This window comes from Erpetoichthys calabaricus, chromosome 11 (assembly GCF_900747795.2).
Source record: "Erpetoichthys calabaricus chromosome 11, fErpCal1.3, whole genome shotgun sequence".
NCBI lineage: Eukaryota > Metazoa > Chordata > Cladistia > Polypteriformes > Polypteridae > Erpetoichthys > Erpetoichthys calabaricus.
In genome coordinates, this window is record NC_041404.2 from 43,487,214 (window position 1) to 43,555,732 (window position 68,519).

General features: G+C 40.4%; 1 protein-coding gene across 2 annotated transcripts; it reads right to left on the reverse strand.

Moving 5' to 3' along the window:
• Positions 1 to 8,978: 8,978 nt before the first annotated feature.
• LOC114661298 (protocadherin-10-like) lies at positions 8,979 to 29,768 on the reverse strand. 2 transcript variants are annotated; one of them, XM_028814512.2, is made up of 4 exons: positions 27,102 to 29,768; positions 13,724 to 13,782; positions 12,157 to 12,272; positions 8,979 to 9,978 (listed from the first exon to the last, which is right to left on the reverse strand). In XM_028814512.2, the coding sequence occupies exons 1-4, from the start codon at positions 29,598 to 29,600 to the stop codon at positions 9,710 to 9,712; spliced, it is 2,943 nt and encodes a 980-aa protein (XP_028670345.2). In that variant the 5' UTR covers positions 29,601 to 29,768; the 3' UTR covers positions 8,979 to 9,709. The 2 variants fall into 2 exon arrangements, with proteins under 2 accessions (XP_028670345.2, XP_051789681.1); XM_051933721.1 differs by lacking the exon at positions 12,157 to 12,272 and having other exon boundaries at positions 9,754 to 9,978.
• Positions 29,769 to 68,519: the final 38,751 nt, after the last annotated feature.

Consider the following 68,519-nt stretch of genomic DNA (forward strand, 5'->3'; position numbering starts at 1 on the left):
CTTTTTGGTTTAAACAGGACTTTAGACCTGAATGCTGGAGCTGTGAGGGCATGCAGGGCTAATAATTCATTTAAAATGCTTCCCAAAATTCTTAAAGTTTTTAATAAGTGACGTGACAGTAAATTCATCCATCCATCCATCCATTTTCCAACCCGCTGAATCCGAACACAGGGTCACGGGGGTCTGCTGGAGCCAAACCCAGCCAACACAGGGCACAAGGCAGGAACCAATCCTGGGCAGGGTGCCAACCCACTGCAGGACACACACAAACACAACCACACACCAAGCCTAAATTAGAATCGCCAATCCACCTAACCTGCATGTCTTTGGGAGGAAACCCACACAGACACGGGGAGAACATGCAAACTCTACGCAGGGAGGACCCAGGAAGTGAACCTGGGTCTCCTAACTGGGAGGCAGCAGCGCTACTACTGCACTACCATGCCGCCCTTAATATAGTCCATAACTCTAAATGAAGGAATATACTAGACTCTTCTGTCAGGTGCTGAATTCCAAATGTCCAGCCCTGTTTTTCATTGTCTTGGCAAAGTTCAATTGTAGGACAGCCACATGATGGAAGATTTGAGGGAATAAAAGGAGAGCTGTCCCATTAGAAGGTGATCTAAGTTTAGATGAATGCTGGACATGTCTTCTTTGGGCTTGAGGTGGTGTGTGTTTAAGGGCCTCTCTTGTCATTTTTGGGAAATTGCCTTTGCCAGTTTTGGATTTCTTTCATTTTCTTCATTCCTCTTGTCATGTTTCAGCCAGGGTGTATTTCCTGGCTTATGTTTATTTTCATTTTCTTTGTTTCCTATTGTTTATTTTCAATTATTTTTTCATGTGCTCATTATATTTATATATGTTTTCAAGCATTGCTCTATCTAATTATTAAATACTATCTATGGATTACTTGTTCTCCTCTTTCCCTTGTGGTTTGTACATGAAACCCCAGGAGGTGAGGCCACCCTGATGTCACAGCTGAAGGACCACTATCAGCCTAAATGACTGATGAATTTCTTTTTCTTTCATAATTTTAAACACTTCAGTCATGTCTCCTCTCAATCTCCTGAAAAGGTTTGTTTCTGTAAATCTTTCCTCATAATTCATCCATTGTAGCCCTGTGAATCATCCTTGGTGCTCTTCTCTGGACTTTATCTAGTGCTGCTTTGTCATTTTTGAAGCCTGGAAACCAAAACTGCAAACAGTACTCCAGGTGAAACCTCACTAGTGTGTTATATAACTTAAACATAACCTCCTCTAACTTGTAATCTACACATCATGATATATAACCTAACATTGTGTTAACCTTCTTAATGGCTTCTGAATATGGTCCGGAGATGATAGAGATGAGTCCATGACCCCTAAATCCTTTGCATAAGCAGTACTTTCAATTTTTGGACCCTTCATTCTGTATTCAAATCTAACATTTGCACTTCCTACATATAATACTTTACATTTACTTACATTATATTTCATCTGAAACAAATCTGCTCAGGCCTGTATCCTATCCAAGTCCCTCTTAATGATTCAACAGATTCTATAGTATCTACCACTCCACCCAACTTGGTATCATCTGGAAACTTAACCAACTTGGTGTTTATATTCCAATCCAGATCATTTATGTACTGTATATATAAAATAGCAGCCGCCCTTGTAGTGACCCTTGCAGAACACCAGTCGTAACTTCAGCCAGTTCTAATCAGGTTCCTGACACTATAAATTTTTCCTTCCTAGTCAATTAATATTAGCCAATTCTGTACCCATCTACACACTACACTCTGAACTTCCACTTCTATTAGTTTGAATGTATATATGAAGTATTAATGGAGCCATCCTTGAACCAATAACACTTTTGGACCTTCAGTAGCAACGTTCACCCCCTTATATCTACAGTATTGCCCTTGGGAACATTTCCAATGTGGTGTCCCATGACCTCTGGTTTTCTGAACCTCTTATTAGCCATGAAGATACTGTGACTGTCTCCTTCTATATTAAAGAAAATTCTTGAGCAACTAATTAAAGTGAGAGTGATACAAATTGGGTCCATCTCTATCCTCACAGACCACTGATTCCCATCCAAAGCCACACCTTATATTTCACTATCTAATAAATAAGGTTGAATATTTATTTTTATGTTTCTTTGGAATGCAAGTCCACACCCACGTCCAACAAATTGTGTATAGAGTCCCCAGTTTTACAGTGGAAGGCCAAAGGCTAAGTTTTTTCTCCAAGTTTATTATGTTATAAGAGAAGGGTCTTTAGGAGACACAGTATGTTTGGCAATTGGCAAAAGTATGCTGCCCCCATAATGGATTTACTCAGTAAAATTTTGGACTGGTGCAAAACTTCTTTCTTCTGGTTAATTTATTTAATATCCAGACCTGCAATCTCTTCCACCCCTAATACTGAGTACCACTACTATTACTTTATATACCAGAAAGACCAACCCTTTGTGTTGTGCTGAACTGAGCTAAAGTTATATTCAGTGCCCAGTGTTATAAAGAGCTTGACGTACTCACACATCACACCTTCAAATTACACTAAAATTAAAATAATATCTGACCTGTGATGGACTGGCACCCCATCCAGTGATTGTTCCTGCCTTGCTGGGATAGGCTCCAGCTGACCTGCGACCCTCCCCTGGATAGGCGGGTTAAGCCGGTGTCACATTATGCAACTTCTAGTCTTTGGGTATGCCAGGCATGTCAGCTTCGGTTGCTGTGTTCTTTATTCCTCAGCACTGCATTATATGAATTGTAGTTCCAGATGAGCATTCATTGATTGTCAGCTCTCAAGCTCAAAAAGTCTGGCCTTACAGCTAAGTCACAGACTAGTTGATGTGAGTCACTGGGTATGACAGGTGATTATAATGATGCCTAATATAATATAATGTGATGTCACGTTAGTCTTCACAGGAGTTCACTTCCAACTGCCTCTGACTCGTTTACATTATGTAAATGAAAGCTATGACTGAAAATGGCCAGAAAAGTCATCTAATGTGTCATGTGCTCAAAGTGACATGGACTTTAGGAGGACGGACGGACGGACGGACGGACGGACGGACGGATGGACGGATGGATGGACGGATGGATGGATGGATGGATGGATGGATGGATGGATGGATGGATGGAAAACAATATCCTCAACCCACCTTAATCCGTCTCATAGTCACAGGGGCCAAAGCCTATCCCTAGCAGCATCATGTGCAAGAAGTAATCCAACCAAGGGGACAATAAGAGTCAAATGTAAAGCATACTCAACACATACAACCATCCACTGGCAATCTAGAATTGTTAGTTAGACATACCAGTTAAAACAATAGAATCCTAAATAATTTAATATAAACAACATAACATTCAACACCCAATTATTCCAATTCAAGGTCATGAGGGGTCATAGCCTATCCTGGCAATATTGGGTGGCAATTATGGGTAAACCCCAGGCAGGAGCAGCCAACCTATCACATGGAACACTCGCACGTCTACCCTCAACCTCTTCTCAACTGCCAGTTCAAATACACATCATTGAAATGAGGAAGGAAAACTCAGACAGAAAGTGGAAGCTCATAGAGCTGCCACACATTCAATGCCTGGACTCAGGTTCAGGACTCAGGACTCAGGTTTGCAATTTCATGATTGCAAAGTAACAGCACTAACCACTGAACCACTCACTTAATAAAACTGACCTGTTTATTTTATTAAATCATTTTAAAATTTCCATGCTAATCCACCTTTTTTTGCAGTAAAGGTAGATTAAAAGACTCAACTCTAGTCACATAGTGAGTCAGTGGTAGTCAATCTCTTTATAAGTGGACTTCCACTGCCTGTCGAAAGCCGTTAGCATTTGCTCTTCATCCTGCCAGCTCATCTCCCATCCTGCCATTCTTTTTGTGTCCTGTAATAAGTCTGTCTGTCTCTGCCTCTTAATGTCTGAACATGGATGAGTATTTGTGCGCATGTGTGTAGGGATATCTGCACCTATCTTTCATCCTGTCTGCTTCAAAATCTCTTTGTGTTCCTCAATGCATCTGTCTGTCTGAATTTGTTCTTTATGTGGACAGTATTCTTGTGTGTTTTTTGTTTGTTCGTGTGTGTGTGTGTGTCTGTGTAGAAATATTTTTCTCTGTCCATGTCTCCCTGACAATTTTATTGTAAACTTATCCGTTTGGTTATTTGTGTTTACATGTGTGTACATGTACTATATATGTGTCCATTTCTTTGTAAAAGTGTTGGCCTGAATCTTGTTCTTCTGTTTGCCTGTAGCTTTGTATTTACTTGTGTGGAGGTGAAGGATTTGTGCATTTAGATTGTGTCTGGTAGGTTGTACTATTGTTTAATTTCCTTGCTTTTGTTAAAGGAATTATTCACCCAAAATTATATTGTTTTTAATATGTTACTTACCCCATGTATTGTGTAGTTTTGGCCAAGAAAAATGTTTAATCTCTTGTTTCATGCAGAATGAAGACAGTAAAGTATCTGATTTAATAGGTATTCAGCTATGGTGGCCAATGCTGATCAACAGCAAACAATATCAAAAAGTCTATGAAAAAATATCATGTTACTCATGTGGTTTAATCCACATTTCAGGTTTTCCAGCTGTATGCTCTCAACATCCCAAATGTGCATTTTTACTAAAATATTGTTTTTCTGACTGAAGTGAGACACAAATTCCCAAATTGTGAGATTATAAATGAACAGAATGCAATTTTACATCACCCCTCTGAAAGCCCTCATCGGGACTATATGAATATGCAGCTATGTGTGTGAAGGTACGCTTGTGAATATTTGTGAGACAAGTTCAGGTTATTGTCTGTAACTCACTGCAGAAAGCAGATGTCTGACAAGATGTGTGTGTAGAGAGATGTGCTTAGCTTAAATTGAACATGTTTATGTACTTTAACATTTAGCTAGTTTTTATGAGGCTGTGTGATTTTCAGTTTTAGGCAATTTTATTAAATTGTGTGTAAATTATCTGTATAATTAAATGTGCGTAATTATCTGTATATGTTCAGTGCTTATAAAAAGTATTTACACCTCACCTATCCATTGAGTTACTTGGAATATTCTCTTGTGTTTATTGTGTATGTTTGCCCACCACACTGCCTAACCATAAATTGAACCCTGCACAAACAAATGCATATAGAGTTTTTATTATTTGTTTTCTGCCCTGCCGGCCATCTGGCCTTATCATCAGACTCATCTTTAGAGAGTGTGAATGGATGAATCACAGAAGTGATGTAATCTTTTGCGGTTCCAATCCAGATAAAATACCATTTAATAACTTAAGGTTCAAACTTAAAAACGTTCTATGGGACACAGACAAAACTAAAGTAAATTGTGCTCTTCACAAGTTTTAACACAAAGTCATTCGTTCAGAGCTCCATGTCAGCATCTTAATGTGATCAAAAGACAGCCTTCATCTCCGAGTTCCCTGTTCATATCGGTCCACTCCCGGAAGGTTAGGCATTTCAGTTGCCCCTTCGGGGACAAGGCTAGGCGTCGTCTCTAGGCAATGGCTACACTCTGTGGAAGAAGCAAGGGACACAGTCAGTGGCAGCACCCCCTTCTGCCCAGTGGTGGTAGTGCTTGGCTTACCTGAGTCCTTCGGGAGATCCCCAGTTGTGCTGAAATTACACAGCTTACAACACCATATTATATATAAGGAATCTACTTTCTGTGTCTATGTTATGAAAGCTTATATTGATTTATTTTGTATTGCTTATTCATTATTTTTCTTACCTATTTGAATTTGTTTTTTCTTTTCTTATATCTATTTTTTGAGATCTTGTAATGCACTTGACCTACATCCTATGTATGACAATGTGCTATAGAATTAAATCTTGTTGTTTATACTGAAATCAACTGAAACCCTAGGCATGTCATCTCCATTGAACCATGTGATTTCTAAAACCAATTGGCTGCACCAGTGATGATTTAAGTGTGTTTTAATATACTGCTCAAAAAAATTAAAGGAACGCTTTTTAATGAGAGTATAGCATCAAGTCAATGAAGCTTCTGGGCTTTTGATCCGGTCAGTTAAGTAGCAGAGGGGGCAATCAGTCATTAATCACTGTTAATTAGTTTCAGCTGTTTTGGTGTTAATGAAATTAACAACAGATGGACTAGAGGGGCAACAATGAGATGATCCCCAAAACTGGAATGGTTTAACAGGTGGAGGCCACTGACATTTTTCCCTCCTCATCTGTTTTGTCACTCGTTTTACATTTGCTGGTAGCATGAGGTGATACCTGGACCCTACAGAGGTTGCACAGGTAGTCCAACTTCTCCAGGATGGCACATCAATGTGTGCCATTGCCAAAAGGTTTGCTGTGTCTCCCAACACAGTTTCAAGGGCATGGTGGAGATTCCAAGAAACAGGAATTACTGTAGGAGATCTGGACAGGGCTGTAGAAGGTCCTTACCCCATCTGCAGGACTCGTATCTACTCCTTTGGGCAAGTAGGAACAGGATGAGTACTGTCAGAGCCCTACAAAATGACCTCCAGCAGGCCACTGGTGTGAATGTCTCTGACCAAATATCCAGAAACAGACTTCATGAGGGTGGCCTGAGGGCCCAACATCCTCTAGTGGGCCCTATGCTCACTACCCGGCAGCACCATGGAGCTCAATTGGCATTTGCCACAGAATACCAGAATTGGCAGGTCCACCACTGGAGCCCTGTGCTTTTCACAGATGAGAGCAGGTTAACCCTGAGCACATATGACAGACGTGAAAGGGTCTGGAGAAGCCATGGAGAACAGTATGCTGCCTGTAACATCATTCAACATGAGCTGTTTGGTGGTGGGTCAGTGATGGTCTGGGGAGGCATATCCATGGAAGGACGCACACACCTGTATAGGCTAGACAACGGCGCCTTGACTGCCATTAGCTTTCGGGACGAAATCCTTGGACCCATTGTCAGACCCTATGCTGGTGCAGTGGGTCCTAGGTTCTTCCTGGTAAATGATAATGCCCGGCATAAGGATGAAGGAATTGATACCATTGACTGGCCCCCACACTCACCTGTCCTCAATCCAATAGAACACCTCTGGGACATTATGTTTCTGTCCATCCAACGTCGCCAGGTTGAACCTCAGACTGTCCAGGAGCTCAGTGATGCCCTGCTCCAGACCTGGGAGGAGATCCCCCAGGACACCATCCGTCGTCTCAGTAGGACGTTGTCAGACATGCATACAAGCATGTGGGGGCCATACAAGCTACTGACTACGATTTGGACTTGCTGCAATGAAATTTCAGCAAAGTGGACTAGGCTGCCACATCATCTTTTCACTTTGATTTTCACGGTGTCTTTGAATTCAGCCCTCTGTAGGTTGATCATTTTCATATTCATTAAATGATGAGGCGTCCTTTCATTCCTAACACATTATCCAGTCCATATCAGTATAGATATCCAGCTGGATTTTTTCCCAATTGAGATCTGATGTGTTTTCAGTAAGGAGATTGTGGGATCGCTTCCCGGGTCCTCCCTGTGTGGAGAGTGCTTTGAGTAGTGAGAAAAGCGCTATATAAATATAAAGAATTAAAGTATTCCTTTAATTTTTTTGAGCAGTTTACTTAGGAACACTTACACAATTAACTATTTTGAATTTTGCATTTGCAACTAATTTAGACCACTTTATGGAGATGTGTTTTCACTTTGACATTGAAGGCTCATTTCTGTTGATCAATGTCAAAAAAGCAGAAATAAATCCACTGTGATTTAATGTTGTATAACAATAAAATGTAAAAACTTTGAAGAGGACGAATACTCTTTATTGACACTGCATGTCTATCTATGTGAGTGTCCACATGAATGTCTGTAGTTTGTGTTAAGTACCCTTGCAGTTATGTGTACCTGTTTGCATCTGTAGGTTAATGAGATCTGCAATGGGCTGGCGCCCTGCCCAGGGTTTGTTCCTGCCTTGTGCCCTGTGTTGGCTGGGATTGGCTTGAGCAGACCCCCGTGACCCTGTGTTAGGATATATAGCGGATTGGATAATGAATGGATGGATGGGTTAATGTGATTCCAGCTGTAGGTATTTGTGCTTTGCATGTCCAGTATGTTGCTGTTTTGTTGTAAATTTTCATATCAGTTCATAAATGCTGTATAATTGTGTGTGCATTAATACACTTGCATTAATATGTGACCAAAGATGTGTGCATGTTGAGTTTGTGTTCATTTAAATGCATTCATGTTTATTGGTTGTTTGAGTGTGTACTGCGTCTCTGCCAGTACACTCTTTAAAATATTACTTCTTTACTGGCACTTTACTGGGTTGTGTGGTCCCTTATTAAACTGATGACTGACAGAAAAAACATTTAATTCTGAGATGCATTCTTTGCATATGAAATTGGTCTGTTTGGTGTTGAAAAGGTTCCTAATATATATATATATACAGTACATGGTCCCCTAGTTCATCACTTTAAAAAACCACTGTAGCATCTTTGTTTTGAAGAATGTGTATGTGTATATACAGTACACTCTTAAAAATAATGGTTCATTAATGGCACTATATGGATCTTTACTGGGTTGTGTGGTTCCTCATAGAGCTGCTACATAACCAAGCATCATTTCATTCTGGGATGGCTGCTTTGCATACGAAGTTGGTTCTTTCTGAATATGCATGTAGGACACTAACAGATTAAGAAAGCCTAAACTTAGCCTGTGTTGTTGGACATATGCTGCAAGAGTCGTTTTAAAACCATAAGCCATTAGTATTTCACAAATTTGTTATCATCGATTCATGGCTATTTACTGGATAGAGCCTGTTAAAGATCTAAATAAATAAAATTTCTTCATGGAACCTTCTTGTAGATGGCTCTTTTGAGAATCATACATGGCATCGCTTTGAAGAACCACCCTGGCACCTTTATTTTTAAGAGTGCAGATGCCTCTTTCTGTCTTATCAAATGTATTCAGGTTTCTGTGTATGCTTTCTTTGGAAAACAGTTAAGCAGGCACTGAATTAAAATTTCAGTGTAAAACATGTCTTTATTTATTTTAAAATCGACTCACACATTGTCACAAATGATTGAATATTCAGCACAGTCATAAATGTTTTGTTATAAGATACCAGAGAGAAAAACACAACAGGGGGTGAATCATTTATGAGTATTTTTTTAAACTCGGAATAATATCAGAGTGTCCCAGTCCTGCAACTTACTGTATGATAACTTGTGGGAGTGAACAGTAATTAAAAAAGAAACAAACAGCAAAACACTTTACATCAGTAAAATGCTGATTTGCATTGAACATACCATGAAATCGCTGATACTGACTTACAGAACTTGTTTTTTTTGTGTTTTTTTTACATAATAACCCTGCCATATTGCAGCACATAAAAAGTACAGTTGGAGAGAGAGAGAGAGACAGAAATGAAGTGTAAATTGGAACAATAAATGAGAAATAATCCACTAAATCTTCAGTGTCATTTAGGAGGCCAAGATTTCAGCTATAAAAATGTTGTGACAATCGCTACGCCTACCAATATAGCGCCTCGCCATGTGCAGAAGTCTTCTTTATCAGCCTGAGCTTTATAATGTGCAAAATGAGCTTTTTTTTAAAGTCTGGCTCCATATGTCACTTGAATCAATTTCAAATGAAGCTTAGATATTATAATACATAGCTCCATTTCCAAAGTGCTTCATTTTGAGATTGCAACTTTTCAAGTGATAGTCTTAAGCAGGCCCGCTGTTCGAGAGCTGCCCATGTCATTTATGGTAAAGATCATTATTAATAACAGCTTCTTCTTTTCGCTCACAGTTGGAAGCAAACTTCTTTTTCTTCCCAAAAGTGGAAAATGAATTTTTAACATCCAGCTCACTGAATTGTGTTGATTTGTTGGCTGAGTGTAGCGTTGGAGTTCCAGGGATGTAGACATTGTGCTGGTAATCAGGGGGAGGATTCGCCGAAAATTGTGGTCCATATCTCGGGGTCCAAGCACGGCTGGAAGTCTCGGTTGCAGTGGTCATTTTGTAATCTGCAGTGAAAAAAGTAAGGGTTAGATTTTTGAATATTCTGCTGCTTTTTCTGAGCTGTTGGACTCATCTGAAATGGATTTTCCCACCACTTTCTTCCTAAGCTAGTCAGGAATTTAGTTCTCCTACTCCATCTCCTGCAATCTTAAAAATAGTGGTTCTTTAATGGCACTTTATTGGGTTGTGTGGCTCACTGTAGAAGTATTGCTTGACAAAGAACTGTTTCATTCCATAAAGGGTTCTTTGCACTTTTGAAAGAACTTCCTAACACATGGAAAAATCTGAAATCTTTAATGTATGGTAGGCTACCTGCAGAACACTAATAGATTTAGAAAACCTGAAAATACGCTGTGGTACTTTACTTGTGCAGCAATCCAGAGCCATTGGTATTTCACAAATCTGTTGCCATCTAACCGCGGTTATTTACTGTATGGAGCCTGTTACAGATCCAAATAAATAAAGTTTCTTACTGGAATTTTCATGTGGAAGAGTATTTTGGGAACCAAAAGGGGTTCTGCTATGGCATCACTTTGAATAATCTCTCTTGCACCTTTATTTCTAAGGGTCTCTATTTACACGTTTAAAAATAACGGTTCTTTAATGGCACTTTAATGGGTTGTGTGGTTCCTTGTAGAACCATTGCTTGACAAAGCACTACTGCTTCATTCTAGGAAGGGATCTTTGTATATGAAATTGGCACTTTAGACTTTGAAAAGGTTTCTAATATGAGAACAAAGCAAAAATCTTTAATGTATAGTGGGCTACTTAGCAGGATACAACAGACCAAGAAAACCTGAACTTAGCCTGTGTGCTTGAATGGAGCAAGAGTCCATTTAAAAACAGGAACCCAGTAATCCTTTTCAAATCTGTCATCATCTAGTTGTAGTTATTTATGAAAACTGTTATGGATCTAAATAAATTAAGGCTCTTTCTGGAATCTTCAAATAGAAGGTTCTTTTGGGAACCAAAAGTGGTTCCCCTATGGCATCGTTCTGAAGGGTTCTATTCAATAAGGGCGCGCACAAAAAGGCGACCTTCAAAAGGGTGACCTCAATTGGGCGCGGAGAATAAAGGCGCACGTAAATAAAGGCGACCTTCAAAAGGGCGACCTCAATTGAGTGCCGAATAAAGGCGCCCATAAATATAGGCGAGCTTCAAAAGGGCGACCTCAATTGAGCGCCGAATAAATGCGCACGCAAGTGTAACTTGCTTTCACCTTTTTATACATTCAGTCATTGCCTTAATCTAATTTTCTGTAATTTTGAAAACAACGAAATATAGAGAGCTTTAGAAATAGTTCGTTAGAAGTAGTTCGTTAGAAGTTCATGCATTAATTAATTGGATGTTTTAATATTCTTGCTTTCACCTTTTTATACGTTCAATCATTGCCTTTATCTAATAAATTTTCTGTAATAATTTTGTTGCGTTTGCCTTTATATGCTGCGCCCAATTGACGTCACCCTTTTGAAGCACTCCTTTATTTATGCGCGCAGTTATTCGGCGTTCAATTGAGGTCGCCCTTTTGAAGCTCGCCTTTATTTACGCGCGCCTTTATTCGGCGCTCAATTGAGGTCGCCCTTTTGAAGATCGCTTTTATTTATGTGCGCTTTTATTCGCCGCGACCAATTGAGGTCGCCCTTTTGAAGGTCACCTTTTTGTGCGCGCCCTTATTGACGGATACCGTTCTGGAGAAGCACTTCAGCAGCTGTATTTTTTAAAAGTGAATTTCAATCCAATAAATATTAGCGGGACATACTAACTCATAAATGCGTCCCTTTTCTAACTTACTTTTCCAATTTCGGGGTCCTGTTCCTATCCTGGCAGTACTGGCCATGAGGCATCACACTAGCATTGGAGAAAGGCAAGCCTCTTGCAGGGTATACCACAGGTACAGATACAGTATCACCATTCTCACAGTGGGCCCAATCTGGTATAAGAGAGACACACCAGACTACTGGTAGCACCAAAACAATACACAAACTCAAAGTTACACTTCTTGGGCTGCTTCTGTAGCATCTAAAAGTAAAGGTTAAGCATCCATTGCAGGTGCATTTAACTTTTATTTGCAGAAGAATTCAAAATAAAAATCATAGATTAACAAAATGCAGAACATGAAACAAGAATGCCTATTTCACCCAAAGAGTGATATTAAGAGTTCCCACTTGGAAGATGGCACATACCCCGCATGTGGGTCCCCCATGTCCAGTACTGGCCAGCAACTGGAACACCAAAATGATCAGATTCCCGCTGAATTGACTTCTGAATGAGAGACCCATCCATGTTCATGGAACTGTAGCTGTAAAATATCAAAAGTATGATTTTCTTAGAGTGAATGGCTTATCTTTGTCCATCCAAACTTTCTTATCCACGCTCTCATGCTAGTTTTCTAATGGCACTTAGCTGGGTTGTGTGGTTCTTCATACATATATTGTTTGATAAAACAACCATTTCATTCTGGAAAGGGATCTTTGTATATGAAGTTGGGTCTTTGGACACTAAAAAGGTACCTAATATGTGGACTAAACAGAAATCTTTAATGAACAGCAGGATATTTACAAGGATGCCGACACTTCAAGAAAAGCTGAACTTAACCTGTGTTATTATATACAGCAAGAGTCCTTTAAAAATCAGAAAAACCATGGTACTGTATACTGCAGACCTGTTAACAACTATTCATGGTTATTTATAGAGCCTGCTACCCATCTAAATCCATCCATCCATCCATCCATCTTCCAACCCGCTGAATCCGAACACAGGGTCACGGGGGTCTGCCGGAGCCAATCCCAGCCAACACAGGGCACAAGGCAGGAACCAATCCTGGGCAGGGTGCCAACCCACCGCAGACCCATCTAAATAAAGGTTCTTTATAGGTGGTTCTTTAGGGAACCTCAAATGATACCCCATGGCATCACTCCGAATTACCAATTTGGCACCTTTATTTCTCTGAGCTCAGAGGAGGATTGCAGGGATGCTGGAGCTCATCCTAGCAAGCATCGGAGAGAAGAGTTTTATACTGTATTGAGGATTACTTTGTGTTCTGTGTATTGTATTGTATTGACCCCCTTCTTTTTGACACCCACTACACGCCCAACCTACCTGGAAAGGGGTCTCTCTTTGAACTGCCTTTCCCAAGGTATCTTCCATTTTTTCCCTACAAGGGCTTTTGTCTTGTCTTCTTAGAGAGTCAAGGCTGGGAGCCTGTCAAGAGGCAGGGCCTGTTAAAGCCCATTGTGGCACTTCTTGTGTGATTTTGGGCTATACAAAAATAAATTGTATTGTAAGGTGGGAATTTAACATTGCCAGTCCTCTAACCTGCATATCATTGGACTGTGGGAGGAAACCAGATCATCCAGAGGAAACCCATACTGACACAGGGAGAGCATGCATACTCCATGCAGGAGTACAGCAGCACTACCACTGTGCCACTGTGCTACCATCAATTAATTGTTCAATCATTATTAAACATCATGTACTATTAAAAGGCACCTTGCAGGGTAAACCAGTTTATAGTGCAGCACTGGATATAAAGACTGCTCAATGCAAGCAGAACCACTAACTTTTAAACCACTCTTTCCAAGTTTATGGTCAAGGTAAGCTGTTGCCCATCCCACCTCCATTAGGCAGGGGATGAAACCATCAGAAAGCCAGTGCTTCACAGAGCACATTCACACACCCACACAATCCTCCATTCAAATCTGAACCACATGGCTATGATGAGTACAAATACTAAAATAGGAAGTAGCTTACCTTTTTAGTGCGGAATTCTGTGTCTTTGATAAAGGCCAGTCAGTATTTGGTTGTTTCATCTGTAGGAAAATAGAGCACACTGTTATGTCATTGTTTTGGGTGGGTCCTGTGTGTTTGTGCGCATTTGCCTCATTATTTCAGAACAGCGCACTGCAAAATCTCCAGCCCTAAATCAACAAAGTCTACAAATGGAAACACTCCTATAAGCCATAAACCAAAGTACTGGGCAGAAGGTAGGAACCAGCACTGTAATGAGTAAGGTGCAATGTTTGGTCCTAAACGATTGAGGCAATAATTTATGCCCATTTTATTTGGGGAAACCAAACCCCATCTTTTAAAGAGTAAAAAGAGCACAAATTTAGTATACAGTGATCCCTCGCTATATCGCGCTTCGCCTTTCGCGGCTTCACTCTATTCACTCTATCTACGGATTTTATATGTAAGCATATTTAAATATATATCGCAGATTTTTTGCTGGGTCGCGGATTTCTGAGGACAATGGGTCTTTTAATTTCTGGTACATGGTTCCTCAGTTGGTTTGCCCAGTTGATTTCATACAAGGGACGCTATTGGCAGATGGCTGAGAAGCTACCCAACGTACTTTTCTCTCTCTCTTGCGCTGACTTTCTCTGATCCTGACATAGGGGGTGTGAGCAGGGGGGCTGTTCGCACACCTAGACGATACGGACGCTCGTCTAAAAATGCTGAAAGATTATCTTCACGTTGCTATCTTCTGTGCAGCTGCTTTCTGAAGCGACATGCTGCCGGTGCTTCGCATACTTAAAAGCTCGAAGGGCACGTATTGATTTTTGACTGTTTGTTTTTCTCTGGCTCTCTCTCTATCTCTCTCTCTCTCTCTCTCCCTGCTCCTGACGGAGGGGGTGTGAGCTGCCGCCTTCAACAGCTTTGTACCGGCGGTGCTTTGCATACTTAAAAGCCAAACAGCCCTATTAATTTGTTTGCTTTCCTCTGTCTTTCTGACAGACTCTGCTCCTGACGCGCACTCCTTTGAAGAGGAAGAAATGTTTGCATTCTTTTAATTGTGAGACAGAACTGTCATCTCTGTCTTGTCATGGAGCACAGTTTAAACTTTTGAAAAAGAGACAAATGTTTGTTTGCAGTGTTTGAATAACGTTCCTGTCTCTCTACAACCTCCTGTGTTTCTGTGCAAATCTGTGACCCAAGTATGACAATATAAAAATAACCATATAAACATATGGTTTCTACTTCGCAGATTTTCTTATTTCGCGGGTGGCTCTGGAACGCAACCCCCGCGATGGAGGAGGGATTACTGTATTAAACATATTCAAATCAATCAGGTAACATCTACCTAATATTAGCATGTAGAAATCAAAAACAGACTACCGAATTAAATGTAGCACATATTACTTTATGTCATATGATGAATAGGTACTATTTATTACTAACAATCTTCATCCATATATCCATCTATCCATCTTCTAAACCCACATTATGCTGAGTAGGGACTTGAGGAAGCTGAAGTCTATACCAGTAAACACAGGGCAGGAACAATTTCTGCACAGGATGCCAATCCATGACAGGCTGAACAAATACACAACATACACACACTGGTGCCAGTTTAGCAAGTCAATCTACCCAACATTAATGACTTCAGACTGCGTGAGGAAACCTATATGGACTTGGGGAGAACCTGCAAACTCCACAGAGGGAGGACCTGGAACAGCAACCCTTGTCTTCTAACTGTGAGGCAGTAGCTCTCCCACTGCAGCATTATGCAACCCTAACATCTCTTCATTTTGTGAGTAATACATCAGCTTTGTTCAACTCTTTCAGAGCTGATGTTGACTTTTGTCAAAATTCAGGGGTAGAGGACGGTAATCAGCTGTAAACTGTGACAAAACTCTCCCTTATATTTAAGTTTGACTCTCTTTGCTAGAAAGAAAGTTAAGTAGCTTTGTTGATTTAACTTTGATTCCTTGCGTGTGTTATGAAGAGCAAACAACCTCTAAAATGGCATTGACATCTGGCGAAAGAATAAATATTCCTTGGACATTTTACACATTATCACTGATTCGGACTCTAACTTGTCGGACTTGGAAATTGATGCAAGTGATCAGGAGATCATCGAAAACGAAAATGAGGTACCAGCATCAGCTGATTAGTCCCCAGTTAATTGTGGTATTGAACATGTTTGTGTAGCTGATACACCTACAGCAGCATTCGCCTGGGAGGACCACCACTTATGATGACAAGAGGTGCAAACCATATTGTGTCACACTGTACTGCCACCACCGCCCACCGGCTGTGCGAAGACAGCCAGGCATGCCGAGCCCACCATGCATTCCTGCTGGCCATCAAGGTACCTCTGCACAGCCACTGACGCCAGAGTTGCCAAACATGTGCCAACAGCAGCCACAGCACGTAGCAACGGACGTTTTATGTTGATTTATGTGTGAAACCATTGCTTTGTGTGCTTTTCAGAAAACTGAGTTTTTTGGGAAAAATATTTAGCCCTCAAAGAGTTAAGAGATGGGCGGCACAGTGGCGCAGTGGGTAGCACTGCTGCCTCGCAGTTGGGAGACCTGGGGACCTAGGTTCGCTTCCCGGGTCCTCCCTGCGTGGAGTTTGCATGTTCTCCCCGTGTCTGCGTGGATTTCCTCCGGACACTCTGGTTTCCTCCCACAGTCCAAAGACATGCAGGTTAGGTGGATTGGCGATTCTAAATTGGCCCTAGTATGTGCCTGGTGTGTGGATGTGTTTGTGTGTGTCCTGCGGTGGGTTGGCACCCTGCCCGGGATTGGTTCCTGCCTTGTGCCCTATGTTGGCTGGGATTGGCTCCAGCAGACCCCCGTGACCCTGTGTTCAGATTCAGCGGGTTGGAAAATGGATGGATGGAAGAGTTAAGAGATAAAGACTTCACGGTAAAACCATCCTTCCATGTTCTGAATCGACTTATACAGAGCATGGTCACAGGGACACTGGAGCCCAACCCAGCAATCATCAGGCCCAAGGGAAGGTGCTATCCCACTGCAAGGTGAACACACTCACACACACAAGCAAAGCCAATTTAATATTCCTAATCCTCTCAATCTGCATGTCTTTAGACTGTGGGAGGAAACTGGAGCACCAGGAGGAAACAGACAAAGACATGAACCGAACAGCCAGCAGCCATACCACTAACACTTCAGAATAGGTAATCCACCTGAAGCTAAGCATGTTCTGGCCCGGATAGTACTTGGATGGGAAGCCATCTAGGAAAATCCAGGGTTGCTGTTGGAAGATACTGTATGTTTTCCAGGCCAGCAGAGAGTGCTCACCCTGTGGTCTGTGTGTGGATGCCAATGCCCCAGTGCAGTGATGGGGACATTGTGCTGAAAAGAATTTTCAGATGAGATGTGAAACTGAGATCTTGACTCTCTATGGTTATGAAAGATCCCCAGGTATCTTTCAAAAGAAGTAAGATATTTCCTAAAGTCCTGGTGAAATTGCTCACCATGGCCTTGTTCGTTCTGGCCACCTAATCATTTTAATTCACTAGCTATCTCTCTCACCCCTTCACCACCTAACAGCCAATGTGTGGTAAGCTGCTGTCACATCGTCCAGGTGGAAGCTACACATTGGCGGTGGTTAAAGTGGTTCACCACTGTCTATGTAAAGCACTTTGAGTAGATTGAAAAGTGCTATATAAAAGTAAATAGTTAATTAACAGGCAAACAAAATGTAGGCAGCACCCAGGATGGGAATCCTGGTCTCTGTGCTACAAGGCACCAGCTCTATGATTAGACAGACCACTCTGCCTCTCCATCCATGCTTATGCTGACCTAAATGTTTCATCTAAAAATTATGAGCAAAACCTTTTATTATTTAATGGTAGTGCTGTTGCCTCGCAGTAAAGTAAAGTTGATCCCTAGGTGGAGTTTGCTTGTTCTTCCCTATTCCACATGGGTTTCCTCCAGGTGTTCCAGCCTTTTCCCACAGTCCAAAGACATGCAGGTTATGTGGACTGTCAATGCTGAATTGTCCTGGTGTTTGTGTGCACCTGTCTGCTCACCCTGCCATGGGCTGCCATACTGTTTAGTAATTGTTCCTGTGTGTGCCATATGCTTTCAGGGAGAGGCTCACTCTGCACTGGATAAGCAGGTTTAACATATGGATAGATCTACCAAGAAATCTTAAGCTTTTAAATAAAGCTGAAAGAATTATCTACATAATGAAGATTGTTAGCAATACATGTAAATAGTATCTAATATCGTAGAGTAGTTTAGCATGTGATACAAAAGTAACACATACCAAATATAATTCGGAAATCTTCATTTGATTTATGTTTGTGACTTTAACATACTACTGTATATTTGCAAAGTTAGGTAGACTTTATTTGGATGGATTTAATATGCTAAATTTGGGTTTTCTTTACTCACCAAAACATGGGACTAAATTAAAGCAAATAAAGTAGGTACAAATTGCTGCTTTAGTTTTTTTGGGGGGTACATGCTATACCTAATTTTATAAATTGAACATTGGACAAAGTGCCCCTACACGGGAAGGCACTCAAGCTCACGGTGCCATAGGAACTAATCAATGCAGACTTAACCTAAACAACATTACACCTGTCTGTAAAATGGAGGACTGCTCGATGCATTTCCTGGACCAGCCTCGAGGAACCGGAGCAGGAATTAACCGAGTATCGCACCCAGGGCCGGCTCTAGCATTTCTGTGATACTAGTTCTAGGGCAATGTCATACAGTACGTATATTACACAGAAGATCGCCACCTTGCTGTATCTTGGGCTCAGGTAGAAGGGTCCTTACGTTGCTACACGCATTAAGGTTTCCAAACGCGGGTGTTTGCTCTTCCTTGGTGAATCGAGCGCTCAAGTATAATATACTCGAGTATATTAGGGTCCTCGCAGTGTTTCGAACCAGATATTATTTCGAAAAGCGGGGTTGGAGGAGTGGCGCCCCTTGGTGAATCGAGAGGTTATATACTGTACAACATCCAGTGATGGGAGTTGGTCCCCGGGTCCCAGTTGCTGCGTTTAGAGCGCACAGTTATACTTATTGAAAAGAAAACGAGTGGGTTCTCTGGTCCCTTGGTAAACCGAGCGTGGAAATAACTGTATATTACACCCAGTATCGGCAGTGGGGTCTCATTGGTGCTGTATTGGGTCCGTCTGTTTGTAAATTGGGTTTCTTTGATGATTAGAAAAATGCCAGGCGACTTTGCTGACATAGGTGACAGCCTTTACACTCCTAAAAAATAGCGGTTCCTTAATGGCACTATACTGCATTACGTAGCTCCACAATATAAACATTTCATTTTGTGAAAGGTTATTTAGATATGAAATTGGTTCTTTCGGCTTTGCAAAGGATCTAAATATGCGGCTAAGCGGACACAACAGAAAAATTTAGTAAGCCACATTGCATGATACTGACAGATCAACAACACCTGAACATAGCCTGTCTTATTGCATGCAGCGAAGATCGTTGTACTGTATATTCAGAAATCCATTGGTGCTTCACAAATCTGATATCATCTAGTCATGGTTATCTTGGGAGTCTGTTTGGTATCTAAATAAATAAACATTATTTCTAGACCCTTCATGTGGATGGTTCTTTTGGGAAACAAAAATGGTTCCTTATATGGCATCATTCTGAAGAACCACTTTTAACACTTTTATTTTAAACAGCGCAAGGCTGGGATTGGCTCCAGCAGACCCCCGTGACCCTGTGTTCGGATTCAGCGGGTTGGAAAATGGATGGATGGATGGAAGTCAGGTAACAATGAAAAAAGTATAACATTGATGTTGTTCATTCAACGTAAATTTTCTGTTTCAAGCAACTTAAGATTAGTCATTTAGTGTTGTAGCTTGAAATATTTGGTTTCAGATCTCAATCAAAGTAAAAAAAAATTGTTTGGACCAAAGTAAGTTATGGTGGAGGGAATAAACGTAGAAATCCTATTTCAGTTAACTTAATATTTTAGTTTGTTCGTGTGCTGTGTTTGAGGGGCCGTTTGTATTTTCTTCCAGTCGAACTTTCCAGCGTGCTGGCTTTCCAACTGCCAAAAAAAGAACAACTACTTAAAAAATAGATTTAGTATAAAACAAGTGAATTGCACCCAATCACTCTAAATGATTTGCCTCAACTTAAAAATTGTGGGATCAATAAGCTAAAAAGAATTATATTGGTTCAGATTGAAAATATTAAGTGTGAATCATCACCTTTTTTTTCAGTGAGAGCCGGCCCTGACGTCACCTGTCCATTTTAGGACACATCTTCACACACACACGAAGGGTTAGTGTTACGCTAATCAACTGATAAACCAAACGACAGGTTTTTAAAAATGTACACAAAACAAAACGGGCGTATTTTCTTTATTGTAACTTCAAACATACACCATATTTTTTGAAAAAGTTACGGTACTTGTTGATGGACTCAGCCTTGGCGGAAACAAGTGGATCATCCCTTTAAAAATAATCTCTGATGACAAGTCCAGCGTCTCTCAAAACAATGAAATGTGCATAAAAGTCGTGTAATCGAGATACATTAAAGTGGACATTTCTGTCTTAAATGCGAGGCATTACGTATGTTTCAAATCAAGCTCTGCCCACGATAGGCAAGTCAAACCACCTCAGTCTTCCAAGTACGGTGATGGAATTTCTTACTTCGCAGAAGTAAGAGCAGCAGAAGCTGCGGCAAGTACTGGCAATCTTGTCATGAATGTTGAAAAGATTAATAGAGCACCGTACAGGGAAATATTGAATACAATTGTGCGCCCACGGCCTGAAAATCAATCTTGGGAAGAGGAATTTGTTTCAAAATGGGGGATTTTGTCAAAAGGGCACTTGCAGGGCAACATCGTGGTGTCCTAAAATAAAGAAAACAGATGTCCCTGAGGGGCTCAGCCAGATACTTACACTTAATACCGTTGAAATCTGTAGCAAAACGTCAGAGTGTCTGTCCATCGTCGTTCCCTGGCTAATCTGACACAGAGCAACAGCAACTGTACCAAGAAGAGTGCGCAATTGCTTTATTACTACGTACAAAGTTAATAATTGAGATTACTGCAGCTGTTTCAACTCCTAAAGCTCTGACACACGGGCATGGGTGCTGAAAGAGCCCCTTCATTATTATTTTTTTTTTTTATATTATGTTGTTTATTATTGTTGGTAATGTATGTGTAAAGAAATTTGTGACTCAAAGTATAATCTTAATCTAAGTGTTTGAATTCCTGAGCTGTGAGACGTTGTAAAGGGAAAAGAGGACGAAGGATCAACACTTTTCAAAGCAACGGACGTTCTTGTACATACGCATTGAAACACAAAGAAGGCTTCTCACAGACTGTTAGTAAGGCTCTGTTAGAAAAAAGGAAAAGAAAACGGTATTCAAATGAAGAATAAGATAAGAAAAAAAAAATAGCTAAAGTCTGTCAAAGTCAAACATAAAAATATAACTGCTACATTCTATAACAATGTATTTAATGTAACATCTTTCTTTAATCTATTCAGGCTCCCTGGGGACAAAGTCAATCTAGAGCATGAACCACAAGCTCACACTTGGAGAGAGGAATAGTAAATGAATGGAATAGACTGTTTATATAAGTAAAATAAATGTTATTTTTTTTAATCAGTGCTGTTCTAGGTGCTTACATGTTAAATGGTCCTGTGTATTTAAGGTTGTTGATGCTATGCATCTATATGCCAGTCCTAGAAGGCTGCAGTGGCTACAGGCTTTCATTCTAACCATTTTTTTAATTAGTGACCAGTATTTAAATGATTTTGCCTTAACCAACACATGTCAATCTAACCTGAGTTCATCATACAAGATCTGAAAACAAAGAAAGGTCTTGGTAATGCTGGTCTGCTCAGGTCCACAAGACATTTTGACAGATCTGTTAGAAGAAAGAAAACCCAGTCCTCAAAACACATGCAATTTCTCTAATCGTCCGTCCACCACACTACTCATTGTACTCTCTATTTTGTTCTTTCTTTCCAAAGAAAGAAAAATAATAATAATAATAATAATAATAATAATAATAGAAACTTTCTCTATCCGTTACTCTTTACATTACCAAACTCTGCCCTTCATTCTTCTCTGGTCCAGAGACCTTTCTTCTCTCTCTTTACTGTTCTCATGAGACATTGTTTTCTCTAATGTAAAATTTTGCTAGAAAAATCCAAACTATCAGCAGACCCAATATGGAATTCTACACAGAGTTTACCCTACACTCACTGGTTCCTTAATGGCACTTTACTGGGCTGTGTGGTTTCTCATAGGTCCCTTGCTTGACAAAGAACCATCGGTCTACTATGAAACTAATGAAGCTTATAAGCTTCAGGGCCCCTAATCCCAAAGGGGCCCCAGAAATGACTTTAGTTCACATTGCTTAAAAATTTTGGGTGTCTACTGTATGAGAAGGGTTTTTTAATAATAATAATATTAATAATGTAGTGTATTTAAATACAAAATAATAGTTAAAATAAAAATTAAAAGGTTATCAAAGTATCATATTGGCCAGCCATAATGAAAAAACAAATTTCAAATTAAGCATGTTTCAATCTAAATGTATTTAAAATAAAATAAGTTTCCTCCGCAGGGTGTCTGGGCTCTCCCTTAAAGATAGGGTGAGAAGCTCAGTCAACCAGGAGGGGCTCAGAGTAGAGCTGCTGCTCCTCCGCATCGAGAGGAGTCAGATTGAGGTGGCTCGGGCATCTGATCAGGTGTTCCGGGCACGTCTAACCGGGAGGAGGGCCCCGGGGAAGACCCAGGACACGCTGGAGGGACTATGTCTCTCGGCTGGCCTGGGAACGCCTTGGGATTCTCCCGGAAGAGCTAGAAGAAGTGGCCGGGGAGAGGGAAGTCTGGGCATCTCTGCTCAAGCTGCTGCCCCCGCGACCCGACCTCGGATAAGCGGGAGACAATGTATGGATAATTGTGGGCGGCATGGTGGTGTACTGGTAGCGCTGCTGTCTCGCAGTTAGGAGACTTGGGTTCGCTTCCCGGGTCCTCCGAGCATGGAGTTTACATGTTCTCCCCGTGTCTGTGTGGGTTTCCTCCCGCAGTCCAAAGACATGCAGGTTAGGTGCACTGGCGATCCTAAATTGTCCTGTGTGTGTGTGTGTGCCCTGTGGTAGGCTGGCATCCTGCCCGGGGTTTGTTCCTGCCTTGTGCCCTGTGTTGTCTGGGATTGGTGACCTTGTGTTAGGATATAGCAGGTTGGATAATGGATTAAATAATTTAAAATACTATTAACATAACAGTTCTAGCTACAAGGCCCCAAAAATTGATTCACAGAACACTAACAGATACAGAAAACCTGACCTTAGCCTGTGTGACTGTATGGAGCACCTGGTCTTTTAAAGTCATGAATCCATCATAAATCTGTTACCATCTATTCATTGTTATTTGTGGAATTTTGTTACATATCAGAATAAACAAAGGATTTTTCTGGAACCTTCATGTGGTTGCTTCTTTACAGAACCAAAAATGGATCCATTCATTGCTTTGTAGAACTACACTGACACCTTTATTTTAAGAATTTACTCTCCATAAACTCCATCTGATAGGCCTCACTGCTGATCCTCTTTGTCAATTATCTCCCCTTGGTTAACTTGGCACTTTTCTTCACTTGTTCGGGCACTGCCTTCCTGTCCTTCTGTCTTTTCCTTTTTGACCCATGTATGTTACCTAATATCTTCTTTTCTTTCTTTAAATACTCCTCTGTTTCCTCAAATCTTTCTTTTTGTAGACCTCTCTATGTTACCACTTAAACCTCCTGAATGTAAATTATTCTTTTTTAGTACCCTAGCAGCCAAATTAATTCTTCCTCCCCCTGGAAGTCACCTGAGCGTGTTATTACAGATAACTGGCAGTCCTCCTTCGACAATTTAATAGATCTTGAATTGTCCACAGGACAGATTAATGGTGCCTCTAGAAATGCAATTGAAACTTGGTGCACTGCAACTCAAATGTGTAAATCCTGGTCTGGTGTAACGCCTTGATCATGTTTTTCTGTCAACTATTGCTTGTTTTATTTATTTATTTATTTATTTTTTTTTTTTTAGCGTTGTTGTTGTAGCTTATTCATGATTCTTTAACTCTCCTCCTCTCTTCTCTAGTGCCTGGATTTTCTCTTGGCTCAGGCAGGAGCAGGGTTAGACAGAATGGGATAGGGAGGGTTGGATTCTTTTCTATATTATGTGTGTTTATTTCTTCTCATTTTATCTTTATTTAATAAAAAGTAAGAAAATCAGCAGTGTTTTGAGTGTCCACTGTGGCAGAATGAGAGCTACGGAATTAAATAACGGGTTTAATTATAACAACAAGAACTGGCTTCTAATTAAGAAACTGGTTGGAGTGAAATGGTTATTATCACTTTACTTATTGGTTCCGATTTGAGACCCCAACTTAGCTTGTCGTCCGTTGACTTGCTTAACAACCCATTTCGGTTTGAATGCTGTTTAAAGGAATGAAAAGAAGTAACTCAGAGGACTGAGTCTGAAAACACAAAGCAATTTAAACAAATGTAAATGGAATCCAATGACAACAGAAACTGGTCACTAATTAAGAAAGAAAACTTGCAGCTACTGCAGCCCTCCAGGATCCAAGTTGGACAGCCCTGTAGGACATGTCATCACTATTTATTATTATTATTTGCAAATAATTTTCACGTTATTGCCATTTATTAATCTCCCAATTTTCAGATCGCTTCATATTACAAAACCGTGACGTGAAGACAGCCCCAAAACCATGGATTGAGGCTTCCGCATTATGGTTATGTGGTATTAAGGACTGTAAATGGCTAATCGCGTTTTAAAAAGAATCAATACCGAACGACGTGTTAATATTGATTTATTTATTATTTATTGTAAAAAAAGGCAAGAAAAAATTATATTGAAAAATAAAAATGACAACATACATAAAAAATAGGAGCATTTATAACAAAATGAGTATTGTGGCTTCCCGTTAAAATATTTTGAAGAAAGAAAGAAAGAAAGAAAGAAAGAAAGAAAGAAAGAAAGAAAGAAAGAAAGAAAGAAAGAAAGAAAGAAAGAAAGAAAATGCAATATTCTCTGAAGCATACAACGCCACTGCCCTCTGCTGTTATGAATTCCTTTTGCCTGGCTGCATCATTTCCCGAGGTCTCGTGTCCCCTCGAGCATGGCTCAGTGCAGTTTATTTCTCTTTCAGCAGAGGTTACGCAGCAGGGGACACGAACACATCTGCAGCCCCAGATACCTTTGCCATCGTTTTACTTAAAGGCACCCAATAAAGATTCGTGTGCTCTATTAATTCACTTTCATTCCTTAACAAGAAAGCTCTGATGTAAGCTTATTAGAAAATCAGCATGCAAAATACCTTCCGCGCACCGTGTAAAACCAATTAAAACTGGCAAGATGAAACAGGACACGATCATAATCTTCAAACAAATGCACGCTTATTCAGAAATTAATTATAACGGCGGATGAAATACGTGCACCATATTCTTTTGAAATTTAACTTAATGTACCGCGGGTGTATAATTTAACGACTAGTACTGAAGTTGAAAAGCATTAAAATCTCTCTCCCTTCTGTACTGTTGTCAGAAAGTCATTATGCTTATCTGCATTATGTGTTGTAGCGTATCTAAATGGTAAAACGCGGCGAAAGACATAGTATAATTTAACAACAATAATGACAAATGTTCCCCATGAAAATGACTTATTCAGACAGGCAGCGAAAAAAAAATCGATTTCTTAATCTTATCCGTAATAATTATTATACTGTCCTCGCGTTGGGTCGAATGAATCTTATTAAAAATGTAAAATATTTAAAATACAGAATTATCGAGATCTAAAATTATTTTGGAAGCTACTATCATGATCATTATTTTAGCAATATCATTTGAAAATCACGTTGAAACATTGATGCAAATGTCATTCCCATCAATAGTCTAAGCACATCGTGCATTCAAATACATTCTGACAATATTCTTTTCTTCTGAATGAATGGGTAGGTAAGGTTGCACCAGTCGCTTAACAGATTATTCCATTGTTCTAAAGATTTTTTTTTTCCGAATAATTTGATTTGTGGAATACTGCTGCCATCTTGTGGAACATTCAGGTAAATTGATAACGTTAGAAAATTAGATGTAAAGGAACTTTAAGAGAACAAAGCCAAAATGTACCTGCACAAGGCCAAAAATATGTCACACGTGTGAAAAATTCATGCTATTTTATGAAATGTTCCAACAATGCAATTTAAGAATTCAAATGTTACACACATCCTGCTTTAAATATGATAATTTAAAAATTATCATTTTCACCCTGGGTAAAGGTAAAGATCTATCTATCTGTGTAAATTCTTGAAACCTGTTAAGAATGGATTTCTAAGAAAATATAAACCGACTTGATCGTTATTGCGCAATTTTGCACTTCAGTTTTAACTTAACTACGCTCCTAAAAGTAAAGGTGACAAACAGTCATTTAGATCGATGCCATAGGGGAATTTGTGTCCCATAAGACCCATCCATATGAAGGTTATAGAAAGAACTTTTATTCAGACCTGTATCACGTTCCAGGTTTTTTTTTTTGGATCTGCTAATATTCCTTACCCACTATACATTAAAGATTTCTATTTTAGGAACCATTTCAGAACCAACACAGCCAATTTCATGCATAATAACTCCTTCCCACAGTGAAATGGTTCTTTGTCAAGCATGGGTTCAACTTGGAACCGCACAGCCAAGTAAAGTGCGCCATTGCAGAACCGTTATTTTTAAGAGGCATATGGTTTATCTCACAGGCATTCAAACTCGCGGTCGCGGGAATGTCGGCGCTTCTTTACGCACCATTTTGCGAAAAGCGGGAAACTGGCTTCGACAGTGCATCGGTACATTTTAGGATACCTTCCCGGACACACAGGCCAATTTAGGACGGCCAGGTAGTCATATCTGCTTGACTTTGGCAACATGGAAAGAGAGCTCACGCAAACAGAAAACGCTAATAACGACCGCCTACGTTATTCAAGCTCAGGATGCCGCACCCATAAACCAGCAGCGCTAACCACTGCGCTACCTTGCTATCCCAGACATTTTGTTAATATCATAAATATGCTCCTCATCATTCACACGTCACTAAATTAAATAGACAAATGCATTGAACATTCCGGTCTGAGAAACGTCTACTGCAACACATCGACGCATGTTGATGTTTGTAATGAAAATGAAGGGAGAGATATATATCTATAATACATAGCAGTGGTGCCTTGCAGCAAATACAGTGCATCGATCAGTCTACAGCAAAGGAAGCTTATGTGTATGACACACCATGAAAACCGTTATTTGATAACACATATTATTATGTATGATATAAAAAAAGAAATTCTTATAGATATGCACGTAATTTTTTTTTCTTTACCTCATAAGGGGCGTAAGCTCCATTGTTAACAACATTGCTGTGGATTTGCCCATTCCATCCTGATGCCAGTCTGCTTGTCTCTTTCGCATTATTTCTAGGTGTCGCTGGGCTGTATGGCTTCAGGAACATGAAGTCGCTTTTTGCTGATTCGGGAGTTAAGCAGACTTTGTAGCAGTATGCCTGGGATAATGCGCTATTCCCATTAACCTCTACGCAGTTGGTGGGCACCTTGGCGCCAGATGATATCTGAAGATTGATGTTGGACTTTTTAAACACCTCAGTGGAAGTCTCAGATTTTAATGCGCAGCAAGTCGTTAGGGAGAAGTCGTATCCCCGTATTGAGTATCTGTCCTTGTGACATTTTATGGCTGCCAGTACAATTATGGCCACGAGAAATATAAATGAAATGGAACTTAACGAAACTATCAGATACAGAGTTAGGCTAGAGGGAGATTCCTGTGTCAGAGTAAGGTCACCGAAATCGGAAAGGGTTTCTGGCACACTGTCAACCACTGATAAGATGATGGAAACAGAAGCCGAGAGCGGCGGCTGACCGTTGTCCTTGACCAAAATGACTAGTCTTTGCCTGGTGGCATCTTTGTCCATCAATCTGCGGATTGTCCTAATTTCGCCTGTGTAAAGGGCAACGCTGAAGAGCCCCTGGTCTGTAGCCTGCACTACCTGATAGGACAGGCGAGAGTTCTGCCCAGCGTCCGCATCTAAAGCAGTTATTTTAGCCACCAGGTAGCCGGCATCAACTGACCTGGGTACCATCTCAGTTGCCACTGAGCCATTTTTGGGCAGAGGAGAAACAATCACTGGAGCGTTATCGTTTTGATCCAAAACGAATACATTTACAGTAACGTTACTGCTGAGAGGTGGCAATCCAGCATCTTGCGCTTGAACGCGGATTTGAAAGTTTCGGAGTTGTTCGTAGTCGAAAGAGCGAAGAGCGTAAATGTTGCCGTTGTCTGAATTGATGGAAACATAAGTGGACACTGGCATGCCCTGGATTTGTCCCTCGAGAATAGAATATGACAAATAGGCATTCTGATTGGAGTCGGGGTCGGAGGCGGTCACCGAGGAAATAGAAGCCCCGGGGGCGTTGTTCTCAGTCACATAGACCGAGAAGGACGGCTGCAGGAATCGCGGCGCGTTGTCGTTTACATCGGACACTTGAACCAGAATAGATTTTCTGGTGCTTAAAGGAGGCGAGCCCAAATCCCTAGCCGTCACCGTGATGTTATATTCGGAGACAGTCTCTCGATCCAGCAGCTCGCTAGTGACCAGGGTATAATAATTTTTAAAAGAGGTGTGCAACTGAAACGGCATGTTATGGGGGATTTCACAGTCCACGTTGCCGTTATCCCCCGAGTCCCGGTCCATAACGCTTATAACGGATATGACAGTTCCAGGGGGAGCATCTTCTTGGACAGGTGTAGATACCGATGTTAAGATCACTTCGGGGGCATTGTCATTCACGTCTAAAATATCCACTAACACTTTGCAGTGCACTGCAACGGCGGAGGGTCCCCTGTCCTTCGCCTGTACGTATATTTCATAAACGCTGGCTTTCTCAAAATCCACCACACCTTTGACTCGAATCTCTCCAGTTCGAGAGTCCACACTAAAGAGTTCCCGCACCTTCAAGGGTGCGTGACCGCTGAATGAGTACGAGATATCCCCGTTCGAGCCCTCATCAAGGTCCGTAGCGTTGAGCCTTACAAGCATCGAACCACGAGGTGCGTTCTCCAACAAGCGCACTTTGTAGAAAGGCTGCTCGAAAACAGGCACGTTGTCGTTAGCGTCCAAGACACTGACGGTGATTTGTGCCGAGCCCGATTTCTCTGGCATTCCCCCATCCACCGCGGTTAACATCATCTGGTGACTCCTTTGCTGCTCCCTGTCGAGCGGAGCCTCTAGCACAAGCTCTGCGAACTTACTGCCGTCGCTGCGACTCTGCACAACCAGAGTGAAGTGATCGCTGGGACTGAGCGAGTAGGTACGAAGTGAGTTGGTACCCACGTCAGGATCGTGTGCGCTTTCCACGGGAAACCGAGAGCCAGGCGCCGCCGATTCGCTGATTTCCAGAACAAACTCGCTCCAAGGAAAACTTGGGGGATTATCGTTAACATCCAGAATGTCCACCTCGACTCGATACAGCTCCAAAGGACTCTCAATCACCACCTGCAAATGCAAGAAGCAGGCGGCGGACTGTTCGCACTGTTCCTCCCTGTCAATTTTTTCATTCACAAATAAAATCCCGTTTTCTAAATTCACTTCCAGATACTGTTTCCTAGCCCCAGACGCAATCCGAAATCTGCGGGAAGAAAGTTTGGTAACATCCAAGCCTAAGTCTTCGGCTATATTGCCAACAAATGCTCCGTGCTCAAGCTCCTCGGGAACTGAGTAGCGAATCTGACAAGAAACTAAATGACAGAAAGAAGCGGACAGAAGCCCAATCGTCAGGAGCCTTGGCCATCTCCTTTCGACTTGCATGTTTCAGGCAGTGAAGCTTTCAAACCTTTTTTTTTTTTTTTTATAAAACTCCCATTACATCTTAAAAGTAGCTTTTTGGCATGCAGAAACTTTTTTTCTTTTTAGTAAGTATATATAACTTTGCGTAAAGACGCACCAAACAATTATTGTTCCATGATAAAACTCCCAGATCCCTACCCGAAGGGCGCCTCTCTCCTTTCTCTGTTCGTCTTGATACACCAGCCAAGTGCGAGTATGTGATACTTTGTCTTTGATTTTCCACTCTATTAGGCATTTTGGAAGAGCTGCTGGGGGAGGAACAGAGTTCTTATTCAGTACCGCATTGGAGGATGGTGACACGAGAGCGTCTGCTGTAATTACAGTATGGATAGTTTAACCCTTTCCTAGTTCATAAAAAGCACCCAATTATTATTATTATTATTATTATTATTATTATTATTATTATTATTATTATTATTATTATTATTATTATTATTATTATTATTATTTATTTACCTGCATCATTTCGTTTATGTCCATGTGAAGTTAAGGTAAAGGGAAAGATAGTCAAAAAGATAAAACCCTGCCCATACAAACCATGTTGTGTCTGTTTGCCCATTAATAAACTGTCCATTCATTTTCTGAATCCACTAACGTTAACCTAAACGCTGCTTTAGATTACTATGACAAGATTGCATTACCAAAACTGAGCTAAATCAGAGCTTTATTTCCTATGAAACCATTAATGATTTGGATTACAGAACATGTTTTTAAATCGCACTTTTGATTAGATTAGCCTGTCTAAACCCGTTAGACTGTTATGACGGTTATAGGCGTTAATAGAATCGCACCGAAGATAAATACGTGTTACATTAAGAGCGATTAAAAGCTTTGGATAAATCCTTTTTTAATCAAACATCTGCATTGTGTTGGACATTCTCCGTCCCTGTTTAGGTAGAAACCCAAGGTAATTCCAACACAACGACTAGCATTATTTATTTTGCTTGGTTTGGACGGCGCGGTGGCGCAGTAAAAAGCGTAAACCCTTTGGTCCCTGATTTCGGTACATTCATATTAAAGTGGCGGCTAATCCAGAAGTCTTCCCACTGGGTACTACTGTAAAGTCGAACACCATGAAAGGGTTTAAAAAAGCTAGTTGCTAAGACTGAGAGGAGTCTGCATCAGAGAAGGACAAATACACCATTATAATGGTTCACTGGATATTGTTATGCCGCTTCACAGAACCAAGGCTTGACTCCTGGCTGGGCTCACTTCTGTGTGCCGCTTGCTTGTTATCCTCGTAATGGCATGGCCTTTTTCCGAGGCCTATTTTTTTTCATTTACAGAGTAAAGACCTGTCGAGTTTCCTTTTCAGGATGTAAATTGACCTAAGGTGGGAGGCATCACGTCCGGAGCTGTTTATCACCATATACTTGAGCAGCGGGTTTAGAAAGTGGATGGGAGCCTCGCACGTTTCGATTGCGCTGCACTTTAACTTTAATTGCTGTCTGTGCAAAAAAGCCATTGTGCATGTGACAGAGCTACTGGACTTAAATTGCATCTCACATTTGCTTGTATTGAAGGCTTGAAGCGATACTTGTCTTCTCTCGATGCCTATAGCCTTGATTACAAGCAGCTAACAAGCAACGACTGAAATCACCTGAAATTATACCTCTAGTGCGCTAGCCCCCTCACGTCCTGAAAGACTACACGCTCAATCATTTTAATCAGAGAGACTTTGACGCGTAGTTTAATTTGTGGAGCTTCCATACATAATAGACTATTGAAATGTTCGTAGAAAACAGCCTTGTTTCTCTCTCTCTCTTCATTTTTTTTTTTTTTTGGCATTTTGCTTCCTAGTGATGATAATAAGTGTTTTTTTTTATGTTAAACTGTTCAGATAGCTACAAAACACAATCTGCTCAGAGCCTTAACCTCCAGCAGATGGTTAAGCTTTTACAGAAATGATTACATTTTTGTAAAACACGGTTTTCATTGGGCTCCCGTTCTTTTTAATTAATAGAGAGGGAGATTACAGTGAAGCTATCCGGGATGAGCCATGCTCGAACAGCTAAATACAAATGTTTTTTTTTTTTAAATAATCCTAGTTGTACAGTGGTAAATGGAATGTGGCATTCCACTCCTCATAGCACAGAACTGAATTGTCGGGGCAGCTTTAAGCTTATTTTCCAGTGCATTGTTCTTAGAATAATGAACAGTTCCCAACTCTGCTGTAACAGACTGAATTAATATATACTGCTCCTCTTTAATCTTCCTTAAATTCTCGTTCAGAAAGTTAATATGAGTACAGATACATGCACAGGTATACCAAACTGAGCAAACGAAATAAAAAAAAAATGAGCAATTCAAATGTTTTGTGCGATTAAAGTAAAAGAAGAACTGAAATGCGTTTTTTTTTCACCTGCCAGTGGACCGTGGGAAACGACTTGAATTCCATTATGTAACGGGAAGAGCTGGAGAATTTTAAATTTCTAGTACCCGTCAATGATGGTGTGTAGTCGCCATCTACTGGACATTCAGAGTTAGTTCTTCAAGAATTCTTGAAAGCGACTCCTATTTTTAATGCCTTAGAAAAAGAATGCGATTGAAACGCTGTTTCCATGTGTTGCGCTACGAGTAATTTAAATTCTTTGGTTAGCATTATCGTTATATACTGCCGGTTTTAATAGGAAGCCTCGGTATATTATGTCAACAAGAATTATACACTCTTATAAATAAAGATGCCAAAGTGTTTCTTCACAGTGACGTCATAGGGCAGGGGTGGGCAATGTCGGTCCTGGAGAGCCACAGTGGCTGCACGTTTTTGTTCCAACTCAGTTTCTTAATGAGAAGTCAATTACTCCTGATGAAGCTCTTATTGCTTAAGTGACATTTTGTTGCTTCATTTTAGTGGTCTTATTTGCTAAGGTTCCCCACTCTTAATTGCTCATTTCAATCTTAAAAAGCTGCATTCACTGTTTTAATGGCTCCTTATTAGCAATAAGATGTAAATGACAAAGCAGTCAGCCGTTCACCATCTAGCTTGTTTCGATTTACATCTCTGTGTGTTCATCATGCACTGTCTGATTTATTAAAACACTTAATAGACAATGTGACAGGCTTCAAATCATTTTGATGATATCCTTGGAAAGAAAAAAATCTACGATATAAGAACCTTACATTTCAGACTAACAGGCCATAAAATTAAATAAGGTCTGAGATTGGAAAAGATTTGTTTATAATAAAGCAATTGGGTTAGAATGAAAACCTGTAGCCACTGTGACGCTCCAGGACGGACATTGCTCACCCCTGCCATAGGAGAACCATTATTGGCTCCTAAAAAGAACCTTTCACATGAAAGTTCCAGAAAGAACCTTTATTTATTTAGCTCTGTAACAGATTCCACAAATAACCACAAAAAGAAGTGAGCAGATTTCTGAAATATCAGTGGATCCCTGACTTAAAAATAACTCTTGCCGCATACAATAAAACAGGCTACATTCAGCTGTTTTCTCTTATTACCCTGCTAGGTAGCCTTTAATAATTCAACATTTCCATTTGGTCCATAGAATCTTTTTAAATCCTAAAGAACCTTACCCCAGAATGAAATGGTTCTTTATGAAGCAATAGTTCTATGATGAGCATCATAATCTAGTAAAGCACCATTTTAGAACCAGAATTTTTAAGAGTGTAGTCCCAGTCATGAATGCAGCCCTTTGTGCTACTTAAATTATGTGTAGCTGTACACCATATAAGAGTTATGTATCTGTAAAAATGGCATTTAAACTGGTTAGGCAGCTTGTCCTGTAGCACATTGAGATTAGATTCTAAAATTCAACTCCTCAAGATCTATCTATCTATCTATCTATCTATCTATCTATCTATCTATCTATCTATCTATCTATCTATCTATCTATCTATCTATCTATGTATTCCCTCTGACTACGCTAAAATATCTATCTATTATATAGTGCCTTTCCTATCTATCTATTTATCTATTATATAGTGTCTTTTATCTATCTATCTATCTATCTATCTATCTATCTATCTATCTATCTATCATTATATAGTGCCTTTCAGATCTATCTATCTATCTATCATTATATAGTGCCTTTCAGATCTATCTATCTATCTATCTATCTATCTATCTATCTATCTATCTAACTATCTATCTATCTATCTATCTATCTATCTATCTATCTATCCCCTCCGACTATGCTAAAATATCTATCTATTATATAGTGCCTTTCAGATCTATCTATCTATCTATCTATCTATCTATCTATCTATCTATCTATCTATCTATCTATCTATCTATCTATCTATCTATCTATGTATTCCCTCCGACTATGCTAAAATATCTTTCTATTATATAGTGCCTTTCAGATCTATCTATCTATCTATCTATCTATCTATCTATCTATCTATCTATCTATCTATCTATCTATCTATCTATGTATTCCCTCTGACTACGCTAAAATATCTATCTATTATATAGTGCCTTTCAGATCTATCTATCTATCTATCTATCTATCTATCTATCTATCTATCTATCTATCTATCTATCTATCTATCTATCTATTATATAGTGCCTTTCCTATTTATCTATTTATCTATTATATAGTGTCTTTTATCTATCTATCTATCTATCTATCTATCTATCTATCTATCTATCTATCATTATATAGTGCCTTTCAGATCTATCTATCTATCTATCTATCTATCTATCTATCTATCTATCTATCTATCTATCTATCTATCTATCTATCTATCTATCCCCTCCGACTATGCTAAAATATCTATCTATTATATAGTGCCTTTCAGATCTATCTATCTATCTATCTATCTATCTATCTATCTATCTATCTATCTATCTATCTATCTATCTATCTATCTATCTATCTATCTATCTATCTATCTTTCTCGTACAGCAGTGATTCCCTAGTTTAGTTGTGGTTACAGGTTTTTGTTCCAAGCAGTTTTACAAGCAGTGAGTCATTTTCCTGTGAATACTTTGAATTTAATCAGAAAGACATGTAGGTTTGATTAACTGATAACTCTAAAATGGTCTCAGCGCAGGTGTGTGAATGGGCTCTACCTACGGTGTCCATTTTAAGATATCCCCCTCCATCTGACAAAACTTCATTATTCCTAGTACCTTGATCAGTATTGGACAATATGCTTCCATGACATACTTTACAGATATGCAACCCTAAACTGGATTAAGATCCACATATTGTCATGCAGCAGAAGGACCAAAGGGCAGTAAAAGATATCTCAACATCAACATTAAATACACAACACTGAAAGTAGAAATGCAAATGAATATTCATGAATTTCTCAATTTCGCTTAGTGGGCATAGTGTTAAATGGCACTGTACCTCAGTAATCAACATTTTTTTTAGGATAATGATGACACCTACTCCAAGTCAGTCAGCTGTACAAGTTCACACACCCTTCAAAATGATTTACAAAAAAATCAGTCCAGGCAGTGTAGTGAGGTAGTTAAGTCCTTGAACTGTAAATTTTGAGATTGTGGGTTCTAATCCCACTGTGTAAGCAATGAGCAAATCACTGGGCTGCAACTGGAATAAAACAGGAACCAAGTGTTATATGATGTACTTTGATAAAGTCATGAGCCAAGAAATAATAATTTTAAAAGGTTTTTGGCCTTCAAGCCCAAAGGCAGGCTGCACTTACACATTTGTGAGCAAAGATATGCAGAGATCTCATCAGGGCTGATGGGCCTGTTGAAACAACCTGGAAATAAAGTAAAGAAGCCACACACAAAGAACTGGCTTCTAGTGAACTTTGGTCACTTTTAAATATCACCTGAAAGCCTTAGCTTTCTTTGTGCCTTAGCTTTTCAAATTTGTATGTGAGTATTTATGTTGGTGTATTTTATTCACTCTAGATAGATAGATAGATAGATAGATAGATAGATAGATAGATAGATAGATAGATAGATAGATAGATAGATAGATAGATAGATAGATAGATAGATAGATAGATAGATAGATAGATAGATAGATAGATAGATAGATAGATAGATAGATAGATAGATAGATAGATAGATAGATAGATAGATAGATAGATAGATCCACCAGTGGACACCCTGGACCAACTCCTTCCATTAAGGTGAAACAAGAATCTTACTTAAAAGGAGGGACAAAGAGATACCATAAGTTGGTCAAGCATGCCACGCTAATAGAAGGAACACGGATGGGCACTATACAGTGAATTCAGAAAGTATTCAGACTCCTACACTTTCTGCACACTTTACTGTGATATGTTGAAAGTTTTCTTCCCAGTGGTCCTTCAAAGACTGCAATGTATAAACTATATATATATATATATATATATAAAACTGCAATATATGCCAATCTAATAAGTCACCATGGATAAAGAAATCTGCTTAATATACACAAACAATAATATTAGCTTATCTATTTTAATCAGCATGCATATTAATAAAATCCTGTATTCATTATAATGTCCACCCTTATTTACTTGGTTCTGTTTTTTTGTTTTTTTCCTTATACTTTGCACTAGAAAACTGTTACACACACTTTTGCTACCCAGTAAGAAACCAAACACTCTGGTGGCACATCAGAATAAATGCAGAATTTCAAGTAAATGCAGATAAAACTCTATATACAGGTTTAAAAGAGGAGAATTAGAGTACAAGAGCACAATAGCCTTAAAATCACATGGCTAGATGGATGGATGAGAGTATATAATTATTAAGAAAGAAAGTGTCAATTGATGTGTAATTATTATTCACCAGAGGAAAGAAAAGTCTTGAATATGGATTAAAAAAATTCCATATGTTAGATGTTTTTAAGAGGTCCTAAATATTCTGGAGCAGATTTGGAAAGATAGAGCTAGAACTGAGGATAAGTAATCCATAACCAGATGGTATGGTGGCACAGTGGTAGTACTGCTGCTTTTCCATGAAGAGATCAGGATTCATGTGCCAGGTGCTCCCTCTGGGCATTCTGCATGTTCTCCTCATGCCCATGTGAGATTCCTCTGGGTACTCCGGTTTCCTCCCACTGTCTGAAGAAATGCAGGTTAGGTGGATTGGCAATGCTAAATTAACCCCTGACATGTGTACATTTGTGTGTGTGCTCACCCCTGCGCTGGTCTGGCACCCTGTACAGGGATTGTTCCTGTCTGCGTCCTTTAGTTGCTAAAATAAGCTTCAGTTGTCCCACAGCCCTGCTATGGATAACAGCAGGTTTAGACGATGGATGAATGGATGGATCATCCATAACAAGGCTAAGAATTCAGTAAAATTACCAGGTAGAGTATACATTGAGGGACTACCTTTTCAGTTCCATTTGCTTGGCTGCCACTCAAATAAATGTATATACAGTATATAAAAGGTATTCATCTCCTTTGAAGCTTTCAAATTTTATTGTTATAAAACATTGAATCGGGTGGATTTAATTTGGCTTTTGTGCAACTGATCAACGGAAGAAGACTCTTTAATGTCAAAGCGAAAACAGATTTCTGCAACATGGTCAAAATGAATTACAAATAGAAAACATAAAACGATTGTATTGTTTCTTGTGTTTATAATTTTATCTTGTATTGCTAGCATAACATCTTCTTTCTCACCAATCAGAAAAACAGCAATTTGAGGCAATCTTAAGCTCTACAGGGTGCTAGGTCATCACAGGGAGAACACACACACAATTTACACAATTCGGCAATTCACCTAACCTGTAGATAGATAGATAGATAGATAGATAGATAGATAGATAGATAGATAGATACTCCACAAGTCTCTGGAGTACCCCCAACAACAGGGAGAACATACAAGCTCCACACAGGGAGGAATTGGGACACAAACACTGGTCTCCTTACTGGAAGGCAGACGTATTATTATTATTATTATTATTATTATTATTGTTGTTGTTGTTGTTGTTGTTATAAACGTACTGTGTGTTAAATCGGCTTGAAAATTTTTCATGTGAATCTTTAGTGACACCTACCGTTTATCAGTAGTCTTTTCAGCAGCAGACCTCGATTTCTTTACGTGTACACCCATACTCCGCACATATTTATTGTTTCGTTCGGCTCATTTGTTTAACTTAGTAATTAAAAAGAAAGTTCCTAGAATGAGATACATTTGCAAAAAGTGTATTTTTACAATTAAAAACAATAACCACCCAAATCTCATTGAAAAGACAAAACGTCGGACAGCGCCCGTGGTGGGAACCCTTGATCCAAGGATCGCGAGTTGAAGTTAATTCTCAGTGAAGTAACCACAGAGCTAAACCGACGCAGGAAACGCTGAGAAGAATTTTGCTTTTAAAGGTGATGTCACAATGCAGTAGGCGTGACCTACCTTACAGAGAAGGAAGTGTTTGTTATAAAGTACTGTATATGGAGGCATTTCCTTTGCACTTTCCAATAATGGACATATTTATTCTGCATGTGGTTTTAATATGTTATTCTCTCGCTTATCGTATTAGTTGGCTATATTCAGCACCGATTTGTAAGGAGGATAAACAAAAACAAAAATGAATGAAACCTGCGCGAAGTGGCAAAACAGTCAAACACGCGGACGCGGCCTCAAACTGCGGGAGGACGATAAGGTAACCTGTGGATATCCAAATGAAACACCGGGAGAACATGAAAGTCGCCCACCTTATAAGTGCACGCAGATATAGTAAGCAAAATACCCAATTACTGTGTGGTTCATATGGATAGAATAATCGTGAAGATAATACCCTGTTTATGGATTTTCAAAGAAACGTTAATGAAGAAGTAACTGTCTTTACTGACAGATTCCTTTCCAGCTGTATAATAATAATATAAGAGTGAATATAATAATAATAATAATATAAGAGTGAAGTGCTCAATATACTGAGGACTAACAATATATCAGAATTCAAAAGGCCTCATGATGTTAATTATTCTTAGATCACAATTATTCTCATTACTATGAAACTGTAATCTTTCCCAGCCGTTTTGGTTTCTATCTACGTTAATATCCATGCATATTCACAACCCATAATCTGCACCCTGGAAAGCATCCAAGATTAAATATGCCTTAATTTTTAATTACACTTTATGCCATTTTTAGTCTTTTTTTAATTATTATTAATTGCATTTAGAATTCCTTTAGAGTCACTTTTATTAGTTTCTTTTTTTTTTTATCTGGTGCCTCCTGACTTACCAGTACGAGGAAACCCTACATATGATATGCCGTTTTACTTGTATTGATTCCCTGATATGCAAGATATTAAGCTTTTGGGGGTCCCCCTCCAATATTTCTTTGGCCCTCTAGACCAGAAATAAACTCATTTTTATACCATTTTTAGGGCATATTATGAACGTAAATTTTGCCATTTTTTCCCATTGGTCTACATCCAGTATCCCATAATGACAATGTGAGTACATGTCTTCAGAATGATCTGCAAAATTTATTAAAAATCAAAAACTGAAATCTATCATTCATGTAAGTATTCAGAACCTTAATTCAGTATTTTGTAGAAGCCCCAGCTTGACATTTTCTTGGGTAAGTCTCTACAAGCTTTGCACACATGGATTTTAGCAGTTTGTCTCTTTGTTTCTGCAAGATGCTCTCAAACTCCATTAGGTTGGATGCAAAACATCTGTAAATTGTAATTTTCAGGTCTCTCCACAGATGTTCCATGAGGTTTTGGCCTGAACTTTGGCTGTGTCATATAAGGGTACTCAAAGACCTGTCCCAAACCACTCCAGAGTAGTCTTGGCCATATGCTTCAAGTGATTGTCATGCTGAATGGTGAATTGTCACATCAGTCTGATGTTGTGTGCATACTGGAGCAGGTTTCCTTCCAGGACATCTCTGTATTTGTAGCATCCATCCTTTCCTCAATTCTGACCAGTCTACCTATCCCTGCTGCTGAGAAGCACCTCAATAACATGATGCTGTCACCACTATGCTTCACTGTAGTGATGGTATTAGGTAGATGATAAGCATTTCATTGTCTTTATCAGACACAGTGCTAGCGATTTGGCCCAAATAATTTAATTTTGTCTGATCAGGCCAAAGTAATCATCATGCTGTCAGAGTCCTTTAAGTGCCATTTGTAAAACTCCAAGCAGGAGTTAGTCACTCTACCATAAACACCTGATTAATGAAGTCTCTTCTTAAATGATTGTCCTCGTGACAGGTTCTCCTGCATCAGCAGAGGACTTTTGAAACTCTGTTACAGTGACCATATATTCTTGGTGATTTCTCTGACAAAGGTCCTTCTTGCCTGGTTACTCAATTTAGCCAGACACATTAGGAAAAGTCCTAGTAGTTTCAAACTTCTCCATTTCACAGTTATTGAGGACATTGTGCTCCTAGAAACACTCAAAACTTTGTAAATGGTTTTTATACCCTTACTTTTATGTTTGCTCAGGTTGAAGCCGGTAGAGATGTTGATGAGACCAGCAGGGGGCGCTTACCCTGTAGTCTCTGTGTGGATCCTAATGCCCCAGTGCAGTGATAGGAACACTGTGCTGAAAAAAATGCTGTTATCATTTGGATGAGACGTAGAACCAAAGTCCTAACTCTGTGTGGTCCAAAAGATCCCTCAGCATCTTTTGAAGAGAGTAGGGTGTACTCCAATGTTCTATCTAAATTTCTAATCATGGCCCCTAATCATTTTTAATTGGCTAATTTTCTCTCTCACCCCTTCACCACCTAATAGCTAATGTGTGGTTAGCATACAGGCTCAAAGATGGCTGCCATCACATCAGCCAAGTGGGTGCTGCACATTGGTGGTGGTTAAGTGACTCTCCTGTGTCTATGTAAAGTGCTTTGAGTAGTTAAGTAATAACTATATGGATGTAATGAAATATTATTACAATATGATCACAGAGGTGTACAGAGGGGTCCTTGGACTTCATGGCTTGGTTTTTGCTCTGACGTGGAGTGTGAATTGTCGACCTTTATATACACAAGTGTCTGCCTTTCTAACCGATGTCCGATCAACATTTGCTACAAGTGGACTCCAGTCAAGTTCAAGACACAAAATCAAGGAGAATTCAAGAAAACAGGAAGCACCTGTGCACAATTTGGAGTGACAAGGCAAAGGGTTTGATTACTTATTTAAATGAGAGATAATTTAGTTTTTGATTTTTAATAAATGTGCAAAGAATTCTGAAAACATGTTTATATTATTTTGTAAAATAGCAAATTTATCCAGTTAAATTAATGTCTACAGTACAACAAAAGTGGGCCAAAATGAAGGAGTCTGAACTCTTTCTGAATTCACTGTAACTAATGTGTTGGCTGGGATTGGCTCCAGCAGACCCCCGTGGCCCTGTGTTAGGACATAGCGGGTTGGAAAATGACTGGCTGGCTGACTAAACTAATTTAACCATAAAGAGTATTGACGGTAATCACGCTTTTGCGACCCCTGCTGGAGAGATACGTGATACACAGAAGAAAAGTTCTTTTAAAATGACGTCAATTAAAAATAACAAAAACCGAAGACAACAACAAATACTTCCTAATACGTGTAACCGACAGTCTCGCACGTTCAGTGTCTTTCAGTTGAATTTATAGACGGCTATTCAGTTACTGCTTCGTTTTCAACGCCTGCTACACCGCCAACTTCACTGTACAACTGGCTCCGCGCACACTACTCTTTAAACTTACTGTGGGAATGGATCATTTTAAGTATATGTGCACGTCAGGTTTTATTGTGAATGTTGATTTTTCTAAAAGATTAAAACGCCGGGCAGCGCCCGTGGTTGGAGACCGAGATTCGAGAACCCCAACTCATGCGCAGTTGAGTGAAGTAACCACTGAGCTAAGCCGGCGCCGAATCAACTGGCACAGATTTGACATATAAAGGCGACGTAATGGCGCTTGTCTGACGGGCTGACTCAGAAGATCAAAGGTGTAAAATAGCTAAATACTGAATTCAGCTAATATCCATCCATCCATTTTCCAACCCGCTGAATCCGAGCACAGGGTCACGGGGGTCTGCTGGAGCCAATCCCAGCCAACACAGGGCACAAGGCAGGAACCAATCCCGGGCAGGGTGCCAACCCACCGCAGGACACACACAAACACATCCACACACATCAAGCACACACTAGAGCCAATTTAGAATCGCCAATCCCACCTAACCTGCATGTCTTTGGACTGTGGGAGGAAACCGGAGCGCCCAGAGGAAACCCACGCAGACACGGGGGGAACATGCAAACTCCACGCAAGGAGGACCCGGGAAGCGTACCGAGGTCCCCAGATCACCCAACTGCGAGGCAGCAGCGCTACCCACTGAATTGGACGGCTGTGATCAGATACCACAAACTTCAAAACATTCATTTTAACCAGGGAGATGTACTGGTAACCAGTACCACTCCATATATCTTACATCAACAGTCCCAGTGTTTGACTGATGTTCCTTCCCACAACCCAAAGATGTGCATAATAGGCTACTCAGCCAGACCAAAATGTCAATGGGCTGTGTGATGGACTAGTGACCAGTTCAATACTGGTTTCTACCTCCAGCTGCTGGAATAAGCATCATCTTCTAGAAGAGATGTTGGTGTGGCCAGCAGGACGCGTCTACCCTGTGGTCTGAATGTGGATCTCAACGCCCCAGTGCAGTGACGGGGACACTGTGCTGTAAAAGTTCAGCCGTCCTTCAGATGAGATGTTAAAACCGAGGTCCTTACTCTCTGTTGTCATTAAACATCTCTGAGCATCCTTCATAAAGAGTAGGATGTATCCTGAAGTCCTGCATAAATTGTCCACTATGACCTGGTCATTCTATACTCCTACTAATCCCCTGTCTCTGATTGGCTAACTGTTCTCTCACCCCTTCTCCAGGTAACAGCTAATGTGTGATGAGGGTACTGGGACAAAATGGCTGCCGTCGCATCATCCAGGTGGGTGCTACACCTTAGTGGTGGTTGAAGTGGCTCCACATTCACTATGAAAAGCACTTTGAGTAGCAAGAAAAGCGCTATATAAATGTAAAGAATTATTATTATCATTATTATTATTATTAGAGGAAACCCACCTTTATGGCAAAGATGCAAATTTGTCCTTACAACTCCCATATGTACAGTACAGTGTGAGTATGTGTGAGAAATAAAAATTGAATGATGGTGAGCAAAATAATTTTCAGTGTGTTCTGAACTTTATTTATTTATTTATTTATTTATTTATTTATTGTGGTTATGGAAGCTCATTATCTTTAAAACACCGGGGAAACCGTAGTATACCCAATATCAGAAAAGCAGCATTTCCTTCTCCAGTGAATAACATGAGTGACCTGACCACACCATTCCACTTTCTATGCCCACTTAATTCTGAGGCGGGTCACAATAACAGTGACAAAGTGACTGTCTTTTTGCATTTTTTGTATTTTAGTATAGTTATATGTCATTGTTAATCTCATACAGGTAAATGAATTGTGTACCGCAGGTAATTTGAATGTTGAAAATGACATCATTGAACTATTTAGCTTGAGTTGATTTGATTCTACATAATCGCAAGACGTAACTTAAAAAGAAAATGAAACAGAGCAATTTAATAGAATTATAATTGTTGACTGTGTTAATGTTCACTGCTCTATGCTCCTGACTCTTTTTTGACAGTGAAATGATTGTCATCTTAGCAGCCAGTCATTTTACCGTTAAATTACGGACAATTTTTCTTTTTATTGTGTACATTAAATTTCAACATTACAGTGGGCAGACTCTCGCTCTGTTTTTGAGCAGTGTAAATACCAGAGTAGCATGAAAACAGATGTACTCCTACTCTTTGGAGTGGTGTCCACTTCAGAATAAGACTTGACTATGTGACATTCCTACAGATTATCGCCTCCACCACTGACTGAATCTATGAAAAATTGTGTCACAAGTATAAAACCAGTTAGAATTGTTAGAATGATCCAGTGCTAAGTGGTTCTGTCTCCTAGTTCTGGAGTCTTGGGTTCAAACACCTACCCAGTCATTTTTTTGTTTGGAAGCTGCACGTTTTCTCTTTGTCTGTGTGGGTTCTTCTCCACTTGCGTTAGTTCTTGTCTCAAAGATGTGCATGTTAGGTTATTGGGATCTCCAAAATTTAGTGTGATTTCTTTTTTTGACATAAGGCTTCCGGGATAATAAATGGACAGAGTATAATGGCAGATGTCTTCAAACTGCAGCACGGTAGCACAGTGGTGGCACCAAAGTTCAAGTCCTGGGTCCTCCCTACATGGTGTTCGCATGTTCTCCTCATATCCATGTAGTGATGCTCTCGTTTCCTCCCACAATCCAAAGACATTCAGGTTAATTTAGAATGGTGATGTTAAATGTGTCTGTGTGTTCACCCTGCAATGGGCTGGTGCCCTGACCAATGAATGTTACTGCCTTGTGTCCAGTGCTTCTTAGGACTGGGTCCAGTTTCCCCAGAAAAAAGTGGTTATTGAAGTTGGATGGATTGATGGATGGATGGATAAAACAATAAACGCAGGAATCATACAGTTTCAACATAAACGAATGTTGACGGGTTATTAGTGGCACTGACCAGAACGCAGGAGACAGAGCAGGAGGTAGCAAAGTTAAAGATGCTAAGATTTGCATTGGGTGTGACAAGGATGGACAAGATTAGAAATGAGGACATTAGAGGGTCAGCTCAGGTTGGACAGTTGGGAGACAAAGTCAGAGAGGCGAGATTGCGTTGGCTTGGACATGTGCAGAGGAGAGATGCTGGGTATATTGGGAGAAGGATGTTAAGGATAGAGCTGCCAGGGAGGAAGAAAAGAGGAAGGCCTAAGAGAAGGTTTATGGATGTGATGAGAGAGGACATGCAGGTGATGGGTGTAACAGAACAAGATGACGAGGACAGAAAGATATGGAAGAAGATGATCCACTGTGGCAGCTCCTAATGGGAGCAGCCGCAAGATGAAGAAGAAGAACACTGTTTTTCCTAATATCTGCCTGGGAAATTCAGAAGAACGTTGGTCTAAACCGGTGTTATCTCAAACATTATGGCCTTGGGACCCAATGATCTTTTCAAGTTCACTGCTGACCAAAAGAGAACAATTGAAGCCAAACCTTGGTGAAACAAATGTGGTTTTAAGATTATTTCCCCTTGGTGAAACTACAGAGATTAGACAAGTGTGGTGGGGTGTCCCTTTGCCTAAAATGAATGAGATTAAAAGTACAGTTTGACCAGTGACCCCTTGCTGAGACAACCACAGCTAGAAATGGGGGAAAATATTGTGCAGAGCTGTTGATTGCTTCGGCAGGTGTCGACCCACAACCCTGTGGTTCATAAACGCTGTTCTAAGCAATGTCTGCTGAAAGTAGCTAAAACTGAATACTTTGACAATTACTTGAACACAACAGTGCGTCTCTTACGTTTAAAGCCATTTCACTGAAGTTACACCTGGGTAGTGTGGTTGCTGTTTCAGTGCAAACTGCTGCTAAAAAATCTTACCCTAACATTTCCTCAGTTTATTTCCATATGCACGCCACAACCTTTATTTTAAATGTCCTTCAAAAAAAATAGTTATTTATTTTTAAAGATGTAAAACGCTGGGCAGCGCCCGTGGTTGGAGACCAGGATTCGAGAACCCCGACTCATGCGCAGGCAAGTGAAGTAACCACTGAGCTAAGCCAGCGTCGGGAAACACAGCCTGGGATTTCGCATATAAAGGTGACGCAACTGAGCTTCTATGATAAGCGTCGCTGAAGACCAAAGTTCATTAACAGCTACTGTAAATATTAAATTTAACTCATAATCTGATTTATGTATAATAACAAAAACATTATAAAAAACTTGGTTTCTCCATGGATGTCCTAGTTGCTAGCACCAGTGTAATACATTGAATCTGATCATCCCTGTAGTGCAAAGAAATAAAATAGGCCCCTCCATGTGAAATTCAATTAAAACATGAATACTATTGATGAGATACCCAAGGATATAGAGTGGGTTTTAAAAGCATTAAGAGACATTCATTTTCTGCATACTTTATTGTGTTGTAGATTTCATTTTAAATTGATAGATTTGCCATTTCACCCATCAATCTGCACTCAGTTATCCATACTGACAAAGTGCACACGTGTTCAGAAAGGTTTGACATTTTTTAAAAAACAAAAACTGAAATCTATCATCCATAGCATTACTCAGTACTTGGTAAAAGGCCCTGTGGCAGCAATCTGAGCTTCAAATCTTCTTGGATTAGTCTCTACAAGTTTTGCTCTCCTAGCTTTGGACAGTTTATCCCATTTTTTTCCTGGCAGATCATCTCAAGCTCCATTAGAATGGATGGGAGGCATCTCTAGACTGCCATCTTCAGGTCTCTCCACAGATGTTCTATGGGTTTTGTATTCTGGACCACTCCAGAACAGTCATAGATGAGTCCCAAAGCCACTCCAGCACTGTCTTGACTGTGTGCTTTGGATCATTGTCATGTTGAAAGTTGAACCATCGCTCCAATCTGAGGTCGAGTGCACACTGGAGTAGGTTTTCTTCAAGGACCTCTCTGTTATTTGGCTTAATTCATCCTTTCCTCATTTCTGAACAAGTCCCCTGCTGCTGAGAAGCACCTCCATAACATGGCGCTGCCACCACTATGCTTCACTGTAGTGATGGTATTAGGTAGATGATAAGCATTTCATTGTCTTTGCCAGACACAGTGCTAGCGGTTTGGCCCAAATAATTCAATTTTGTCTGATCAGGCAGAGTAATCGTCATGCTGTCAGAGTCCTTTAAGTGCCATTTGTAAAACTCCAAGCAGGAGTTAGTCACTCCACCATAAACACCTGATTAATGAAGTCTCGTCTTAAATGGTCATCCTTGTGACAGGTTCTCCCGCATCAGCAGAGAACTTTTGAAACTCTGTTACTAGTGACCATAAATTCTTGGTGATTTCTCTGACAAAGGTCCTTCTTGCCTGATTACTCAATTTAGCCAGACACATTAGGAAAAGTCCTAGTAGTTCCAAACTTCTTCCATTTCACAGTTATTGAGGACATTGTGCTCCTAGAAACACTCAAAACTTTATAAATAGTTTCTAATCGCTTGCTTTGATGTTTGCTCAGGTTGAAGCCGGAAGAGATGTTGATGAGACCAGCAGGGGGCGCTTACCCTGTAGTCTCTGTGTGGATCCTAATGCCCCAGTGCAGTGATAGGAACACTGTGCTGAGAAAAATGCTGTTATCATTTGGATGAGATGTAGAACTGAAGTCCTAACTCTCTGTGGTCCAAAAGATCTCTGAGCATCTTTTGAAGAGAGTAGGGTGTACTCCAATGTCCTATCTAAATTTCTAATCATGGCCCCTAATCATTTTTAATTGGCTAATTTTCTCTCTCACCCCTTCACCACCTAATAGCTAATGTGTGGTTAGCATACAGGCTCAAAAATGGCTGCCATCGCCTCAGCCAAGTGGGTGCTACACATTGGTGGTGGTTAAGTGACTCTCCTGTGTCTATGTAAAGTGCTTTGAGTAGTTAAGTAATAACTATATGGATGTAATGAAATATTATTACAATATGATCAGAGAGGTCCTTGGACTTCATGGCTTGGTTTTTGCTCTGACATGCAGTGTGAATTGTGGACCTTTATATACACAAGTGTCTGCCTTTCTAACCGATGTCCGATCAATGCCATTTGCTACAAGCGGAGTGGTGGCTCTGAGGCTAGAGATCTGCACTGGCAATCGGAAGGTTGCCGGTTCGAATCCCGTAAATGCCAATGGGGACTCTGCTCTGTTGGGCCCTTAAGCAAGGCCCTTAACCTGCAATTGCTGAGCGCTTTGAGTAGTGAGAAAAGCGCTATATAAATGTAAAAAATTATTATTAAAAAAAAATTATTATATTATTATTAAGTGGACTCCAGTCAACTTCAAAACACAAAATCAAGGAGAATTCAAGAAAACAGGAAGCACCTGTGCACAATTTGGAGTGACAAGGCAAAGTGTTTGATTACTTATTTAAATGAGAGATAATTTAGTTTTAGATTTTTAATAAATGTGCAAAGAATTCTGAAAACATGTTTTCCCTTTGTTGGTATAGGTCGTTGAGTTTATATTATTTTGTAAAATAGCAAATTTATCCAGTTAAATTCATGTCTACAGTACAACAAAATGGGCCAAAATGAAGGAGTCTGAACTCTTTCTGAATTCACTGTAACTAATGTGTTGGCTGGGATTGGCTCCAGCAGACCCCCGTGACCCTGTGTTAGGACATAGCGGGTTGGAAAATGGATGGATGGCTGGATGGATGGATGGAGTATTGACGGTAATCACGCTTTTGCGACCCCTGCTGGAGAGATACGTGATACACAGAAGAAAAGTTGTTCTTCACGGACGTCAATTAAAAATAACAAATACCGAAGACAACAACAAATACTTCCTAATACGTGTTCCCGACAGTCTCGCACGTTCAGTGCCTTTCAGTTGAATTTATAGACAGCTACACAGTTACTGCTTCGTTTTCACGCCTGCTACACCGCCAACTTCACTGTACAACTGGCTCCGCGCACACTGCTCTTCAAACGTACTGTGGGAATGGATCATTTTAAATGTATGTTCAAGTCAGCTTTTATTGTGAATGTTGATTTTTCTAAAAGATTAAAACGCCGGGCAGCGCCCGTGGTTGGAGACCGAGATTCGAGAACCCCGACTCATGCGCAGTCAAGTGAAGTAACCACTGAGCTAAGCCGGCGCCGAATCAGCTGGCACAGATTTGACATATAAAGGCGACGTAATGGCGCTTGTCTGACGGGCTGACTCAGAAGATCAAAGATGTAAAATAGCTAAATACTGAATTCAGCTAATAGTGATTCATTAATTGGACGGCTGTGATCAGATACCACAAACTTCAAAACATTCATTTTAACCAGGCAGATGTACTGGTAACCAGTACCACTCCATATATCTTACATCAACAGTCCCAGTGTTTGACTGATGTTCCTTCCCACAACCCAAAGACGTGCATAATATGCTACTCAGCCAGGCCAAAATGTCAATGGGCTGTGTGATGGACTAGTGACCAGTTCAATACTGGTTTCTACCTCCAGCTGCTGGAATAAGCATCATCTTCTAGAAGAGATGTTGGTGTGGCCAGCAGGACGCGTCTACCCTGTGGTCTGAATGTGGATCTCAACGCCCCAGTGCAGTGACGGGGACACTGTGCTGTAAAAGTTCAGCCGTCCTTCAGATGAGATGTTAAAACCGAGGTCCTGACTCTCTGTAGTCATTAAACATCTCTGAGCATCCTTCATAAAGAGTAGGATGTATCCTGAAGTCCTGGATAAATTGTCCACTATGACCTGGTCATTCTATACTCCTACTAATCCCCTGTCTCTGATTGGCTAACTGTTCTCTCAACCCTTCTCCAGGTAACAGCTAATGTGTGATGAGGGTACTGGGACAAAATGGCTGCCGTCGCATCATCCAGGTGGGTGCTACACCTTAGTGGTGGTTGAAGTGGCTCCACATTCACTATGAAAAGCACTTTGAGTAGCAAGAACAGCGCTATATAAATGTAAAGAATTATTATTATCATTATTATTATTATTAGAGGAATCCCACCTTTATGGCAAAGATGCAAATTTGTCCTTACAACTCCCATATGTACAGTACAGTGTGAGTATGTGTGAGAAATAAAAATTGAATGATGGTGAGCAAAATCATTTTCAGTGTGTTCTGAACTTTATTTATTTATTTATTTATTTATTTATTTATTTATTTATTTATTGTGGTTATGGAAGCTCATTATCTTTAAAACACTGGGGAAACCGTAGTATGTCCAATATCAGAAAAGCAGCATTTCCTTCTCCAGTGAATAACATGAGTGACCTGACCACACCATTCCACTTTCTATGCCCACTTAATTCTGAGGCGGGTCACAATAACAGTGACAAAGTGACTGTCTTTTTGCATTTTTTGTATTTTAGTATAGTTATATGTCATTGTTAATCTCATACAGGTAAATGAATTGTGTACTGCAGGTAATTTGAATGTTAAAAATGACATCATTGAACTATTTAGCTTGAGTTGATTTGATTCTACATAATCGCAAGACGTAACTTAAAAAGAAAATGAAACAGAGCAATTTAATAGAATTATTGTTGGTTGCGTTAATGTTCACTGCTCTATGCTCCTCACTCTTTTTTGACAGTGAAATGATTGTCAGCTTAGCAGCCAGTCATTTTACCATTAAATTACGGACAATTTTTCTTTTTATCGTGGACATTAAATTTCAACATTACAGGTGGGCAGACTCTCGCTCTGTTTTTGAGCGGTGTAAATACCAGAGTAGCATGAAAACAGATGTACTCCTACTCTTTGGAGTGGTGTCCACTTCAGAATAAGACTTGACTATGTGACATTCCTACAGATTATCGCCTCCACCACTGACTGAATCTATGAAAAATTGTGTCACAAATATAAAACCAGTTAGAATTGGCAGAATGATCCAGTGCTTAGTGGTTCTGTCTCTTAGTTCTGGAGTCTTGGGTTCAAACACCTACCCAGTCATTTTTTTGTTTGGAAGCTGCACGTTTTCTCTTTGTCTGTGTGGGTTCTTCTCCACTTGCGCTAGTTCTTGTCTCAAAGATGTGCATGTTAGGTTATTGGGATCTCCAAAATTTAGTGTGATTTCTTTTTTTGACCTAAGGCTGCCGGGACAATAAATGGACAGAGTATAATGGCAAATGTCTTCAAACTGCAGCACGGTAGTGCAGTGATGGCACCGAAGTTCATGTCCTAGATCCTCACTACACGGAGTTTGTATGTTCTCCTCATATCCATGTAGTGGTGCTCTCATTTCCTCCCACAATCCAAAGACATTCAGGTTAGTTGGAATGGTTATGTTAAATGTGTCTGTGTGTTCACCCTGTAATGGGCTGGTGCCCTGACCAAGGAATGTTACTGCCTTGCGTCCAATGCTTCTTAGGATTGGCTCCAGTTTTCCCAGAAAAAAGTGGTTTTTGAAGTTGGATGGATTGATGGATGGATGGATAAAACAATAAACGCAGGAATCATACAGTTTCAACAAAAATGAATGTTGACGGGTTATTGGTGGCACTGACCAGAACGCAGGAGACAGAGCTGGAGGTAGCAAAGTTAAAGATGCTAAGATTTGCATTGGGTGTGACAAGGATGGACAAGATTAGAAATGAGGACATTAGAGGGTCAGCTCAGGTTGGAGAGTTGGGAGACAAAGTTAGAGAGGCGAGATTGCATTGGTTTGGACATGTGCAGAGGAGAGATGCTGGGTATATTGGGAGAAGGATGCTAAGGATAGAGCTGCCAGGAAAAACGAAAAGAGGAAGGCCTAAGAGAAGGTTTATGGATGTGATGAGAGAGGACATGCAGATGATGGGTGTAACAAAACAAGATGACGAGGACAGAAAGATATGGAAGAAGATGATCCACTGTGGCAGCTCCTAACGGGAGCAGCCGCAAGATGAAGAAGAAGAAGACTGTATTTCCTAATATCTGCCTGGGAAATTCAGAAGAACGTTGGTCTAAACCGGTGTTATCTCAAACATTATGGCCTTGGGACGCAATGATCTTTTCAAGTTCATTGCTGACCAAAAGAGAACAATTGAAGCCAAACCTTGGTGAAACAAATGTGGTTTTAAGATTATTTCCCCTTGGTGAAACTACAGAGATTAGACAAGTGTGGTGGGGTGTCCCTTTGCCTAAAATGAACAAGATTAAAAGTACAGTTTGACCAGTGACCCCTTGCTGAGACAACCACAGCTAGAAATGGGGGAAAATATTGTGCAGAGCTGTTGATTGCTTCGGCAGGTGTCGACCCACAACCCTGTGGTTCATAAACGCTGTTCTAAGCAATGTCTGCTGAAAGTAGCTAAAACTGAATACTTTGACAATTACTTGAACACAACAGTGCGTCTCTTACGTTTAAAGCCATTTCACTGAAGTTACACCTGGGTAGTGTGGTTGCTGTTTCAGTGCAAACTGCTGCTAAAAAATCTTACCCTAACATTTCCTCAGTTTAATTCCATGTGCACGCCACAACCTTTATTTTAAATGTCCTTCAAAAAAAATAGTTATTTATTTTTAAAGATGTAAAACGCTGGGCAGCGCCCGAGGTTGGAGACCAGGATTCGAGAACCCCGACTCATGCGCAGGCAAGTGAAGTAACCACTGAGCTAAGCCAGCGTCGGGAAACACAGCCTGGGATTTCGCATATAAAGGTGACGCAACTGAGCTTCTATGATAAGCGTCGCTGAAGACCAAAGTTCATTAACAGCTACTGTAAATATTAAATTTAACTCATAATCTGATTTATGTATAATAACAAAAACATTATAAAAAAACTTGGTTTCTCCATGGATGTCCTAGTGGCTAGCACCAGTGTAATACATTGAATCTGATCATCCCTGTAGTGCAAAGAAATAAAATAGGCCCCTCCATGTGAAATTCAATTAAAACATGAATATTATTGATGAGATACCCAAGGATATAGAGTGGGTTTTAAAAGCATTAAGAGACATTCATTTTCTGCTCACTTTATTGTGTTGTAGATTTCATTTTAAATTGATAGATTTGCCATTTCACCCATCAATCTGCACTCAGTTATCCATACTGACAAAGTGCACACGTGTTCAGAAAGGTTTGACATTTTTTAAAAAACAAAACTGAAATCTATCATCCATAGCATTACTCAGTACTTGGTAAAAGGCCCTGTGGCAGCAATCTGAGCTTCAAGTCTTCTTGGATTAGTCTCTACAAGCTTTGCTCTCCTAGCTTTGGACAGTTTTATCACATTTTTTTCCTGGCCGATCATCTCAAGCTCCATTGGAATGGATGGGAAACATCTCTAGACTGCCATCTTCAGGTCTCTCCACAGATGTTCTATGGGTTTTGTATTCTGGACCACTGCATAACAGTCATAGATGAGTCCCAAAGCCACTCCAGCACTGTCTTGACTGTGTGCTTTGGATCATTGTCATGTTGAAAGTTGAACCATCGGTCCAATCTGAGGTTGAGTGCACACTGGAGCAGGTTTTCTTCAAGGACCTCTCTGTTATTTGGCTTAATTCATCCTTTCCTCATTTCTGACCAAGTCCCTTGCTGCTGAGAAGCACCTCCATAACATGGCGCTGCCACCACTATGCTTCACTGTAGTGATGGTATTAGGTAGATGATAAGCATTTCATTGTCTTTGCCAGACACAGTGCTAGCGGTTTGGCCCAAATAATTCAATTTTGTCTGATCAGGCAGAGTAATCATCATGCTGTCAGAGTCCTTTAAGTGCCATTTGTAAAACTCCAAGCAGGAGTTAGTCACTCCACCATAAACACCTGATTAATGAAGTCTCGTCTTAAATGGTTGTCCTTGTGACAGTTTCTCCCGCATCAGCAGAGGACTTTTGAAACTCTGTTACTAGTGACCATATATTCTTGGTGATTTCTCTGACCAAGGTCTTTCTTGCCTGGCTACTCAATTTAGCCAGACACATTAGGAAAAGTCCTAGTAGTTCCAAACTTCTTCCATTTCACAGTTATTGAGGACATTGTGCTCCTAGAAACACTTAAAACTTTATAAATGGTTTCTATACCCTTGCTTTGATGTTTGCTCAGGTAGAAGCCAGAAGAGATGTTGATGAGACCAGCAGGGGGCGCTTACCCTGTAGTCTCTGTGTGGACCCTAATGCCCCAGTGCAGTGATAGGAACGCTGTGCTGAAAAAAATGCTGTTATCATTTGGATGAGACGTAGAACTGAAGTCCTAACTCTCTGTGGTCCAAAAGATCTCTGAGCATCTTTTGAAGAGAGTAGGGTGTACTCCAATGTCCTATCTAAATTTCTTATCATGGCCCCAAATCATTTTAAATTGGCTAATTTTCTCTCTCACCCCTTCACCACCTAATAGCTAATGTGTGGTTAGCATACAGGCTCAAAGATGGCTGCCATCACATCAGCCAAGTGGGTGCTGCACATTGGTGGTGGTTAAGTGACTCTCCTGTGTCTATGTAAAGTGCTTTGAGTAGTTAAGTAATACCTATATGGATGTAATGAAATATTATTACAATATGATCAGAGAGGTCCTTGGACTTCATGGCTTGGTTTTTGCTCTGACGTGCAGTGTGAATTGTGGACCTTTATATACACAAGTGTCTGCCTTTCTAATCAATGTCTGATCAGTTCCATTTGCTATAAGTGGACTCCAGTCAAGTTCAAGACACAAAATTAAGGAGAATTCAAGAAAACAGGAAGCACCTGAGCATAATTTGGAGTGACAAGGCAAAGTGTTTGATTACTTATTTAAATGAGAGATAATTTAGCTTTTGATTTTTAATAAATGTGCAAAGAATTCTGAAAACATGTTTATATTATTTTGTAAAATAGCAAATTTATCCAGTTAAATTAATGTCTACAGTACAACAAAGTGGGCCAAAATGAAGGGGTGTGAAGTCTTTCTGAATTCACAGTAACTAATGTGTTGGCTGGGATTGGCTCCAGCAGACCCCCGTGGCCCTGTGTTAGGACATAGCGGGTTGGAAAATGACTGGCTGACTAACTAAAATAGTTTAACCATAAAGAGTATTGACAGTAACCACGCTTTTGCGACCCCTACTGGAGAGATACGTGATACACAGAAGTAAAGTTCTTTTAAACTGACGTCAATTAAAAATAACAAAAACCGAAGACAACAAATACTTCCTAATACGTGTTCCCGACAGTCTCGCACGTTCAGTGTCCTTGAGTTGAATTTATAGACGGCTATTCAGTTACTGCTTCGTTTTCACGCCTGCTACACCGCCAACTTCACTGTACAACTGGCTCCGCGCACACTACTCTTCAAACATACTGTGGGAATGGATCATTTTAAATATATGTGCACGTCAGCTTTTATTGTGAATGTTGATTTTTCTAAAAGATTAAAACGCCGGGCAGCGCCCGTGGTTGGAGACGGAATTCGAGAACCCCAACTCAGGTGCAACCATGTGAAGTAACCACTGAGCTAAACCGGCGCCGGAATCAGCTGGCACAGATTTGACATATAAAGGTGACGTAATGGCGCTTGTCTGACGGGCTGACTCAGAAGATCAAAGGTGTAAAACAGCTAAATACTGAATTCATCCATCCATCATCCAACAGCAGAGCAGAACTCTTTGGAGCAGAACTCTTTAAAATTAAATTGCAATAAAACTGAACTCCTGCAAATTGGGACTAAAATGCAAGTTAATAAAATTGGCTCCTTCCCAGTCCATCTTGGTGGTGATCTCATCAGACCTGCCTCTACTGTAAAAAATCTTGGTGTCATTTTCGATTCCTCCCTCTCTTATTCCGCCCACATAAATCACATTAAGAAACTTTCTTACTTTCACCACCGTAATATATCCCGTGTTCGCTCCTTCCTCTCCTTCTCTAATGCTGAGAAACTTGTCCATGCTTTTATGACATCCCGCATCAATTATTGTAATTCCCTACTGGCAGGTGCCCCTTTTAATCTTATATCACAGCTCCAGCTTATTCAAAACTCAGCTGCAAGAGTCCTTACTGGACCAGCAGCAGTGAGCACATCACACCCATCCTGCTCCGTCTTCACTGGCTCCCTGTGTCTTACAGAATCGAATATAAAATCCTACTAATAACCTACAAAGCCTTAAACGACCTTATGCCAAACTACATCAGTGACCTTCTCCATCACTATGTGCCTGTCCGCCCACTAATCTACACTCCATGGGTGACAGCAGGGCCTTCAGCTGTATAGCGCCCAGACTCTGGAATGACCTACCGAAATTAATCAGGTCAGCTGACTCCATGAATTCTTTTAAAAAACAACTCAAAACTCATCTGTTCAGGAAGGCTTTTAGCTCTACTTGACTTTATTACCTTTCTCTCAGTTTACTTCTCTGTCAAGATGCTCATGTAACCTGTGTGTGTGTGTGTGCGAGACCATCAATTATGTTGTCTATTTTTTTCAGAATTCACTGTCTTAATCTTCTTTATTTATTTATCTGGTTTGTACAATGCTATATACTGTATACACTGCCGTTCTTTATTATATTCTGTAAGTGCCTTGAGCATGGGAAAGGCGCTATATAAATAAAATGTATTATTATTATTAACCCGCTATATCCTGACTACAGGGTCATAGGAGTCAATCCCACCCAACACAGGGCACAAGGCAGGAAACAAACCCCGCGCAGGGCGCACACACACAGGGACAATTTAGAATCGCCAATGCACCTAACCTGCATGTCTTTGGACTGTGGGAGGAAACCCACACAGACACAGGGAGTACATGCAAACTCCACACAGGGAGGACCCGGGTCTCCAAACTGTGAGGTAGCAGCACTACCCACTGCGCCACCGTGCCGTCCATACTGAACTCAACTAATAGTGATTCATTAATTTGTATGGCTGTGATCAGATACCACAAACTTTAAAACATTCATTACATCCACAGTCCCAATGTCTGACTGAAGTTCCTTCCCGCGCCCCCAAAGACGTGCGTAATAGGCTACTCAGCCAAGGCTAAATGTCAATGGGCTGTGTACTGGACTAGTGACCTGTTCAATACTGGTTTCTGCCTCATGTGCCATGCTGCCAGAATAAGCACCACCTGCTGGAAGAGGTGATGGTGAGACCAGCAGGAGGCGTCTACCCTGTGGTCTGAATGTGGATCTCAACACCCCAGTGCAGTGACAGGGACACTGTGCTGTAAAACTTCCGCCTTCAGTTCTTCAGATGAGACGTTAAAACCGAGGTCCTGACTCTTTGTGGTCATTAAATATCCGTGAGAATCCTTCATAAAGAGTAGGATGTATCCTGAAGTCCTGGATAAATTGTCCACTATGACCTGGTCATTCTAGACTCTACTAATCCCCTGTCTCTGACTGGCTAACTGTCCTCTCACCCAGGGCCGCTGCTGGCCAAATGGGTGCCCTAAGCAGAAATGTACTTTTGTGCGCCCCCCCCCCCCCCCCCAAATATTAGTTAGGCAGCCGTAACAGAGGTGAGGGCGCGCGCGTCTTCACGTGTGCTTAGCCTACTCTGCGTTCACCGTAAAATGCAATATATACGTTTATATTTTTGTTTATTTGTATATGTATATTATTAATATTAATTTATTATTATAATATATAAAAACGATTTTTTTGAGCAGCTGGGATGGTGCCCCCTGGGAGTTGGTGCCCTACGCAGACTGCGTACTCTGCGTATGGGGAGCGGCGGTACTGCTCTCACCCCTTCACCAGTTAACAGCTAATGTGTGATGAGCACACCCAGAGTATGATGCTGTCACCACCGAGCTTCACCATAGGGATGGTATTAGGCAGGTGATGAGCAGTTCCTAGTCTCCACCAGACACCGGGTTTGGAATCTTTCCAAATACTTCAACTTTTTTTCATCACAATACAGAATCTTTTTCTTTATACTCTCAGAGTCATTTAAATGTAATCATATACCTTTTACTCAATGCTGGCTTCTGTCCAGCCACTCTACCATACCATAAATGTCTGATTAATTGACTGCTGCCAAGATGGTTGTCCCTCAGACAGGTACTTTCACTTCAGCAGAGAACTTCTGAAGCTCTGTTAGACTGACCACCGGGTCAACTCTGGCCAACAAATATCCTGGTTTCAAACTTCTTCCATTTCACAATTATTGAGGCCACTGTGCTCCTGTGGGGACACTCAAAACTTTAGAAATGGTTTTATAATTTTGCTCTGATCTATGCCTCACCCCAATTTGATTGTGGAGGTCTACATGGGATTATTTGGACTTGGTGGCTTGGTTTTTGTCCTGACACACAGTGTGAATTGTAGGAGCTGAAATACACAGGTGCCTTTCTAAACAACGTTCAATTAATTCAGTTTTCCACAGTGAACTCCAATCAAGTTCTACATACACAATTTGGAATCCCACAGCAAAGGGTCTGAATACTTACATGCATCCCTATGGTGAAGCACAGAGGTGACAGCATCATACTATGGGGAGCTTTTATGTGGCAGGAATAGGACCAGTCAGAACTGAAGGAAGGATGAATGTACTCAAATACAGAGAATTCCTTAAAGAAAACCTGCTCCAGAATGCACACAATCTCAGACTGGTGTGACAGTTCATCTTTCAACTTGAAAATAACCCAAAGCAAACAACGCTGGAGTGCCTTTGTGACAAGTCTCTGCCTGTCCTTGAGTTCCCCAGAAAAAGCCCAGACTTATACCCCACAAAACATCTGTGGAGAGTCCTGAAGATGGCAGTTTACAGACACTTTCCATCCAGTCTAATGGAGCTCGAGAGGATCTGCCAGGAAAAACAAGGTAGACTGCCCAAATCCAGGTATGCAAAGCTTGTAGAGACTTACCCTAGAAGTTCTGTCAAAATGGACTTTCACAAACTATTGAGTTAAGGATCTGAATATTTATACGATGCCCTGTGGTGGGTTGGTGCCCTGCCCGGGGTTTGTTTCCTGCCTTATGCCCTGTGTTGGCTGGGATTGGCTCCAGCAGGCCCCCGTGACCCTGTAGTTAGGATATAGCGGGTTGGATAATGGATGGATGGATGGATATTTATATGAATGAAAGGTTTCAGTTTTTGGTTTTTAATAAATCTGCAAACCTTTATGAAGACAAGGTTTCACTTTGTCATTATGTGTAGATTGATGGGCAAAAATGACTATCCATTTAACATTACATTTGTGACACAATAATGTGTGCAGAAAGTGAAGGGGTTTGAATACATTCTGAATCCACTGTACCACTAACACATCCATTTTAAGTTTCTGAGTGACTGTAAATTGCCTGCCAGTAAGTACTGGTAGTGGTGTTTTTTTATTTTTTGTAAAAATATATTTTTATTTACACATTACAAAATTTAACTTTACAACAATCTTACTCATTTTACATGTCCATCTCATACCCTAAAACCCCCATTCCCCTCAGACATTATACAAAACATTCCTATTACTCACATATCTTTTGGTTTAATTACAGTTCTCATTAAATTCTTAATCTCCCTTCCCCATTAACCACAAACCCTTCCATCTCTCGTTTACAGCTACGAAATCCATCCATCCCTCCATCCATCCATCCTCTTCCACTTATCCGAGGTCAGGTCGTGGGGGCAGCAGCTTGAGCAGAGATACCCAGACTTCCCTCTCTCCGGCCACTTCTACGAAATCCATCCATCCATTTTCCAACCCGCTGAATCCGAATACAGGGTCACGGGGGTCTGCTGGAGCCAATCCCAGCCAACACAGGGCACAAGGCAGGGAACCGATCCCGGGCAGGGTGCAACCCACCGCAGGACACACACAAACACACCAAGCACACACTAGGGCCAATTTAGAATCGCCAATCCACCTAACCTGCATGTCTTTGGACTGTGGGAGGAAACCGGAGTGCCCGGAGGAAACTCACGCAGACACGGGGAGAACATGCAAACTCCACGCAGGGAGGACCCGGGAATCGAACCCAGGTCCCCAGGTGTCCCAACTGCGAGGCAGCAGCGCTACCCACTGCGCCACCGTGCCGCCCTCTACGAAATCCCCTCTCTCAATATCTCTTTATTTTTCTTTGAATTTCGTTTTCCAAATTTTTCTCTACTCACAGAACATCTCTGGTCACACACCTTCTTATCATAATGCACCTTGCATCTTTGTTAAGCTGATAATCAGCCACATCAAAAAGACATCCCTTTCACTTCTTTCATTTTCATCTAGTCCCTCCCGTTTCAAAATGAACCCATATGACAAAATAAGGGAGTCCGTTACCATTATCAATAATCTTGTCACTTTTGCCCATACTTCCAGCTGCACTCCCAAAACACATCTGACTGCCTCAACCTTGTGTCAGTCTGGTCTTGGACAGGTATTTGTGTACCTTGTCCATACATCCTCTCCCTTACACATAATCTTTCCCATATCACCAGCCAGTATGTGCCACTGGATTGACAGTTATCTTCGGCGGGGTTGGCTTCTGTCTTTCCTTTCATCTTTTCCTGCTGGAATAAAGTCACTCCCTCAACGCCAACTTATATTACAGTGGTGTGAAAAACTATTTGCCCCCTTCCTGATTTCTTATTCTTTTGCATGTTTGTCACACAAAATGTTTCTGATCATCAAACACATTTAACCATTAGTCAAATATAACACAAGTAAACACAAAATGCAGTTTTTAAATGATGGTTTTTATTATTTAGGGAGAAAAAAAATCCAAACCTACATGGCCCTGTGTGAAAAAGTAATTGCCCCCTTGTTAAAAAATAACCTAACTGTGGTGTATCACACCTGAGTTCAATTTCCGTAGCCACCCCCAGGCCTGATTACTGCCACACCTGTTTCAATCAAGAAATCACTTAAATAGGAGCTGCCTGACACAGAGAAGTAGACCAAAAGCACCTCAAAAGCTAGACATCATGCCAAGATCCAAAGAAATTCAGGAACAAATGAGAACAGAAGTAATTGAGATCTATCAGTCTGGTAAAGGTTATAAAGCCATTTCTAAAGCTTTGGGACTCCAGCGAACCACAGTGAGAGCCATTATCCACAAATGGCAAAAACATGGAACAGTGGTGAACCTTCCCAGGAGTGGCCGGCCGACCAAAATTACCCCAAGAGCGCAGAGACGACTCATCTGAGAGGTCACAAAAGACCCCAGGACAACGTCTAAAGAACTGCAGGCCTCACTTGCCCCAATTAAGGTCAGTGTTCACGACTCCACCATAAGAAAGAGACTGGGCAAAAACGGCCTGCATGGCAGATTTCCAAGACGCAAACCACTGTTAAGCAAAAAGAACATTAGGGCTCGTCTCAATTTTGCTAAGAAACATCTCAATGATTGCCAAGACTTTTGGGAAAATACCTTGTGGACTGATGGGTCAAAAGTTGAACTTTTTGGAAGGCAAATGTCCCGTTACATCTGGCGTAAAAGGAACACAGCATTTCAGAAAAAGAACATCATACCAACAGTAAAATATGCTGGTGGTAGTATGATGGTCTGGGGTTGTTTTGCTGCTTCAGGACCTGGAAGGCTTGCTGTGATAGATGGAACCATGAATTCTACTGTCTACCAAAAAATCCTGAAGGAGAATGTCCGGCCATCTGTTCGTCAACTCAAGCTGAAGCGATCTTGGGTGCTGCAACAGGACAATGACCCAAAACAAACCAGCAAATCCACCTCTGAATGGCTGAAGAAAAACAAAATGAAGACTTTGGAGTGGCCTAGTCAAAGTCCTGACCTGAATCCAATTGAGATGCTATGGCATGACCTTAAAAAGGCGGTTCATGCTAGAAAACCCTCAAATAAAGCTGAATTCCAACAATTTTGCAAAGATTCCAAAATTCCTCCAGAGCGCTGTAAAAGACCTCATTGCAAGTTATCGCAAACGCTTGATTGCAGTTATTGCTGCTAAGGGTGGCCCAACCAGTTATTAGGTTCAGGGGGCAATTACTTTTTCACACAGGGCCATGTAGGTTTGGATTTTTTTTTCTCCCTAAATAATAAAAACCACCATTTACAAACTGCATTTTGTGTTTACTTGTGTTATATTTGACTAATGGTTAAATGTGTTTGATGATCAGAAACATTTTGTGTGACAAACATGCAAAAGAATAAGAAATCAGGAAGGGGGCAAATAGTTTTTCACACCACTGTATATTGTAAGGGTTGAAAACGAACGGATGAGTGATTAAATAATGGACTAGAGTGCTCATCTGCATTGAGGAGTATTAAAGGGTAAAGACGATAAAAATTTCGCGACTCCTGCTGGAGATCGGGGGAATGACCACAGGAAAACAATTGTCTTACTGACGTCAGTCATAAATTAAAACAGAGTAAAATAAGATTTTCTTTTTAATGAATGTTCACATTCACAGCCATTTACGTCTTGTATGTTTAAAGCCGTTTCATCGAATTTATACCAGGATATGTAGTTATTATTCCATCCAACACTGCCGTTACGTTACCTTATGTGCATTAACAAGTCTTCCGTTCAGTCCGACTTGCATGTCACTTGTTATTTTGATCGTTCAGTTAAAAATCACTGGTTATTTTTTTAAAATTAGCAAAACACCGGGCAGCGCCCGTGGTTGGAGACGGAGCTCCGAAGAGCCCGCCTCATGCGCAGGCAAGTGAAGTAACCACTGGGCTAAACCGGCGCCGTAGACGCATCTGTTTCGTCTCATATATAAAGATGACGCAATCGAGCTTTACTACACGCCAGCTCTGGAGATATGTGCGTCCTTGATTCATTTAAAATACGCTCCCAACACTGGTGTCGGACTCACCTGTCGGGCTTTCCCGAGACCATTACTGGTTATGTTCTTGTCCCGATACAACATCGGAGTAGAATTCGGGACAACAAGGCGCTTGGCCTAATTTTTCTTCATGCGCTTGCGCGGTTTTTTTTCTCCAGTTGCTTTGGCAAATTTTGTGGAAGACTCTTAATATTAACGCTTACTGTGACGGTGGAGTATTATTTAGAAAAAAGGCATACAATAAGCAGAGCACTTCCGTCATGCTACACAAGGCTGTCATTCTCCCAAAACCAGCCGGTGTCGTGCCGCATTCACACTAATCATCAAACCCCCTCGTGTTCTAGTGGGTCACCCAAGCGAAAATGAATTATTTTATATTTCTTAAGGTAAATGTGTAATTACCATTGATTGATTCTGCGTAATATTAGGGTATCCTATGGCGATCGTAAGATCACTTTTATTTGTTTTGCGTGTTACTGCATTGACCGTTAAGCAATATTATTCGACTGTTGCTGCTGCAGAGTTGTTGATATCACATCTGTCGAAATAATTCTCCACCCAAACCTTACCAACTCAATAACTCCAGACTGGAAGGTTAGAATCTCTTCAAATTTTATCGGCTGCCACCTATACTGACTTTGTAGATTAAGCCTTAGACATGTCATAAACTCACGATGCAAAAAAAAAACACCATTTTTAGCTGTGTCTAAGGAGTAGTAAGCGGAGGGGGAGAGTTCGGCACCACACATGGCGCAACCCATACAAGTCCCGGGTGCAAGTAAACAAAAGATCTTAACTAACTCCGCCCACCAGCAAGCACACACGAAGTGATAGCGACGTGAAAATATATTGAAGTTAATACGTAAATACGTATAATCTAGCAGCTTGTATCATCGCACTTTTCGAATAACTACATATCATCAAACCTTTCGCATAAAAAAGTGGTACTAACTCAGGTCTACACCAGCGGTCCCCAAATTTTTTAATGATTCGCTATTCACCAGCTGCAATTTCCCGTTTTCAACCCTGACTGTCCTCTACAAGTTGCTATTCACTGCGCAACACTCTTGTAGTAGAAATTGTCATTCTGTAAGGTCCAGGGGAGATTTGCGTAGGAACATTTTCCCAGCTCTGCATTAGATATCCACCTATATCGGCCAACTCCGGAGAAACGCCCGACTCGTAGTATTTTCTATGAAGTTGTCTCCAGTTAATCGTTACTAGAGACTTCTCGAACAAATATCTCATCTGCAACAGGTTTCATTATATCATTTCCATTCCAAGAACATCTCCGAAACTTAATCGGTGTAGGCAGAAATCACACACATATTCACACATACACAGTATGTCATGTATATAATCATAATTAAAACAGCTTTTGAAGACATGAGTAGCCTTGATTTGTACTTTAATAAACAATTATTTGGACATCTCCTTTTTCTGAATATTCTTACCGGACAACCTTTGGCGACTACGCTTGTAATAAATAACTTCGTTTAAACAATCAGTGAGATCACAAGTTGAGTCAAATTATTCAATACCTCCGTAACATACGGACAGGGCAATGCTAGTAAAAAATTTCCGTGGACCAAATAAGTTAAAAACATTCAAACAAGATAAAAAGACATGAATAATAAAACACGAGTAAAAATCCACTGGCCCTCTTCGCCAGCCGGTACTGTATTTCTGAAAAATTTATCATACATGCGAGTTGCACAGGATTTAAATATGTTGTTTGACCACATAATTATCATAATAAAATAGTAAATCCTTCCCCTTTTTTTGAACCGGCGTGGATCGGTGTTTAAGTCGAGGATCTTGGCATATTTTGTGAAAACAATTAGTCGGTGCAAACGGGGCCCATCGATTTTTTGTACTTCAGTGGTTCACTATATCTGTTCTGGTGATGTTGTTTTTCAAGTCTGGCACGGTCAAACAATCGTTCAGCTCAAAATTATTCCTACTACCTATCATTAATTAAATACCCAGTTTTCTCATCTTCGCCAGGATGAGAAAGTTTGGTGGATATACGCGCTATGTTGGTGCTAATCGTCGTCTGCCGACTGGGTTTGGAACTCGGTGGTACGTGGCAAAGCCACATAGCGCGATCCTTGAGCCAGTTTTCTAATATTAGTTTACTGTTCTTTGCGTCTCTCATTACCCGATATACACTTCGGCATCGACCTCAACAACAGCGGCACCCAAACAAGCGTTCAGTAAAGTAAGGCAGTCTGTTTACTCCGCCTTTCAAGGCCACATGTCAAGTATTAACCAATAGTGGAGAGCCGATTTGGATGGAAAACACGTAAGAGTCTGATTGAAAAAACATTTACACACCAGCGCTTTCCAGATCACAGTGTTTTATTTGAAAACCCTGTGGTAACAGAAGTTTTCTTTTTTTTTTTTTTTTCTTTTTTTTTTTTAATTTTTTGTCTTTTTTAGTCATTCTGGTTTACGTTCAGACCATAGTGTGTGTGTGTGTGTGTGTGTGTGTGTGTGTGTGTGTGTGTGCGTGTGTGTGTGTGTGTGTATATATATCAGTGCCGGATTAACCAATAGGCACATGTAGCATATGCTACGGGCCCCGCAATTTCGGAGGCCCCCAAATGGTGGACCCAATATTTAATGAAAAAGTGTAGCATTGAAAAACTGGTCTTTAAAAATATTATCTTTACGTTTTTAAACTGTAAATTTCTTACACAACAAAACTTTAGGGGCCCAACACATAAAATTCACATAAATATTATAAGATTCTTATTATAATCGAGAGTAAAATACTGTGGTGGGTTGGCAAATGGATGGATGGATGGATGGATGGAGAGTAAAATAATTATTTAGTCCAGTTTGAACTGTTCAGAATCTAAACTTCAGATGATGCAGACCAAAAGGGCCCCCAAATTTGAAATGTGCTATGGGCCCCCAAAGCTTTTAATCCGGCCCTGATATATATATATATATATATATATATATATATATATATATATATATATATATATATAATTTATCTATCTATTTATGTATTTATTTATTTAACGAGCTTCTGTAAAAAGTCAAATTCCCATTGGGGGCAAATAAAGTTCTACCTAAAGTTTCACCAGTCTAAAATGTACCAAACTAATATGACTATTACATAAAAAATCGGGACAGGTCTCCCCTAGACTTTCTCATATACTCAGATAATATGAATATTTGAGGAGTAAGCCACAAGACAATTATTATATTTTTATATTATGTACATTAAAGAACCATCAACAACAAATTAAATCAATAATATATTGAACAATTATTATAAAAGTAAAGTTAAATAAATCAGACTCTGCAGCTGCCTGAATAAAAGGTAAAGTACCACTTCTGGTTAATGGAAATGGCCCAAAAGTTAATAGAAAGCTATGTTTTGTACCTAATACTTGTATGCAAAATCTGGTTGACCTAAGTGAAAGCGTACTCAAGTTATCGTGTTTACACACACACACACACACACACACACACACACACACACACATGCACAGTCAGAAATAATTCCAAAAATGGTATTTTCGGACTCAGGGATGTTTAAAACGTCAAGATTTATCAAAATCTCGACATTGAATCTTTGGACGATTACAATACTTTGCCTATACTTTGTATACGAGAAAGTAAAAAAACACTCCTACATGCAATGTAACGGTTATTTGTTCTACAGATGACCTCTGTGCTTACGTCCGTTTTGCTCACTTGTTTTCTAAAATAATAAAAAAGCCTTAACTGCAGGTTGGCTCAACTAACTCCGGGCCCATTGCATCACAGTAGCTTTGGCCTTGCCCAAAATGTTTAACTTGTGGCTCAGAAGTAAATAATTCCACCTATGACTTAGACGGTGCCACCAAAATGTAAAGTATATTCGACATCGTTCAAACCACTAAAATCAAACCAGTTAGCCACATTGCCCAAACATCAGTGTACGCCCGCTCCTGATAGACACAATTCTCAATGACAGTTATGGAGTTCCTCACTTTCTCTGACACAGACTGATTGTCATTACCAATTAGTTTTTGTCATGTCAAACACACCGTGGTAATAATGGGACCACTGGAACATTCCAAGGTTCTACCTTACCTGTACTGCACAATAAATTACAATTTTTCTCAATTGCTTTGGCACATTTCCTGAAACAGTCTTTAAGTTCTCGCATTTCCCAAAACAGTTTACAATGCAGCCCAACATTTTGGTTCACCCATATTACAAAGTACTTCTCGCAAATCCTTGAACTCTTTTGTCAACATATAATAACCGAGTCAGCCTTTAAGTCAAAGGGACCAAAATAAAAAGTTGCTGGATCATTGTATATAGTCAAGGCAGTCAAAATGGGGTGGCCAGCTCCAATCCTGGAGAGCCACAGTGGCTGCAGGTTTTCATTCTAACCATCTCCTTAATTAGTGACTAGTTTTTGCTACTAATTAGCTTAATTTAATTTATTTGCCCCTCATGCCCTCAAGCAGAAGGTACCGCAGCCTGAAATGTAGAACTACCAGGTTTAAAAACAGTTTTTTTCCTACTGCCGTTCCTCTTTTAAATGAAGCATTTTAGTATTTCATTGTATGCTGATTTTAACTATGTGTTTTTATTAATGTCTTGTGCATCGTATTTTCGTTCTGCAGCACATCTTGGATGTTCTGCTGAATGACAAATAAAATTGAATTGAATTGAATTGAATTCAATATTTGTTTCCTTTAAGTCAGGGCTGAGCAACATCGGTGTTGGAGGGTGTTGCTTCATGAGAAATCATTCACTGCTGATGAAGCTCTCATTGCTCAAGTGACATCTTAATGCTTCAATTTACTCGTCTCACTTAAACTCTTAATTGCTTATTTTAGTCTTAAACAGCCGTATTCATTGTCTTAACTGCTCCTTATTAGCAATAAGATGCAAATGACAAAGGCACTAGCAGTTCTCCATCGAGCTTGTCTCCATTTCCACCCGTGTGTATTCATCATTCATTATTTGTTTTAATTACGTACTCAGAAGGAAACGGAGTAGAAAGTGAAGAACTTAAAATTACTCATTCATTTTAGGCTTCCAATCATTTGGATGATAAATGTATCTTTAGAAAGGAAAAAATGTCTTGTGATTTAAGAGTGAACTGACAAGAAGTTAACTTGAGGATTGACTCCTAGTTAAGCAACTGGGTGGGAACAAAAACCTGCAGCCAATGCAGCTCTCCAGGGTCAGAGCTGACCACCCCTTGTTTAGACCGGGGTCCTCAAGTTATGGTTCTGGAGGGCTGCAGGTTTTCCTTCCAGTCAGTTTCCTAATTAGATGAGGGCCCTTCCTGATCATGAAACTTGCCACTTAACTCTTTGGCTTGTAGGTGCTTTCATTCATCCAAGCCAAATTTTAATTGCACTGTACAGATCCCTCCTCTGAGAACATTATCAATGTGGTTTGTGGACCAGAACAGATTTAAACTTAACACTCCTTCCAATTCCCCTCTCGTTTATTTCTAAACATTTTTTTTAAAACTGATACTTCACGGTGCTTTTGCACAGATTTCAAAGGGAAGCATGTTAGCTGCAGAGCTGCTGGTTTATTAGTTATCTGCATTTCATTATTAACTAATGTCTGGTTAAGAAAGCACTCAACAATTGCTAAAAACTAAGGGTCTTGTTCAGAAAGGGAAAGCGGACGCCACTTGAGATGGCCTTCCCCTCGCCAAAATACTAATGTTAAGGTCAATAAAATAGGTCCCTGATGTTAAGTCACTATTTTAGGGCTAAAATGATAACAGAAATGTGAAACCTACTTATATACCCTAATGTTAATTATTGTGAAAGAACCAAATGGCGTCCGCTTTCTGAATAAGAACCAAAAACTAAACTTGACAATTAAGGGTTCTGAATTGTAGCAGGCAAGGAAACTAAAAGTAAGCCCAAAAATATCATATTGTTTTAGTAGGAAATAAATGGAGTTAAATGCATGGAGTTAAATAGCAAGTTTCATTAACTCCTCACAGGTGGCGCAGTGGTAGTGCTGCTGCTTTGCAGTAAGGAGACTGTGGAAGATTGTGGGTTTGGTTCCTCTCTGTGTGGATAGTGCTTTGAGTACTGAGAAAAGCGCTATATAAATGTAATGAATTATTATTATTATCAGCAAGGGGCGGCACTCCGGGCGCTCCGGTTTCCTCCCACAGTCCAAAGACATGCAGGTTAGGTGGACTGGCGATTCTAAATTGGCCCTAGTGTGTGCTTGGTGTGTGGGTGTGTTTGTGTGTGTCCTGCGGTGGGTTGGCACCCTGCCCGGGATTGGTTCCTGCCTTGTGCCCTGTGTTGGCTGGGATTGGCTCCTGCAGACCCCCGTGACCCTGTGTTCGGATTCAGCGGGTTGGGAAATGGATGGATGGATTATCAGCAAGGACTGAGTTCTAATTAGGAAAATGGCTGGAATGAAAACCTGCAGCCACTGTGACCCTCCAGGACTGTGATTGAGGACCCCTACATTACAATACAATTTATTTTTATATAGCCCAAAATCACACAAGAAGTGCCACAATGGGCTTTAACAGACCCTGCATCTTGACAGCCCCCCAGCCTTGACTCTCTAAGAAGACAAGGAAACACTCCCAAAAAAAAGAAACCTCGGGAAAGGCAGTTCAAAGAGAGACCCCTTTCCAGGTATGTTGGGCGTGCAGTGGGTGTCAAAAAGAAGGGGGTCAATACAATACAATACACAGAACAGAACACAAGTAATCCATCCATTTCCTAACCCGCTGAATCCGAACACA

Bases quoted from the DNA above. Each gene is read 5' to 3' on its own strand.
- LOC114661298 (XM_028814512.2), bottom strand. From the start codon at position 29,600: ATGCAAGTCGAAAGGAGATGGCCAAGGCTCCTGACGATTGGGCTTCTG. The intron at 12,273-13,723 runs GTAAGCTACTTC...GATATTTTACAG, and splicing joins CAGAATTCCGCACTAAAAAG to CTACAGTTCCATGAACATGG. The intron at 9,979-12,156 runs GTATGTGCCATC...TTTTCACTGCAG, and splicing joins ATGGGGGACCCACATGCGGG to ATTACAAAATGACCACTGCA.